Source organism: Vollenhovia emeryi, unplaced genomic scaffold, assembly GCF_000949405.1.
Source record: "Vollenhovia emeryi isolate VEMERY1.0 unplaced genomic scaffold, V.emery_V1.0 DF939122.1, whole genome shotgun sequence".
Taxonomy (NCBI): Eukaryota; Metazoa; Arthropoda; class Insecta; order Hymenoptera; family Formicidae; genus Vollenhovia; species Vollenhovia emeryi.
In genome coordinates, this window is record NW_011967244.1 from 585,730 (window position 1) to 657,016 (window position 71,287).

The following is a 71,287-nucleotide window of genomic DNA, read 5'->3' on the forward strand; positions in this document are numbered from 1 at the left end:
TCACTAGGCAGGCGTCTACATGCCTCGATGGTCGAATTGGTGAGACGCTCGCCTAGCGAGAGGGAGGTCCAGGTTCAAACCCTGGCTGAGGTAAATTTTTCGCAATGAATTTAAAAATTAGAATCATTTAGACACTCTGGGAAAAAAAAGACAGTTAGCAACTCATCTTGGGGCCCACAATTAGTAATCGAATTATTTGGATTGTTCGTAACTCTACTCTGGGGAAAATTTTGACCATACGGTGAATAACGTTTTAAAAAATTACATCGCACGATAATAATTCATCGGTCCTCGTCGTCTTTGAAAAGCCTAATGTCGAAAACTCTCGTTATTACTATTGTCGCGCGGTTTTACACCCGTACCTTTCAACCGGCACTTTTTCTCCCGCGATCTCCCACATTTTTCATAAACTTCCTTCCGCGTTTTCCCCATATTTTTTTGTAAAGCTTCCTCGGACCCTTTAGTCCCGTCTCGCGCAACGTTCTTTTCTACGTGACTGATGGCCGACGATGATGAAGCGACTTGGAAATTTGTAGGACGTCGCTTCTCCTCGGCATGACGCGGCCGATTCGCAGAGAAGGTCGAAAGTGTCCCCTTCGACGCAAGGGAACTTTGCGTTTCACCAAAGTTCCAAAGAACCACACGCACGACGTCCCACTTTCCACTTCCACGTTAGGGGAGCTCTGAGGCACGAAGCGTAACGTCATTTAATTTTGTTCAGAGCAATAAAAAATGGCGTTGCTCCAGACGTGCGTTTTTATCGCCGGGTCTTGCCAGTGGCGAGAGGGTACTTTAATTCGAACGCAAAGAGTACGTATGTAAATTGGCCTTCAGCGCGTTAGCTCGCACAGCGCGAACCGCGGTGGCGCGAGTGGAAGAACATATTTCTTCTTCTCAGATACACACTGGCAAATGCGAGCAATAGACTACGCGCATCCGAGACTTAATGGCCCTTTGCTCGGAGAATCGGTAGAGGAGCGTCCCGCGATTTCACGATTCATTCCACGTCCGCGAACGTCTTAGAACAGCGAAAGGCTTTTTACTCCCTGGTAGCTCTCGAATTTGCAATATTTCTCTGGATTACGCGGCCAAGTCGAGCCAGGACGAGCGCGAGATGAAGATTACTTACCTCTGGAGCGGATTTGGCCCTCAATGAGAGGAAAAAGAAGAAACGAGGGAAGGAAAAAGGAAACTGCGTAACAACCATCCGGCAGCCATTGCGAGTTATTATTTCCAAGAAAATATTTGATATTCGAGCTTTTCCTTCAAGGCCTCTCCCGTTTCACGAAGCTGATATTAATGAAGACGGCTCTTCTTAATGGCGCAACTTTTGGCGCAATTTTTGCGCTCAACGTTGTGCGCCTTACAGAAGTTCTTCTTAATTAGATGCACAAATTTCCGAGACTCAACGCACTACAGAATAAAAGTATTTAACTAAACCCACTGTACATACAGTACCGGCCAAAATTGTATCACCTTTAGGTTTTCTGAGCATAACTTTCGTCAAAGTGCATCGAATGTGCTAAAAATTTTACAGTCGAAACCTGATAACAAGTTCATCTTGTACCTATATGACGAGTGAGAAAATTGGACAAAGTACACCATGATTTTCGAGTTTGTCATTCGTATACTTTAAAAGTTATATGTTCAAAGGATCGAAAGATACAATTTTGGCCGGTACTGTACACGTAGAGAACTTTCTCTTAAAATTTACCCTGAAAATTATGTAATCGTGGGACAACGTGGCATTTTAGAGAACTACTTTGTGAGTGTTTTTGAAATTTTTCTATACATTCTACTAGTAAAATGTATGGGAAAATTTCAATAAACTCTCATGAAATTCTTTGAAATGCCATGTTGTCCTACGATTACATGATTTTCAGGGTAAAGTGAAGAAAAGTTCTCTCCGTGTATATGATATTCCTGTAATAATTATAATTATTTTATAAAATATATTATTATAAACACAATTACTATAATAACCTCATATGCAGGGTGTTCAAATAGCTTTATCTCGGAACCAGTGGAGAATGGGACATATATTCATACGAACATTTTTGCTTAAAATGACCGATACTATTATCTCCCAGAATATTGATATTTCCTCCTGGGACACCCTGTATAATATTATTAATGTCTTAAACAACATTATCTAAAAAGAATTAATCCTTTCGCGTATGCATTATCTTCCTAACGAGAAAAAATATTTCCATCCCACGAAATGCGCGAATGAAGACGCATGTATGAAAATATCGTGGTCCAGAGAGGAATTGCGAATCCCCCGAGAGGAAATTTGGAAATAAAATAATAGCAGGGCGTGGATGTGACATCGAAACGTTTGAAGTCCACCGATTTGAAACTTGAAAGCGAATCTCGAGTGTCAGCCATTATCGAACGTGGAGGACGTTGAACGTGTTTCCACAGGGGCGCGGTATAGTCTCGTGCCCTAAGACGCACCCCGGTTGAATCGATGGCGCGATCTACTTGGGCAACGAAGAGAAAAGCGGCGGGTCTCCTTGAAGACGAGGGAGTCAGCAAATTGGCGAATTGGGCCGACAGCATGCGGGCCGTTGTTTGAGTGGAAGTCACGTGTCTTCCCAGTGTGTGTGTGTGTGTGTGTGTAGATGTATGCGTGCGTGTGTGGCCGGCTGTGTGTGGAAACCTCCTAATAGCTTCGGACGCTGCAAGGATGCAGTAGGTGTGACACATTAATCAGTAGCAGCGTTCACCGAGGCTGGGCTCCAGCCACCCGTGGAGCTGAATCCTGAGACGTACAGCGCGTCTCGCTTAGGTGTTGCGCACTTGCCGTGATTGCGGACGTTGCGGAACAAATAGAAAAGAATGCCGCTCGTTCCGCAGCACCGAGATATTGGTAGCTGTTAAGCTACGTGCGATTGAAAGACTCGAAGAATTATAGACGTTAATGCGGCGCGGCGCGTCTTGTAAATAAACTGGCACGTTTTTATCTTTTAATCGCTTAATTTTCACGGGCGCGTATCCTAACTTTGAGGTTTAATTGTCACGGTGTATTAACGCAGAAAGTTGAAGAGGTATAAATAAGAAGGGGCGTCTTCTTTCTAAGATAAGAGATTGAGCTTGAGAGGAATTTATAATCGCGAAGAAATGCGCAACGCCTGCCACACCGTATATATAGCGCCAAATTTCCCATCTCACCGTGGAATTTCAAGAGGATCACTTCGCTCTCCTCGGAACGGCACCATTATGAATTTCCGTTAGGATGTGTGCGAGATTCCGCGCGTGGCATCCTTGGCATTAGCCTGGTGTACTCATTTTCGATCTGGCAGTAGTCTTGATTATCTATACGATTGCGTACATATTTCCGAAATTTCTCTCAAAATCTAACTGGCAAACGTCCATCATGTCAAATGGTGGACTCTTTCATCTCGATGTATAATTTATGGAAATTTAAAACGCGATATTTGAGAGGTTGAGCTGAACTTAAAAATACGATATTAAAATGGATATCTTATTACATCGAAGAGGTAAAGAGTAGAAGACATAATTTATGTAAAAATTTTACACAATAGCTGATCGTTTTATTTAAAAAAAAGGTTTATTCTTATGAAATTCATCTCAAAATTGGCGATTATATAGTGTTTTGCCGGAAATGTCTTTCTTATCACGTCCCCGTCGTACGGGATTACACGTTTGGAGCGAAGATAGCTTGGAGAACGCCTAATACGCGAGCATTATGGCACATTTTGCCGGAATGACTAACGCGCGAGCTCGTCGGGAATGATAAAAAGCGAACAGACGTGGGGGATCGGGAATTTACGTCGCTGCGGCGACGTAGCCCGAACCGATAAATGGTTTGAAGCCGTGTCAAAGGAAGTGGATCCAATTTAAACCGCGGCCTGTCCTTTGCCCAGCCCGAATCTCCCATCGCCGAATAGATCTGCGTTATGAATAGTCTCGTGAGATTTACATTCCGTTCTGCCTTCGAGATCAATTCTGGTTGTACGTTATGGCAATTTGCCTCCGTTCGCGCCGCGATGAACTCGCGTGACCCGACGACCGATTTCGAGAACGGACAGTGCCGTAAAACTACGAAATTATCGCCGTTCGCGGAAGATATTAAATAACGGCGCGCGTGGGGGGCAGAAATGGAAATTTTGTAAAGTTTCCACAAGTTGAAATCCATAATTGGCAAACATCCATCATTTTCTCACAACTTCTGGATGTTATCCGCCGTAAAGGAACCTCTAATCTGCTTAAACCTCAGGACTTGCTCCATATACATAATAGTATGCCACGCGGACAATTACAATTTAATTCGTTGTTTTTTTTAAGTTTCTCTCTTTTCTGGAAACTAGCTTCCATCAACATAACAAAGCGCTTTACACCGCGGGGTTTGAAAAGCTTGTGCAACTATAATTGCACCGTATGGTCCACTATGTGCAGCAAGTCTTCTTCTCCGACTTAACGGGGATTAAAATCTTGGCCGTAATGAAGTAGGGTTTATTAATAATTTCATTAGAATTCCCCTCCATTAAGTGTCGTAGGTAATAATTTTGCAGTCGGCTTCTAATCAACATTGCCATGCGAAACGGATACAATATGTATTACTTTTGGGGCTGCAATAATCGCAAATTGAGTGCGACTGGTCGGATTAACATTTCCATGCTAATCCTTAATGTACGCAACAAAGTTGGTTTCTAAATTACGTTCGATCAAAGGCGTGTTATATAACTGAATGTTATTTACATTATTGTGGATATTCTTGTGATACATAACGACAAAATATGTTGCTGACGCTTATTTCATGAATTACTTATAATCAAGGTTGGGAAAATTATTTTATAAGTATCTAGTTACAGTGTTTTCGCTAAAAGTAACTGTAACTTCGTTATAAGCAACGAGCTCTTCCTAAACCTGCTTATAAAATATTATATGACTGATCTGACTTTGTTTCTTTATGTTTTCAGTATATGCGTTACCGTGGTCGTCCTCAACGTTCACTTCCGTTCACCACAGACGCACAAAATGGCACCCTGGGTGAAGAGAGTTTTCATACACATTCTTCCGCGACTTCTAGTCATGAGGAGGCCTCAATATAAATTCGAAACCAGCAGGTTGGTATAAAATATAATCGCAGAATGGATATTATCCAAAGATACGTATGTGAATTATTTATTCCTGTTTTCCTAACAGGAAATGTAATACGAAACAAAGTTTTCTTAATTCTTATTTGATTAAATTGAAATTTATCGAAGGGAGAAATTTTCATTGCAAACTTTTTTTATCGATACATTTTAGCATCGAAGATTAGAGAAGATATTAAAATATGGTAAATGTATAAAGAAATAAATAATGAATAAGCCGCTGCTTGCACGGTTTTTGTCGCACTAGCGGAGAAAAATCGCGATCAGGGATGTCATTGCGCGAAAATTGTGCCGCAACAATAATGCCGTCCATACTTGGCGCGACTTTACCTTACATTCTAGTCTCGACAATAGTCGCGCCGCCAGCTAGCCCGCCGCTTTTCAGGACGTGGCACCCGCATTAAAATTCTGCGCCCGATTGTCTATGTTTGCAGGTACACTTCCGGCAGAGTGCTAATGAGGACCGTTAGAGGAAAGGAGAAGACTTGCTATTATCCTTACCATCCGTCGACTCAGGAAGACAGCGAGGAACACCTCACACCCAAGAGATTCCACAGCCGTCCTCCGTCAAAGGAAGACCTCTCGCCTTCCAGGTATTTATGACAATACGGAATGCTGCTACTAATTAGATCTTTGATCCTTACCTTACTCCGTTGAGATTTGCTACACTTATTTTAACGGTTCGTTATTTTGTTTGAAATGTTTATAATTACGAGCACAGCTCTCAAATATCCTCTCCCCGAGAAACTTGTACGGATAATACAGAACGAATATAGTCTAAGGGCTCTGATAATAGAACAAATAAAATAGAAAGAAAAAGGAAGGTAGTAAGTCAAACGTTTCGATCAACTAATGCGATCCTTTTCAATGGCGTATAAAAATTATTACTTACGTTACAACGTTAATTATTAATATTTATATAAATTAAAAGCGGAAGCTCGAGTTATACAAAAAAAAGTCAATTATTATAACAACGAATGTAGCTTGAAATCACAAAAAACCATTATAAATTGTTAATAATTGGACAATTTTTTTTACCATTATGAATGTTATTGTACATTAAACTTTTGTATTCCGCATTTAACATCCTGCGTCGGCTCTTCCTTTTTCTTTCTATTTTACGGATAACATTATAATTATAAATTTCAGTTTAAATGGTACGATCATGAAATATTATCTTCTTAATAGTAATATTATTTAATAAGTATATAATAACGGCGACAAAAGTGCTGCTCACTGGGAGAAGAAAAAATCGTATCTAACAATGTTACGCTCTCCGATTACTTCAGCCTTACAGACGGTGCGAGGTTTGGAGGCAGCTGCTTGATTCATGGGCCCCCTTTAGCACCGTTACCCTTACACACCGAGTGCGAGGATCTCTCGGTCTCCGGGGACGCGGGCATAGAGGAGGTCAAGAGTCCCGCGCTGCGAAGCCCACCCACCTTCTCGCACTCCCGTTGCCCGCCGGAAGTGCACAGGTCCTGCATCTGCGTGCGCTTCATTGCGGAACACACCAAGATGCTCGAAGACTCGACTAAGGTACACCCGTTGAAATACGTGGAGAGGCATTCGATCAAAATTTTCTTTCTACGATTATTGGTTTTCTCCTGTACGTAACGTATATACGGAGAGAATTTTCTCTTAAAATTGATCCTGAAAATCGTGGGACGACAGGGCATTTGGATGAATTTTATAAGGTTTTTTTGAATTTTTCCCATACATTTTAGGCTCGGTTTCACGAAACGCCATTTAACTTTAATCTTATTAGTTTAATTCACGTTCGTCTCTTTCTAAAGTAACAGATCAGGCACGAAGTCTGGAAAGGCCTCGATTCGCCACTATCATTACAAGATTTCGCGGTAAATGAACGAAATCGTTTCTCTGGGCAGGTAAAAGAGGATTGGAAGTACGTGGCGATGGTGCTGGACCGCCTGTTCCTTTGGATCTTCACTCTGGCAGTTCTGGTGGGTACCGCGGGCATCATCCTGCAGGCGCCCACCCTTTACGACGACCGGGTGCCCATCGACAAGAAGTTCAGCGAATTCGCAACCACGACGGTGGTGAAGTGTCCGCCCCAGTAGTCCATGCCCGAGCCCTGCACCGTAGAGAAAGACTAAGGACCAGAAGCCCGGACCTTGGTCTTAGGAGTGTCCGCAAGTTCCACCTCCTTATCCTCAACGACGAAATTACGGCAAAAGGGCTCCGATTTTGCAAAGAGTGCACCGAAAGTATATACGGCCGGCGATTTCAAAGACGACGCGGCGGGATGCTAAGCTCCTCTGAAAGGGGGAACGAGAACCGGACGAGCGAAATAGACGTCGTCTTTGGAGAGACAGTGTCGATGGCAGGATGAGACGATGTGTACGTCGTTACGAAATCCCGAAACGAGAGAAACGCCGGGGCGACGTGATCGCTTGAACAAATTGCACTCGGTGTCTCCCAAACGTAAGGGCGCGTACGCTCGCGCGATAGGCGCGAGGTTCACGGGGATCCACGTACACCTACATAGTCTGCTCAAATAAATCGTAATACGAAGCTGCCACTATTTAATCGGGTAACACATCAGGCTGACGGACATTACGGTGTAACACTGTATAGTATAATTTTATCGCCTCCGGTACCGGGACTGAACGCGACGATCGAGCTTCCGGTCTCCGCCTGTCGTTCGTCCAAGCGCGCGCGCGCGAACGGGCGCTGTCATTCGAACAGGAGCGATAAAGCTCCACGCGAATTAGGGCTAACGCGAAATTAATTAATGTCACATTTTAGTCCGCGTTCTAGATTTGTAATCTAGATTTGTCATCTAGATTTGTGTAATCTAGATGTGCAATCTAGATTTGTAATCTAGAACGAGACGGAGCCAGATATACAAAGGTATCGCGATGCGGTTGTATCGCTGCAGCGTCTTGCGCGCACGTTTTACAATGAAAAATCGACGCCTTATAGCGAGCATGCAAGGGTTTTTCTTTCCGAGCGATTTTTTGTTTTACATTAAACGTGGTACGCGAACAATTCCGTAGCTTGTTGCAGCGTGTGCGGTTTACCGAAGCTTGGAGCTTGCGAGCTTCCGCATTGCAATAAAATGCGAATGAGAAGCTGCAGTGCCGCCGCAATACCATGGCAGCAGTTTTGTACGCGAACGACGGAAGTCGCGTTTTGTGAGCGTTTTGCCCTTTGCGAGTCGGGCCCCGGGAGTCGCTCGCATTATGCGAATTAATTAGGTAAATCAGCGCGTAGCTAGCTCGTCGTACACAGACCTTAGGGCGTAATCTTACTCGAAGTGTATAACCAGTTGATAATTTTAGAAACGTAACCGTTTATACGAGTATATAAATAAATCTAAGAACGACGGACGAGCCGATAGTGCGTCGGTAACGCAAAGTACCGTTTCATTACTGTCCTAGAAAAATATTTCATCGACTAATCTTCCTTTTTGATAATCGTTCTATCAACTGCTACACTTCCCAATCTTTCTGCGAGCACTTGGTGTCTGTCACTTAGTTCCCTCGCTCTCTTTCCCTCCTCTGATATAAGCACCTTTATTCGTGCGTGTGAAATTATTATCGTTTTCCTCCCCCTTTGCTGTTCTCTTCGCGAGGAAGGGAACGCATATCTCGCACCGCCGACGCACCTCGCGTTACCTCGTCCCAACAAGAATATATTGTATTTTGTAACGAGAGGTGAAACACGTGAGAGTACGATAAAGAATAACCGATAGTACGGTAAGAACAAGTAAAGCATACGAATTCTAAAGCTGATAGTTGTAGGGAATTGAACAACCATTGACGCCGTTGTTCAATACCGTAGTTCGTGGTCGTTGTCACTGTGAGTCGTCATTTCCATTCATTTTGCCCTTGTCCGTTTCCTTTTATAGACACAGTTAACGCGTCATGTACGATACTTGTCGTTGCGGTCAAACGATTGTCTGTCGCGAATCGCCTGTGCGGATGACTGTTACTCGCGTAAATCAACGTCGGAGAATCTTGGATCCTCGTTCTGTCTAAATTTCTCGATTTTCACGGGAAACTCAGAGGTGGAGCTTGTTTTTCTGTGATCATTCAATTCTCGAATTTATATGTAACTCACGCTACAGAATTGACGGAAGTACTGAGCACTGTGTTTACTTACGGCGGTGCTTCTATTCCTTTAAACTCGGGAAAACTCAATTAAACAATTATTCCCTCGAAACAAACATCCGGTTTTATTCCATACCGACATTTACGTACGTGGGAAAAGCGCAGAATTGATTTTCTCTTTGAAGCAAGAGGATTCATGATCGACTCTGCCGACAGCCTTAAGTCGACGATCGATACTCGCCCGATTCTTCGACGTTTTTAGGACTCTTAGATATAACTAGCGAATAATAATTTTCGCGCATTCTAGACATAATATTGTAGTACGTTAAACTGTAAATATATATATATTATAATTATTGCGGGGCGAGGGGAGAAAAGAAAAATTCCCCATTACTACTGCCATTAAAACGCTACGCCGATACTTTAAGAGCGTTTTTGTGCCATCAGTCGAATGGCCACCGATTATTTTTCGTAAGAAAACAATTTCCGGTATACGATCGCTTCTTCCGATCGTCAATCAATCGAGGAGGTTTACGCGAATAATTTCTTCTCGGGACTCGAACGAGCGTTTTCTTCCCGACTGACCACGGCGATCTATGCCGGATATTGTGATCGCTACTCGATTGAAAATACTCGTCCAGTGAACGCCGAAGCGTTAGACTCGTGGGAAATAAAGAGGCGTGCATTTAGTATTGTAGACTCGAGGAATTATTCTCCTAGCGAGGGAAAGCGAAACAAATCTACTCCGCACTAGGTCGTTAGGAAAACAACGCACACATTTTCTATGATAGAGCTATATATTTACTTGTTATAAAATGACACCGCGACTGGTAATACTCGCGTCGACGACGATTTTATAGCGAAGACGGTATTTAAATCTTAATTAATGCAACGTGAGAAAGAGTTCTAATTTCAGCTTTCGCTTCCGATGAACTGAAAACAATAAGGAAGCCAGTTTTAGCTAGCGCCTTGTTTTACCTTCAAGATTTAATTGTCATATTTAATTACCACGTGTTCATCGCGACAGAGCGATGATACGTCGTTTGAAATCAATTTGTGATTAAACAGTAACGCTCTCTGAATATAACTGCAGCAGTTAAAGATTTAAATAATAGTAAAAACAGTTTTATTTTTTTTCTGTCAGAATACGGAGCACTAAAAATTTTGAAGAATTTTATGTAGGTAAAGTTTGATTAAATACACGGTTTGTTCATACATTATATTGCGGCGTAAGTTTTAACACTACAAGAAAATCATGCGGTCATATTTTTCAAATATTTGAAGAATTGAATACTTTTAGTATAACATTCTTGATATACTAAACGTAAATTTATTCAGCTCTTAACATTTTTAATAGTAATTTTTCTTAGTAATTTTCTTGATATACTACATCAAGTCTCTTATTAGAACCCATTAAAAACCTTGAACTTTGTTATAGATATTTTGAAAAACCAATCGGCGAAGAAATCTGAACAAATTCATACGCTGACATAATTTATAAAAGAGTTCAATGTTTTAGATTCTATGTAACTCTTCACATTTCGGACTCTCCTAACAATCTCCTTGAGAGAAATAAATATGCTATTGAGACAATTTAATAGGATAAAGAAACATTTATTTTTATACATTAAATTCGTATTAGTTTTTCTAATTTAAAGGAGACGAGAGAGATGGGAGCCTTGACAGGGTGTTAGGTATCTAAATAATTTGATTATAACTTTACTGCGTAAAATATTACCTCAGCCAGAGTTTAAACTCGGATCACTCTCTTAGGCCCGGTTTCACCAAACGTTGCTTAATCTTCGTTTAATTCACGTTTGTCTCTTTCTAGAGTAACAGTTGGAAAGGGACAAGGAACGAATTAAGCTAAGCTTAACGTTAAGCGACGTTGGTGAAACCGGGCCTTACTAGGGCGTCTGACCAAATTCGACCAATGAGGCATGTACATATACGCAGTAAATTTATAATAAAATTATTTAAACACTAACACTCTGTCAAGGCACTTAGCTCTTTTATTACTTCGAATTTGTGTTTAACACATCATCAGAAGAGCTTTATGTGTTTATTTTCTAATTTACTTATTACAACTTTGAGTAGTAATTCTTTTATCATCAATAATGAACCGTCAATAACGAAATGATTAACGAAAAGCAGAGGTGTAGACAACGTCCTGCAAACATACACACGCGAAAATCACGTCGATGTGATCGAAATATTCGATCGGTAGGATGATCTTAGGTCACGAGTCAAGAGCGAATAACAGAAAAATAGAGCGAATGAAGTATGCGCATCTAGATAATAAACTATTTAACAGGATAATAAGTTATTTAACAAGACTAAGATGTAAATACCGTGTATATAACGTGACGTAGCGGTAAGTATAAGGTATAAATAAAATTGGGCCCTTTTTTACGATTTCCAGATAAAATCGGTACCTTTCCGAAAAATTGTATGGGGCTTTTTAATACATTGTACTCATTCTAACGCATTACTACGTATGTCATTTCACAAGTTTTTACATAATTTATTCCTTTGTTATCCAGAAAATGGTGTATTCAATCTCCATCTGACTAAAGAAAAGTCAGACGTTTTCAGCAGAAAATAATGATCGATAGGATTTGAAAAATAAGTCACAACTAAGTTATCCATCCGCTAGTCCTCAATGCTAAACTACGTAATTTTTATGAAATCAGTTGAATAATTATTCTCCCAACTTCTCTTTAAACTTTAATAAATCATTATTTCACGTCGCTGTACCGAAAAATATAAAAATCTTGGCAAATCTGTAAAAATGCTTTCGAACGACAGAAAGTTGTTTATTTGCATAAAACCCACTTGGATCAAAGCAGCAACTAAAATGCCAATAACGTCGATGAAATCATGAAAGAGAGGCACAGGAGACAAACGTATCTTTTTATTTGTCACAATCTTTCACACATGAAATTCTATGTAATATTAATCGGTGCAATATTAATCTTTTGTCATGACACAATAACTATTTTGTGATGCCGTTTTGCCTTCCTGCATTTGATTTGCTACATCTGCATAAAATTTACAAGAGATATGTCGCTTTAAAAAAAATCATGTCCGCGCAATTCCTTTCAGTTATCCCGATTTCCAACGGCAGTTCGCGTTTGATGCTCTCGATACAGGATTATTCGAGCACTATTAATTAGCGTTTGGTCACGATGAAAAGAGCGTGGAATTATCTCAACGTTGGCGTACAAAGCACCGAACAGTATCGCATTAAATGCACCGTACGAGACTCGCCATATTCGGGGGAAAGAAAAAAAGGAGGACGCTCAATGCAGAAAGGCATGACCAAATATAACAAACGAGAACGTATCTTTTTTTTAACGTACGAAACGAATTCGAAATCAAAAGCCAATGGATTCAATGAAATCGCGTTTGTTTGAAATCTCGCACAAAATATTAATCATTTGTATTTTATCGTACCGATACGTGTATATGTACATATGCGATCGTTTTAGAATGTCGACAATTGCGCTCACACACGCAACACCGATAATAGCGTCTAAATAAAACCGAGTGAATTGTATGAAGACAATAAACGATCGATACCTTTTTCAAACGATTAACCGAGAGGGTTATTTGCGAAATAAAACACGTCTCTTGAAACGGAGCTTCCAGAAGTAAAGGAAAACATTTATCTGCATTAACGTCAAGTGAATTATCTTTGATAATTAATACACTAAGAAAACTACCCCGATAGGAAAATGTCTCTTAATATTGTATAATAATAACTGCATCATCCGAAAGGAGGAAATTTCACAATGATTGCATTAAAGTGATTCGCCAAAAGACGCAGCGGTTTTGCTGACATACTATTTAGAAACACATTGTGCAAATATTTATCTAATATTTGATGAAAGGTCTCCACTTCTGCATATGTTGTTCGAAATACGCACGCATAATTCCAGCATTCCAAGTTTCATTCAAATTTCGTTACATAATTCTCTAAATATTTTCCTATCGGGGTACGTTGTTCGGATTTGTGGATCTTCTTGGTAAGACTATAAATCGATTAAGAACGTGTACGTCTTTAAATTAAGCCAACGAGCAAAGAATACGAAAGAAAAAACATTTATATGCAATGCAGTTGTGCTCCGTTAGAAGTAGATATGTCTTGTTTCAAAAATAATCTCTGCAACATACGCTCTGGGAAAAAAAAGACAGCAGCCCATTTTGGGGTCCACAATTATAATCGAATTATTTGGATTGCTTTACTCTAGGACAAATTTTGACCTTTTTTTGTAGTTAAGCAACTTAACATTTCAGTCAGTGCCTCTTAAGTGAAAATTATCTTTGCATACTGAATATCGACAGAACTAATTGAGAGAATTGATTAGTACTACTTGAAAATCTTGGTTGTAGATAGAACAGCTAATTGCGATTTTTAGCTACGCGGGGTAAAATTCGTAAAAGATTAGAGTTACGAACAATCCAAATAATTCGATTACTAATTGTGAGCCCCAAAATGGGTTGCTAACTGTCTTTTTTTTTCCCAGAGCGAGAGATCGGAAAATAAAGACATTTTTAAAACTGTTCTCGTGTATCGAGAAATTTTACTTGCAAACAGTATGCGCATTTGGCGCCGAATGCGCCGGGCTCGGTACGAGATTCTCGCGTAATGCAGATGTAGAGTGAAAACTGCGCGGCCACAGTTAGAAACGCGACTATTCGTCAAGTTACTTATCCGGACAAACTTGCTTAGCTGCGTAACCCTAAAGGAAATGGTCCAGTCGCATTTTACGCGCGTTCTTCCGATAGAAATGCGATTGGAAAATCTTCTTCGCGCGGAGGATCGCGCAGCTGCGCCAATTTGTCTGGCTAGGCCCTGACTTGCCAATGTCACTTCCGGGACTTGTCCAAGTGTGAGAATACGTTGCTCGATATAAACGTGAAGTGAAAAGGAAAACGGGTGGTTGCATTTAGCGTTAAACGTGCGCGTTTGTAAAGTTACGAACACCGTGCGCGCACGGTGCAGGAAGAATCGCACTTAAGCGCTGAATGCATTGTAAAAAGTGGGTTAGACGTCGCCGAAGTATAATATAAATTCGGCGCTGAGTAGTTCTGCGATTTTTTAACTCGTCCCGAGGGAATTGGACGTACGCGAGGACACTCGGGCCTCGCGGTGTATCAAACAGCGAATTCGGTTGCTTGCACCAGTGCGCGCTGAGTGCACACTAAAGCTTGCTTATAGTCAGTTTCTTATATTTAACTTTGTCTTAAATATATGTTCAAAGAGTATTTAGTCAAAAAATGATCGGCGCAAGCGTTGTACAGACCATTTTTCTGGATAAGAAATATTGCAAGAGGTATTTAAAAATGATGTTTAAATATAAGAATTGACTGTAAACAAGGCTCAGTGTGCGCCCAGTGCGCGGTAATGCAACCAATCGAATTCGCTGTAAGACTTGGATCTTTAACACCGGACAGTTTTAATCCCCCACGGCCCACGACCCGACGATGGATCGTCGCTTCCAACCCTTGAACTGCGTATTTGATAGCTTGCGAATACCGTACTAAACGCATTTAACGAGTTAGGCTAAAGGTGAGAAGAGAGTAAGGGCGGTACGGCTAGATTATTGTAACGACAGCATAGTGCGTTATAAAACGAGCGTACCGTATAGCAATAGAGCGCCGTCAACGTGGGCGCGAAACGGAGAGTTTACGGTAAACATTGGAATAATAATTACCACCGTTAGATACGATTATTATGTATATCGTTTGTTAAATATGTACCTACTAACTAATTATACACTAACGACCGTCGTTCTAAGGCTACACGATATAAGGACGAGATTCTTGTTGCTTGGTTTTGTAATCATGCTTGACAAAAGCATACGGAGAAATAAAACTTGTTGTCGTAGAAAAGTTGCCGCAGTTCTTTTCGCGTGCGTGCGAGCGTCAACTGCGAGGGCGAATCGATAATTACAGGGCGCGCGGGACGTTTCCTTCGTCCTCTCGCACCCGGATCTCACGACTATTCATACCGACGTCTCCGTGGAATTGTTCGCCGTTAACCACTCCTGCACTTCCGGCAGCGATTCCTTTAACCACTTTATCGCGAATTTAGCACGCGCCTCGACCATCGCCATGGTGTACCCCACGATCTTTATGCTGTCGAGATTATCCTCGCTGAAAGTCTGAAACTAGAGGATCGAGTAAACATTAAAGTTGCAATTTATACACGGAGAGACTTTCTTCTTAAAATTTATCACGAAAGTCATGTGGGACAACACGGCATTTCGGAGAATGTTATAAGAGTTTTTTGAAATTTTACCATATTTTATTAGTAACGTTTGAGAAAACTCTCACAAGGTTTTTCAAAATGCCACGTTGTCCGACGATTACACGATTTTCAGAATAAATTTTAAAAGAAAATCCTCGCCGTATGATATTCGAAAAGATTTGTATCTTTCTAGCTACCGTCAAGTAACGCATGAAGAAGAAGGAAAACACACAGGGTTTGCCCGGCGTAAAAATGAAGAGATTATAGTGAGGCTACTTATTTTAATAAAAATTATTATTTCTATTAACTTACGTCTTCAAAGTCCTCCTCGCTGATCAAGCCGTTCGTCATCGCCAGCGCGAAAGCTTTTAAGATCGGACGAGATGTGGAGAATCTAAACAGACATGAGGGAACATCGTAATCTGCTTACAAGTTTGACGAAGAGATCAGAAGGTTGCAAAGTACCTCGTGACGATAACCTGCCAATTATTTTGCACGAACTTGGAGGCGATTTGCGCAGCCACCGGATTTTGCGGGAAACTTCTTAAGATCCTTTGCGTCTCGTCCTCGTCGTACATCTTCCCTTCGAGAATCTCGCTAAGTATCCTAATGTACATTAACATAAATTATGTATATACTCGTAAAACACACGCTGTTAAAAACGTATTTGATATTTTTACAGAGCGTCTGTGAAAATTGTATCAATACTTCAGGTTGTTCTTGACTCGACGCGTAAAAAAACGAACCTGTTTCTTATCATTCAAAATTTTATTCAACACATTTTCCGCACTAACTTGAAATTGAATTAAGTCTGAAACAACATTTACTTACTGTTAGAAATAGATAGAAGTTATTCATTATCTGTCTAATTTTTAAAAATTCGATATATAATTTCTATCTCAAGATAAATAACAAAAGTTTAATGATTACTTATTACTCTTTTTTACTAATAATTTTTACTTACGATTGCAGAATCCACGGCGTCTGGAAGCACGCAAATGCTGATAGAAGGCGATTCTTTTCATCCCGATCTGCGGTAGAGTTTGCTTTCTCAACAAAGTAATTCCACTCGTTTCGCGTGCCATATCGTGCAATCGTACAGTACACCACTTCGCGTGCATACGCCGGCACACTAAACGATCAAAACGGTCGAAGTTTTTATCTCCAAAATTGATTGTGATATTTGAATATTGTATTTTCCAAAGAATTGACTGTATTTTCATTCAGATTATCCATATTGAAATTTGAAACAACTTGGATAATGCAAACGGTCTGTCGACAATAGTGTTAATGCAAATGCAGTTTCCAACTTGAAAAAAAGCAGGCAATAATATCCAATATATTAAAATTCTATTTAATTCGGATAACAAAATTTTTTAATGGAAAAAGAAACGATTTGTATAAAGACTGTAATAAATAGAGCCACATATCACAGTTGTCCGAAAGCTATATGAATGTAGATAGGAACGAATTTCGAATGACAAATTAGATATTTTTATGGAACTTACACCTCGTCCGCATCGGAATGGTCCTTCAATTTCGCAAAATGACTCCTGGCCCACTCAAGGCATTCCGCATTCTCGAACGCGCACGCTATCGTAAGGGCGGTCAAAGTTAGTCGCGATCCCTCGTCGACTTTCCACCCCATGTCCGAGTACAATTTTGAAGTAAACTTTAATGTAAATTCCTGCAAACAGCCCTTCCGTTAAATCGTCACGTTAAATAATTGTTTAATCTAAATTTTAACTTCCAGGTTTCTTAAATTTCCGACATTCTTTATTAGTTTAATAATAAAGACACTAATAAGGTAACAAATATCAATTTCTTTGCAATGGTTTTGCAACGCGAATTTTGTCTTATCGTCTTAAATATTGTTCGAGAAGCATACATTTGGTTAACTCATTCTTCACTATTATTGTGTCTTTGTGTTTTTGCAGGTAGAATTTTTTGTGCAAAATACTCATTGAATATATTTTGCATTGAATATATTCTACGCTGATAAAGAAATTATTTGAATATAATAAATATTTATTTCAGCAAAAAAGTAATTTTAAGTAAATCAATTTACTTAGATAAAAAAATTTTTTTTGTCAGTGTAATTTCCAGAAATTCCCAGATTCTAACTAGTCAAGCAACTTCTCCAAATTTCTTTAAACTGATATGTTCTTTTAATGTTTGTTTACCTTTATAAGCATACTACTTCACCTGAAAGTCGCTAAAACCAGATGTCTCGTATAGGAGACCGTTCAACTTCAACAGATGACGCATCAGAGCACCCCAGGGAGCGTAATGCCGTTCCTTCATTTGCATATATTTAATAAAGTCGAAAGCGGTCGCGTATTTCGTCAAGCCGACCGCGGCGAGTCCAAGCACATCGTCGATGAGCGACGCTCTGGTTTCTGCCGGAAGGGCCTCGTGATTTTCCTCGAGGGCCTGCGTCAGAAGCTTCCAATTTTCCTCGTCATAGTGCACACGGTAATAACCTTGAAAGCAATTAATAACGATAGAGCAGACACTTGCACCCCCTTTTGCAATTTCATTAAATTGGAGGATATTAAAATTAATGTGTCATTCTCTCGCCAAGAAGTTATCTTTCGCTCGAATAAAATTTGATAAAATCACATTTGTTACAAAATCCAAATTACGTTATAACATTAGACACAAGATTAAAAAGGATTTAAAAAAGCGCCAGAAATTGATTACAAGTAAGACAAATATTTTTCATAAATTCAATTCCCGTCAATTAGCAATTTTGTTTAAAATGATAAAAATGATTTCTAATTATCCTACTCTAATAATGCTACATTTTCCTATTAGACGCGTCTAATGGTGTAGGTAAAGAGAATATCCTGCCAATTCTGATAAAAACTTTTACTGATTTTTGACAACTGAGTTTTTAAGGGACGCGTCTTTTGAGGGAAATCTCAACGTAGCTTACCTGTTTTATTCACATTGAACACAACCCAAGAATCTTTAGCGCCAACGTTCTGCACCACCATCTCTGCTTCGGTATGCAACCACGTCTTTGTCGGAGATGACCAATCAGTGCTCGTTTTGTTAATGTAGTCAAGCGGTACGTACCACGTCGGTTGAGTGTCAGATGGCGATTGATCGTACGTAAATCTTTGCTGTGCAACATATAATATGATTGATGATAATACTTTATGTCGAAAAACACATTGACGCATACCGATGCAAATTATGATGCTACCATAAGAAACAAAATAAGCATGTTAATTTGTAGCATTTAAATCGCACCTGTCGAATAGTGGCGGTGCCCTCCTTGTATTTCCTCACGACGCTGACAATCGGATATCCGCGATGCGAAATCCAAGAGTTCATCGCCTCGGACAACGTGATTTCCATGGGTAAACCGATAGTTTCTTCCGCCATCGCTTCCCAGAAATCGTCAACGTTTGCCGTCGAATAGTTCCTACAATGAATATTAATTTACAAAAATTACAATTAAACCGCGTGGCTTTTTAACCATTGAATTCGCTGAAGCGCTTATCGTTGTTTCGAAGAAAAACGTGAGAGTAAATTATAATTTCAGCTAGAGTAAATTACTTTGCACAACATTGCTGGAGATCAGCAATGTTACACAAAGCGGAACCGAAACGTGTCAGTTTAATTAAAAGTAAAATTTTGACTATTTAAAAACGCACGTGCAACCGCGTTTTACTCTCATTTTTAAATCCACTTAAATGGTCTGCGCATTTTTCTGTAGCAAAACGTGGAGCACTGCTGTTAACGCATCCCTTGCGTACATTACGTGACAAGATTGTATAACTTTATACGTTCGTATGACATTGCGACAGTCAATGCCAACGAAATATGTATATCGGTGATAGGTGCACTTATGTAACGAGTCCGATAAAGAAGCATGAGGAATAATGGTCGGCAGCTCGTGACATTCAACGACTGGCATTACCATAAAGCCAGCGGGATAACTCGCTGTAAAACGCGTCGATTATCGTTTCGACGACTGAATCACTCGCAGTCGCACGAGCGCGCGGTCGTGCGAGCGGTATAAACGTCGATGCCGGGATTATACGATTAATGAACCAAGTACGGCCCGGCCGAAGGATAGAACGATAATGTGATATACCCACCACCTCGCTATGAATTTCCGGTAGCCGTTCCTAAAGGCGGTATCGTTTATCACGCCATGCAACATGCGAATCAAGCATGCACCTACAAGAAGCAGTCAGAATGCAGAATCACATTATGCAGCGTTACGAGAGCGTATATATTCGATACTGCCTTTCGAGCAAAGCTGCGATTATACGATACAATTTCACGTGTTCGCAGGTTCAAAGAGATATACAGGTTCTAACAGTAGTTGAATAGTGAAAGAGCCACGTGAGAGAAATGTGTACCGAAAAGCGATACGTAAACTTTGTAACTGACTGCAAAGTTATTTGCTGTTAGAATACGTGTAACATATTTGTACTAATATTCAACTATTTATTCGCGAACATCTAAAGATTGAAGTGTTCGAATAATCACAGCTCCACTTTCAAGTGCCGCTAATGCGTCTAATATTGAAAGTAAAATACCAATGCCAATAGTAATCAAGAGCAAGGTATTGATACTGAAGTATTATAAGCATTGCTCGAGGAAATCTTGATCTTTACCTTTCTTGTGTCGAACATTGTCGTCCGAAAAATCCAGATGGGCAGGATTTACGTTCGATTGCAGCGGCTTTGAGACGCTGTAGCTATCATCTTCCATGGCATCCCATTGCACATTAGCGAGAAAGGCATGATTAGAGTCCAGTGACGAATCTATCTGAAAATAGAATCTCATAAAAACTTTGCTTCCCTCGGGGGACAATACGGTTGCCATCTAGTCACCGTCAAATGTGTGTAAATCAAATATTTTAAAAAGGTAACACATGAATTGAAAGTCAAATCAAAGAAAATTAACATGATATAAAATTACAATACAAAAAATATGAAAAGAAAATTGTAAAATTAAAATAAATTAATTTTCCTATGAATTTTATTTCTTTTCTTCTTATATAAAAATTCTTATTACGTTTGCAACTTTATTAGAGAACTTTGCAATTTTGCGCCGTGTAAAACCAAATTGTTTTTATTTAATTACTCACATTACCTTTTTAAAATAATTAATATATGCTTTAATAATATTAATTGTCGCAATACATAATTTTAATATATTTTAACATATGTTTCAGCACAAAATGCTGTTTGTCGGACGTCGGTATGCACTTTTGGAGTTAATAGATATTTTAAATATATATAATTCCAATTATGTGCCTTCTCGATCATCGCGTGTCGCAAATGGAGAATGGAGCCTTCAAGTAGCCAAACGTCCGTCCAGTTCTTCATGTTCACGACACCGCCCAGCCATTGTTCTCCTATCAGGCTTATCAGAGCGCTTAACGCGTCCGTCTTCGTGGCCATGGGAGATCGATCCGCGGCGTAGAAGAGCGATTGCCTTGAAAACAATTTAGCTTGATATAACACAACATCGAACTTAGTGCAATGTAGAGCATAATGAATTAGTCCAGCAATACATTTGCATCCAGTCGCAATTTTTGCCATCTTGTTTGAATGGAAGGCAAAATTTTACTCCGTTGCCAGACTTTGTTATAATTCGAATTGTTTTCTCTTTAATATTTTATTAGCACTGCATTTTAAATTAGAAATTAAAATCAAAATTTAAGTCATATAAAATCCACTTAAAATGAATGCATTTAAAAATGAAATTTTATTATCTCTCCGAAATTTATGAGAAAATTATAATTTCCCCTAGCGAAACAATTCCGCAGTAATCTAACTATTCTTATATAAATGAAATAACATTGTGATCCCTCTTACTTTAATGATATCAGTCCCGGGCTTCCGACGTTATTGACGATTCGCGACGGTAATGCGACGATATCCAATTTCGGTAGTGGATAAGGCATCGAGAAAATGTCGTAGAAAATCGCAACAATCTGGTCGACTTTGTCGAGGAGGTAAATTCCCCGTGATCGCCTTTTCGGATCGCCCCAGAAAGTTACCGCTGTCGCGTTATCAAGCCCCGTTCTCGTCTCGCCCACCGACTCGATCTCGCCCATTATTAATGCCAGATTGTAAGGTGAGAGCAAAGGAGTATCGTTGAAGATGTCGATCATCCGATCATTCGATCTTGAAAGATACAAGTCACATGGTGGTCATCTCTTTGACTCATAAAAATTGCATGTGTGGGAAGAAAAATATGAAAGAATAATGACACGACATTTCACTATAATGCACCGATAGAAACAATATTTTAATGAAAATATTTCGCTTTAACGATCCACAATTAGCATATCTTTTAGGTGCACTCTTTAGTTTAAAATAAGAAAAGCTGCAAATCGATCAAAGACAGTAAAATCTGATAACACGTTTTAAAATTGTCATAAAAATAGTAAGAATGGTAGGCTTTTCTATCTTTTGTTTCGTGTATGATTTTTATTCTATTTGCACTTGAAAAAACACAGTTGGGGGAACAATAGAGAAACTGGACAGTTTTGCTATTTCAAACCGACATAGTCTTCCTAAGCACGCAAACGTTGACACAGCTGCAATTAACAGTATGAAATACGCACGTGTCTTTGGAGGTATTGAGAGGCATGTTCGACAGGACTCTCGCTTCGCGCGGACGTGCCATGGACACTGAGAAGACAGCCTTGAGATTCACGTCGTCGAAGAGGGGCAAAAGATGCGAGGCTCCCACAGCTTTCAATCGCGTCCCGATTAATGATTTGCTAAAAATTATAAACAAAACCATTTCGAAATTTGTTAAAGCGTAATCCTATTGAGCTATACACGTTTTAAAAAAATATCTAAATTAAAGGTACACGACTAAAGTTTTGACTTGTGTAAAACGAGCCGCAAAATTAAATATACAAAAAAACCCATTTTTATAACTTTTACGTTAACGAAAGAGTATTAATCCTATTTTTATAAAGACCAAATTTTTAGAAAACTTCTCTTGTAATTTTCAGAAAATTTGATTAGTTTATGAGTAGCAATAACTTAGCTTTAATTTTAATATAATTGACAATTAATTAGTTGATTTTCTTCGTCACTGTAATCACACACAGAGGAAACTCACGTTCTTTCGCTAGACTCGTTGAAGTTCACCGAATAAATCGTCTTTCCATCAAACATAATCTCGTAATCGATCTCCAAGTTGTACGTTCCCGGATTCATGGCGACGGCCGGATATATCACATGTAATCCGTTATTAGCATCTACCTCATATCGTTCGATCTCCACGTCAGTTACGCTTCCGTTACCAGATACTACCGTAGTAGACGTCACCGGTCCAGACGTGGTCGCGTTCGCAGACTCCGCGATTTTCTCGTCGGGCACGGACGAGCTTACGTTTGCCAAAGGAGCGGTTTCGTTACCCGAAACGGTCCCGTTTCCCGGAGGCAAACCCGTGACAACGCGCGGGGTTTCCTGATTTTCCAATTGCGGAGATGACATCGCTGTTGAGGCCGGTGTGGTAGCATTGTCTGCGTTGAACAGATCGTTGTCCAATATTAGACATAATCGATCGCGTAATTTTCTCTAGGAGTAAACGAAAGTTTCGCACAAAGTCTTTTAAATCACGTTAAGTTCCTTTTTTCTATACGAACTAAAGAACGAAACTAGATTTACCCATCTGAATTACGTAACCTTTTATACAGTGAGAATAAAGTTATTTTTCATTTTATTTTAAATTTATCGCGAAGATTACACAATTGACCACCTGCAGGCTATTATATAGATATTAACACAGCTGCAAGCTAGTCTTATCGCGCATATTTTGCCACCAGAAATCTGTTGCTTTGTTAAACCGTACATTAACCCATTGCCCGATAATGACGAATTACATTAGCGGTGCAGATTATACAAGGGATGATCAAAAGGTTTCCGATCGGAGTCGGTAAGCTGAGATAAGCTAAAAATACTTAAAAGATAATTTAATTTCCGTAAAAGCCTTAAAGCAATCGACCCATTGACGAACAAGGTTGAAGCTGCAGCTGTGGTAGCCAGTATGTTGTCTGTTGCGTATAAAAATTCAATACAATTATCGTGCGACTGAAATTCACGTTCTTTCAGTGTCTCTTCAGCGGACTGAAAACGCGAAAATCGCAAGAGAAGAGATCTGGATTGCACGGAGGGTGCTCCAGGGTCTCCCCCATTTAAGGGCTTGCAATTTGTCCCTTACGACGTGACGACTTGAAAACACGTGTTGTCGCGCAATAAGATTAACCCTTTACTGCAATTTTCCGGGACGTTTATTTTTAATTGGTGCCACGTAAACGCTCAAGTGTCTCGCAATAATCTGTCCTGCGTTGATAGCGACACTTCGCTCGCTTCTTCGGTCCACTGAAAAAGACACTGAAAGAATGCAGGTTCCGGTTGACTCAAGGTGGGCTGTACTGGATTTTTGTGCGCAACAGACTTCTACCACAATGGCATCGTCAATCGCGCTCGTCAATGGGATGATTAACACCTACGGAAATATCTTGAATCTATCTGAACTTGCCGATTCTGAACGGAAACTTTTCGACGGTGCATTATAATCCAAATAAAACAAGTATGGATCGCGCTCGTGATTGCGATTAAAAATTTCAATCTAGCAAGCACTTTTGCATACATTTAATATTTAAAAAATAACTTGAAGCAACCAGTCATTGTGAAGCAGATTAAATTAAATGATTTTAACATAGTCGGTTTCTCCAACTATATCGACCGAGATATTCTTTCTTATTACAACTCAAAGAAGCAGAAAGTAATTTCGATGAGGAATACCGACAAGTGGAGAATCTATACGACATTTTTGAAGGAAATACCAGCGTTCTCTTGGTCGCCCTTGTTATCTTCGGCGCGTCTTCTACGCCTCCTTTTCGCTCTCACGCCATTCTCCTCTATGAGCGACAACTTATAACGCGTGGCCGTGATGTTTCTCGCATTCAAAGACAATTTGTCTAATGGCGTTGTGTTGTCCACACGAAATTCGATGACAACTCGTCCTTTCAGCTTCGATGTCGCGTTGACGTCATTCGACAGCGTCAACTCGAGACTGTATCTCGAAGGATGAACGAAAGGCGATATCGAGATCATAGTGACATCGGCCTCTTCCTCCACCTCGTCCTCAATAAGAGCTAATGGATCGTATATCTAATTAACAGAAGACGCAGAGCTTGAAAAAGTTATTATTATTAATAATGTTATTAAAAGAATGTGATTGTTTTGCATCGTAGAGCCGCAAGTGTGAAACGGCACTGATTCATTAATTAAAATTTGATGATAATAAGACAATAATAACTTGAAAATAACAGCAATATTTTCTTCCATGAATAGTCGAATGAAATAATGTTTTTAATCCATAAATACAAAAATTCATTTACAAAGGAGTGAACTTTTTATTTTGTGGTTGTAGCCTTTTTCCTCAAAAGGTTTGCTTTTAAAATCGCTATGACACACTATCGATCGTGAACGTGACAGTAAATTACTGACAATAACAAATAGTCGTAATCTACGTTACAATAAATCACTCACTCTCGTTTTGGGCATCGTGCCGATGTTCCATCCGATCAGACCGGCGACAATCACAACGATCACGAACAGGGCAATGAAGGAGAGAATCTTTTTGTACGTTAAAAACCAGCCACCCTTTCGTTGATGAACAATTTCCTCGCAGGGCGGTGGCAGTGCGGTATTGCCCTCGTACGTCGTCATCATGCAGTCGGCTGAAAGTGTTAGAGGGGCACGTAAAAAGATGTGCCCATTTATTGTCGCACTCAATATTCACGCCTATTGTTTCCTTTTAATAGGCTGTAACACTTTTAAATTGACCGTCAATCGTACCGATGAGGTAACGGGCCATTTGACACGTTGCGAATGTTACAAGATATTAATTATTTACTACAATTTTAATATAGGTCCTTTAAGATATAAAATCAATTAGAAATTAAAGAGGCCGTTTAGGACCGGCCATAGGTGTAAGTAGCCAGTTAAATTAAATTATTTAAGTGAACTCATATACCGCGTATTCTTTCCAACTTATCCTGTGCGCCAGTTACATGCTAGTCTTAAAACACAGGTTAATCCCCGTAAGTGGAAGTGTTATCGTCAGTGAATTCACGCTTATAATTTATTTTAATAATGCTACACAGTAGCATCTAATATGATAACCCCCTTCCCCCCTTATTAAAATTCTTATTGCGAAAAATATTACCCCAGCCAGGATTCGAACCTGGGACCTCCCTCAATCCGTGCGGGCGTCTTAACCAGCTCGACCACTGGGGCTGTAGGTAATATTGTTCGCAATAACATATATAAACTTTGTAAACGCTCTCTAGGCCAGCGTGTATAAATACTACAATTTTAATATACCACTTACGGGGATTAACCTGTGTTTTAAGACTAGCATGTAACTGGCGCACAGGATAAGTTGGAAAGAATACGGTATATGAGTTCACTTAAATAATTTAATTTAACTGGCTACTTACACCTATGCCCGGTCCTAAACGGCCTCTTTAATTTCTAATTGATTTTATTAAATATTTATTACCTTTCTCTAAATACATAATATGACTTTCGCCTCCTCACAGAGGAAGCTTTGCTTTTTGATTGGGTAAATCTGGTAAAGAGCCCGAGAGAAATAATTTAAGCAGGTACGTCTACATTTATGTCTAGTGTCGTATATTATATAATAACAAATTAGACAGTTTTCATATTAATCTGTCTTTGAAAACTGTCTCATAAAGTTTTAACAATTCATGTAGTTAATTGATTTGAATGTTGCAGAAATTGCTAGTTTTATGAACATTCATTGAAAAACCAGTGTAATTATAAAAGAAATTGACAGACATAAGCTCAATCAATAATATAAATATATAAACAATTTAAGCGACAATTAGCTGACAGCGACGTACATGTTTCAATTAATAGACACATCTTTTCTTAGAAATCTGACGAGCTGCCATAATCAAGACCAGTAATTCACGCGAGTTTATGATCGGCCGATTAAATCATAAGAGCTTGGAGTAATTAAAATAATCACGAAGATTACAGAGGGCTCGTGTAAATATCGCTGACAATTAACGGGTCGAGGCGAGGCGCATATCGATTGTCCATGCCAGGTTTGCAAAAAAATTGCAATTTTCCGTAAGCACGTCGTATCCCATCGCGTCGCGACGAATTTCGCGTTAGTAGTGCAACGTTAGAATCGCGGAATATATGCGGATGATGTCATCGAAATTGGTTCCCCGTGATGCAGGAATCCGCGATAGGCCCGTGAACGCGGCGAGAGACGCGGTTTCAAGGTCCTGCGCTCGTGCACCTCGCTGACTACGTATCAGCTCCAGCATTCGCGTAATCACCGTCGTGTCGATAACGCTCGTATCGGTGCCGTTCGCACGGCATTAGCGGCGACGGTCCGCATTGATTTTCGCGGGCGTAACTTCTAACGAGGAATATTTACAAGAAAAACAAGAATATCGTTTCGCTGCGCGCGAGAACGCAACTAAAATTTGTCCCAGATGCATTTCATCGATTGCTACGAAGTTACAGCGCGTTAACAGTAAATCAAATAACTTCGTACCTTGACGGAGAACCGTAGCACTAAAAAGAAGAGCATTATTTGTGCGTCCAATTAAAATTGGAAATGTTAGATTAATTGAAAAAGTCTTCAATAAAACGCGTTATGCACTTTGCTGAGAATGTAAGGCGCGAATTGTCCGAAACGGATGAAACATACTAGAAGATGCCACGTTGCATCTTTTATTAATAATAAGATTAATAACTAGTAGCAGGTTTATTAATCTTTATTCTTTTTAAAATAATATTTTAGTAACATTGGCCCTTTTATTCTACATTAATATTTTAGTTATTTATTGTTCTTATTGCCCGGAAATTATTTATTATTGTCTCGTCGCACGTCCACGACGATGTTAAATCATGTCTCTCGTTACTCCATGTGAACGTGACTGTCACATAAACATATGTCAATATCTTAATGTTGCGTTCGAGACAAAAGGCTGTACTAAAAGAAGTTTGAAGTAAACTGTTTGAAATTTTAATAGATACGAAAGATGCTCAACAGACATTCGAATAAAATTGCTTTACTTTTACGCATGCACAATTGTTAATATTGTAAAGTGAACTAAATTTGCAAAGCTTGACATTGTATGCGAAAGAATCAGGGAGTTTTTACACGTACTCGTATCTATCTCTTTCATATAAAATGTTATAAATCTTAGGACATTTTAATCTATGTAAAGGTATTCATTTATTACAATTTAGTCTTTAATGTAATTTCTTTTTCTGCGACAGTCACGCGAAATGTTGGCAAAAATTCGTGCAATGACATCAATACCAGTGTGCAACGAAGATATTATGAGTAAATGTCCAAGGTAATCTCAAAGTTGGCACGTGTAACACAGCGAGCAGATAGCATCAGTAATAACATAATTAATGTGCGGAAGAATTCTTTCGAAATGTTCAAAATTGACGTGACACCGCTTTGACGTGCATACGCATACATATTTTAAAAAATTACATTTGTTCTGGGAGACAGTTTTGCTGACTTTTCAATGATTTAATGCGTGGGACAAGCTCGCCTGAATATAACTAATTGAGTTATTCAGCAATAGTTTTCTTGCACAGTTGTTTAATTAACTGAGCTATTTAACAATAACAATACATTGCAATGTAAAATCTGACTTCCAGATTGTTACTGGTTTATAATCGAATAAGTAAGATAAAAAATTACGAAAATTACTAAGTAAATGAAACAGGCTTCTGTAAGTTTCGCGTTGCACATAACAGAAGATCGAAGACTGTACCCTTAAAATCTCGCACGATTATAACCGTCATAAAAAGTCAACAATCAATTGGCTACAGTGGCTCGATGCAATGATTTAATTTAGTTGATTAATTTACGGGCACATTCATTATCGATATAAGCAATTTCATATTTGCACATTTGACGATAAAGCAAAATCCAGATATGTTCATTTAAATGTTGGTTTTTTAAGCAATTCGCGAAAAAAAGAAACGAATTTTTGATAAGAAAGGAAATTGTTTCCAAGTATCTAGCATTTGATGGTGCATGTAAATAATGTTTCGTTAACAGATGTAACTGATATATATGTGAATTGCAATGATAAAACAATCAGATTCAGGTATTTATCAGTGATGTGAAAAAATAATTGTCAGCGTTAACATGTTGTATAAGATATTTCTGATAAGAATAATGAACTGTAAATAAAAAATTTCTAACTTATAGAGTAAAAATGTATTTTCATAAACACATTTTCTTCTTTACTTTAAATAATATTACTTTACTTTACAAAGCTTAATTCGTTTTCCATTTTAGTCCGCTGACATCTCAGTGAATAAATGAAAATTTAATCTTTAAATGTATAATGCAATACTTTTATATTTTTATATTTGACATTAAATATTTCTTTTACTTATAAATCTTTTAATAAGGGTTTAAAATCAAATACATTAATTTTTTTTAATTTAATTAAAAAATTACTATCGAAAAGTTAATTTTTTAAGATCAAGATTTCTGTTTTAAGTGAAATTCCGTTAACGCTAGTTTAGAGGCACGAAAGCAACGACGGCAGAAGCAAAAACAGCTGTTATCACTTACAATTTCGCTGTCCATAGGACTGCCAACTGCTAACGGATCCTCGTCGCATTGTTCCAACGTGAAGAAATAATACTTGAAGATATTTTCGAGAAGAGCGACAACGAAAATACGCGAAAATGCGAAAAGGCGGCTTTGGAGAACGAATGCGCATCCAACGCGGAAACGAAATCGCGAGCGCGGCGGCGCACAGGTGACGCAGGTACAACTGCAATTAGCCTACCTTGCGGTGCCGTGTGTGGATGTTGGCCGAGAAACACTCGCGGGTGCCCCCCACTTATGCTCTTTGTTCGCCGGCTCTCCGTGTCGTTCTCGACGTTCGTTCCGCTCCTTATCCTTATGCGCTTCTGCCATAATTCGCGATTAGAGCTGCTATCGGAACTTTTCCGCGCGCCTTACAGCCTTCTCTTTGTCGTAACGCGTGGAACCAAGTCTAGTATGATAACACAGCATCGTGATTAGGAGATGAAGTTGACCAGTGCTGTAAGTTCTTTTTCCTTGGTCGCCAAAATAATAATTAATGGCGATAATTAAAAAAAGACGGTTTAAACAGGAGGCGAATAAAACGGGAGTTCAACGTGCAAGAAAATACTTTTATTATTTGTGATAAATGTTTTTATTATAAAAACAACATTTCTTATAATTAGAACAAACATTAAAGTATCCCTAAATAACGCTTGAATGTTTACAACAAATGTTCTTTAACAGCGATTTTCATAAAGTTCCCTATTTTCTTATATTTTAATTTATACAATTTTCAATTTTTTTGCACATGCAAAGTATAGTATAAAGGTTTCTTGTCTATCTTTTTTTCAAAATCTGATTACGCTTCGCTGAAGAAAATCAAATCAAGTTGTCGCATCTTCAATTTACAGCGGTAATGCTAAAGCAAGATGTCTTCCAAATTCCTGTCAATTCTTGTAAAATGTATGAGATATCGGATAACATTGTCGAATTCGTCGCGTTCTCGATACAGCTTAGAACTAACCCAGTTATTGCACGGGAGAACCCCACGGGAGAAGAACTCGCGGACAAAAACACTCCATCAAGTTCAATTGAGGCGACACGGTATCGTGGTCCAAGTGCACATTGGGCTTGGTCCGGGGTCGGTACCAGGAGCCGGCATGCAGATCAACGGCACGTGTCATTGGCGATGGCGACGCAATACAGACAAGTACGCATGTTGGTACGGAGTGTCCAAAGGGGAGCACAATGGCGCCAAGGTCCTTGCGACAGGCGATGCCCGAGACGCACTTTGTTCCCCATTTGATAGTCGACACCGTCGACCGCAGATTGGCCGTTGACGTCGTCGTCTCTTCGCCGCATCCGGATTGACACCGCCGCGATTAGGCTCCCCTTCAGCGGCGACGGCCGCGATCGTCAGATTGGATAATGGATGGACGATCCGCCGATTTGCCCTAAGTGGATCTGAATCCGATCCGCGGGGTGTTACATCACGCGGGAGCGGCGGGACCGGTGCGGCTTTTCCGCGCGTTTCCGCCGCTTTTTGGCGACCAGGCCTGCACGGAGAAACGGGGTACGTGATACTCAGGAGGACAGTTCGCGCGCGGCCACGCTATCACGCGGTCGTTCCAGAAATCCTCCCGCGACCTCCTCCCAGAGGAAGTCGCCTCGATTTTTAAGGGGTATCAAGGTCAACCGGCGTGGCAGTGCAGCGGTACCGGCGACACCCGAGTCGGCTCTTGGTGAACCGCGTTCGCGCGCCGCTGCCAGATCGTCCTCTGCGTCCCTCAGGCGTGCACGCCTACCGCGAGGATAACGCCGTAAGCACCCGGAATCGATTAAGCCGCGATTTCTCAGAACGCGAAGTAAACCCTTTCTGCCAAGTGTCAGAGTACTCCATTCATGGAAGCAGCACAAAATTTTATTGAGACTATTGCTACCGAGAAGTGCGAAGATGGCTTGGTCCACCTTTCGATTTTTAAGAAATCTAGTTTTTTTTGCAATTCTAAATTTAATCTTTTCCAAGTTTTGAAGAAAGGATTCAGCTAACGTTGCACCCTTCAACTACCACCATGTTACTCCGTTTCAACTCTGATTTATTTTAATTACGTCGTTAATTCAGCGATGGCCAAGTTATAAAATTCACAAAGTGACTATTCTAAATCATTCAGAGTTTAATATATTAATTCCAAGAGCTTAGAGAAAAAAATAAAAGGTATTACCTGCTGTTGTGACACTGGACTCTTCAATTGACACCAAACTGCTTCGTACCGAATTAACTTGAAAGTACAATCTTTGTTGTAAGCAAGTGGACGTTTGAATAACTTTGCACTGAATACCAACCACAATATTCAGGTTCACCCCGTGCCATTCACCATGATGTGGGCAACGTTGCTGTCAGGACTCGTTCTACTATCGGCGATATCGTCCAGTCTTCCTCGAAGCCATAGTGATACCGAAGTACAGTGTCGACGAATTAAAAGACCGTCACGGTAATCCGACTGTCGGAGTAAGAACTTTCTCGTTTGACCGCAGGGCCGATGGAAGCGCAGTATCGACCTGAACGATGTCTACTACACGAAAATGCGTCAGTACAGATTACCTGCCGAAGTTAGGCCGACCAGTTACGCCTTGGATATCCAAATACCCTTCATCCAGGCCAACCAGTTTACCGGTCGTGTCAAGATTAATTTCACCGCGCACGACATCAGCGATAGGATAACATTGAACATGCATGAGGATCTTGAGGTTTCAGTAGTCACCGTTCGACTGCTCAATTCGCCGGGCGATGAAGTGTAAGGAGATAGTTTAATTAATTAACATAAAAATCTCGTAGCTTAAAAAGGATTGTCAAGTTCCCATTTAGTGACTTTTTTTGCGCAAAGTCAATGCATTTTTATAGCAGCGATTCTGGTAATTCCTCTCAGCTAGAGTTCTAAGTAATTATTGCTAACTGCGCTCATATAACGATAATAGCGCAACTGAAATATGTTTTCTTATCATTCGTTTGTTCATAATAACGAGCTTTAAAATCTTGGAGCCAATAAAAACGCGTATCCTGTCACGTTTGTGACGTAGGAAGGGTGAGGAATACTTCAACATCGCAAGGACCGAACGGCAAACTAGGAAAGCCTGGTACATTATCCATCTGGAACAAATGCTGAAGGCAGGAAGTACCTGCGAAGTCGACATCACGTACTTTGGGAACCTTACACTTAACGAGACTACCGGCCTTTACAAAAGCGCATACATGATTTCCGACGGTCGAAAACAGTAAGTGTAGTAACAACTTATTCAAAATAGAACTTAAAAATCACACAGAACCAATCGACGGCGTGCCCCGAATTTTTCGCCAAGTAATAGCGTGTGATTCGTACAAAAATTTGAAGACCTTTGTATGATAATAGAAATTCTTTTTTAACTGTCTTATAACTGCCTTGTGTCACTTATCTGCCTTTTTATTTTTCAGACCCTTCATCGCCACTTACTTACAGTTAGACAACGCACAGAGGATGTTCCCCTGCATGGATGAACCACCTTATAAAGCGACTTTCAAGCTGAGCGTATCGTATCCTAAAGGCTTAACGGCACTCACGAACACGCCGTCAATGTACGTATAGCAAAGTCGTTAATGTCGAACCTTTCTAATTCGATTGCTGGGTTGCATGGATTTCCAAATGTAAAAAATATCCATTGAGTTTTACGAGCTGGCCTTATGTTTTCAAGCCTACCAGTAATTGAATATTACTTTTAATATTTATCCCTTGTTTAAGCTTTCGGCAAGAATCGCCCGACAAGATCGAGGAAGTGTTCGCAGAGACACCTCGAATGTCGACGCATCAGCTAGCCCTCGTGATATCGGATCTGCAAAGGATCGAGCCGACGCAGGAAGTTAACGAGATGGATGGAAAGAGATTGCGGGTGAAGGTTTGGAGTCGCAAAGAATTCATGGAGTCGCTGCTTAGTGTCCCCAACAAAGTTGTGAGAATCGTTAATTATTTGCAAGATTACTTCAATAGCTCCCTCGGTTTACCGAAATTGGACGTCATGGCGATTCCAGTGTTCAGCGCTTCTAAAGCTTCCGACAATTGGGGTCTCATGTTCTTCAAGTACATAAAAATCTACAAGAATAATCTTACATCGCTTGCAATGTGGCATATGTAAAATAAGTGTCGTCTTTCAGGGAAAGTGAACTCAGCAGTTCTCTAGTCTGGACGACTACGTACGAGCTTCTCTACCAATGGATCGGCCAATCCGTAACGCCGTATCAACGAAACGACGCGCCGGTTAACAAAGCCCTTAATTCGTTCTTGGCGTCCATGGCGACGATCGACGTGAGTCTGTGACATTTTATTTTTAATTGTAGCAACATCTCTTACGATTGTAATTATTGAAGTAGTGCTTCCGTAGTTACTTTAAAATATCAAATGGCAAAAATATTATTTTAGTGGCTCTGTATTAGCTACCGTAGAGTGGGGTAACATGGAACAAGGGGGCAAGTTGGAACAAAACTTCCAATTTCATATTTATGCATTAAAACCGGCAACGTCTGCAAGAATTGAGCGTACATATGGGCTAAACCAAAACTAGCGTTGAACTCGAATGCTTTCTTGCAGACGTTGCCGAATTTTAATGCATAAATATGAAATTGGAAGTTTTGTTCCAACTTGCACCCTTGTTCCATGTTACCCCACTCTACGGTATATTTTTATAACAAAACTCGCGACATTATTAATTTCCGGGCAATTGATTGTGTGTTTTAAACAGCTCAATCCAAACGAGATGGCAGGGAAATGGCCAATGACAATGTTGTATCCTCTGTATTACGAATTTGCGCAGACGGCACCTTTCTCAAGGGTGGCTGGCATCAGGCAAGAAGCAACATGGACAAAAGGTAATTGAAATAAATTGCGGTAATTCAATACCTGTATAAAGTGAATTTGGTCCAAGTTCTAGTTTAGAGGAATGTGTAGCCAATCAACTTGCAGCTTTTATGGAATAGCTTTTATGGAATAGCTGCAAGTTGATTGGCTACGCATTTCTCGGAATTAGAACTTGGACCAAATTCTAGCATCGTGGACGCAGGCCTTTAAGATAGAAAATGTATTATATCTATGTATCACTCACAAAGCTAACATTCGAGAAAAGAGTTGGAGTATCACAATATAAAAAGAGGATAATGGCAAGCAGGTAATCGCGTATATAAGTAAAATTGAAGCCTCGAGTGATTATGTAAGTTAATGAAATTTTAATTATCCCACCTTTTGGAATTTTACAGCCGAGTTGGTCTTCCGAATGCTTAATTATACTCTTGGGCGCGACCTGTTCCAAAGGAGCGTGAGGAATTTCTTCCATCAGCAATCGAAAGAGTAGTAATTGCCTCCATCAATTAGTTGGGAAGCAGATTCTAATCTTCGGCAATCGAGCGTTTTTACGTAAAAGCAAACTTCCGTTTTTTCTGCAAACACACAAAGAAGTAAATTAAGTTTTTAACTTTTTAATCAAGTTCGCAAGCAGCTGAAGATTCTCCTGACGCAACTGAGATTTTTTGTTCAAGTTATTTCCGTTACGCACTGCTTCCCGACTATTTTTACCAGCAACGGATCGGCCGCAAACTCTGTAAATCACGAAATATTGTACCTTTCACGTTTAGAGATCGCAGAACCTTCTTCGCCAACGATATCTTCACTTATCTGAACGATGTGGCGAACGAGACGGACAATCTGCCACCGGGTCTGACCATCAACGGCATCGCCGCTTCGTGGATCAATCGGGACAGAGTGCCGTTGGTCACGGTCATTCGCGATTACGAAACTGGAAAAATTAATCTCACTCAGGTAAGCTGGACAAAAGCGTTATTTCCCGCAAGGACGCGCGACGCGGGAAGGCAGAGGCGATTTTCGCACAGATAAAGAGCAACGAAGATGATCACGTATATGCTATTTACTCGCGGTTAAAGCATTCCTCTCGTCAACGGAAGTTACATTCGCTTCAGCGGGTATTAACAAACAATACTGTAATACTGACTCTACTACGCTAAATGCTTTCATTGAATGAAACTGACGAAGAAATTCTCAAGTACTTCGTTATTTATTTAAAAACTTTAGGAAAAATGCGTACACTGACAAAGAAATTTTTTTAAACTAAATAAATAGATTTACTTCAAATTATTTTCACTAGCGTAAATATTTATTCTGTTTAAATAAAAAAAGTCAAATTTAAAGTAAATCTTAATATATTAAGTAAATTAATTTAAATCATTACATTTTCTACATTCAAATAAAGATTTCGTGAGATATAGAATACTATTTATTAAATAAAATAGTTGTTTTTGTTAAATAAGAAATTACATCTAGTCTTTTGTGTTTAATAAAAACTTAAATTAAAGAAATGCATGTTTTCATTTGTTTATTCTTTTTTTAATTTAAGTTAATAAGCTATTAAGAGCCACCTAGTAAATGCTTTTCTTGAGTAAAGTAATACTTTTTTGGATTAAGATATTTTTTTATCAGTGTATATACTAGAATGAGAATAAAGATGTAATTTTGATAAATACATTAACATATATTTTACTGTAAATAGTAAGAATAAAATATCACTACATGATAGCCACGTGCAACCAAGTTAATTGATAATTAATAAAATGCATCGTTCTATCTGAAACATACATGTTTTCCACAGTCAGGGAAATATCAACGTTGATAAACTTAATCGTGAAAAAATATTTGCATAACCGATTGCATTAACAAGCACTTTTAGTTTTCAAAGCAACACGCATTACAAGAATCGCGTCGCTCCAGAACAATAGTAAAATCAAGGACTTGTGCGTTTACGAACGCACAAACATGTGTTGCGCAATACTTGCAGGAGCCTCACTCCTATAGAAATACATAATTTAGTCAGAAGAAGTCGCAATTACCACGTGTAATTTGTGAGTCCTCGGATCGTTAAATCCACCCATTGGTAGATTCCGATATTTTCAGATTATATTGTTATTAAATTCTTGATAATCTAGTCTATTATACTTCTTCTCTGATACATGAAATTAACAAGTTTTTAGATTATCTTATTTCAAATTTATATTTATCAAAATTTTTTGCCACTTCATTATACTTATTTACATAAATGCTGGTAAATGAAAAGATAAGAATAACGTGTGGAGATTTCAATTTAAATCGTTCTTAAAAATAAAATCGAGAAATGCAAATCTAATTGCGCATATCCTCTTTCGTAACATCTCGTTCGCGCCTTCTAGAAAGTCTATCTGAGAGATGTACCACCGCAATCGACGGCCAAAGTAGGATATCAGTGGGACATCCCGATCGTGATGCAGGCACAAGATAAACTAAACTTCGACAATACCAAACCGACCGTATGGCTAAAGAGAGAAACTGTACCGAAGAATTTCACTATCGCGGACATTACCAACAGAACTTATTTCATCATTGTGAACCCCGAAGAAATAGGCAAGCAATTTTTTCCTGGCAGTATCGATTTTTTCAAGCCATTTAATTGCCATTTTTCTCGATACATTACATTTTGCACGTTTATAATTATCATTTCTGTGATGCGTCTTCAAAATTAAAACAAAATTGTTATCGTAGCTCGATTCAAGATATTTATAGATACGTACGTCACGTGTGGAAACGCACAAAATGGTTTCTTTCTTTTTAGCGATTAGTAGTGCTTCTTCGCAGGTATGTTCCCGGTGAATTACGACACGTGCAACTGGAAGATGCTGTCGCAGTATCTGCAAGGACCAGATCGCGAGAAGATACCTCCGTTAACCAGAGCGAAACTTCTGCACGACGCATGGAACTTGGCGTACGCCGGCGAGCTGTGCTTCGGCACGGCTCTGAATATGACTCTCTTCCTCAAGGGGGAAAAGAGCCACGTGGTTTGGGAGCCGGTGTTCACCATGATTCATCACATCGGCCGGCGGATCGAGGGCTTGGACGTATATTTGAAATTCGAGGTAAGAAAACGTTGCTTTCTAGTAGCCAATATCAATGCTAAAATAGGACAATTCGCGGTAGACGTGATCAATGTTGAACATTTGTATTAAGCAGACATCTACATATTAAATATCGATCACCCGACATTATATAGCATTACATTTCGTACAATATCTGTAATAAACTTGGTAAATGTTACATCAGGGTGTAATCTAATTTGTGCCCATTATGTATACAATGATATTCCTCATGGAAAGTTGAGTCAAAGAGTCCCGAGCCTTTTTTTTTAATCGTGCTTGATAAAGTTATTAAGTAACGATTAGTCAATCAGCATCGATTTTTAAACAGACGCACACTAATGCGGCTCATGAACGTGCGTCCGTTAAAAAGCGATGCTGATTAGCTACCTTGTAACTAATAATAGCTACTTTATAAAGTATAAATGAAAAACATAGCTCGGAACTTTTCGACTCAGTTTTTTTTGTCAGAAATATCACTGTGCAAATAGTGGGCGCAAATTAGATTACATACTGAATACTACGTTTGCTTCGTTAACTTTAACCAGCTCCCTCACTTTTCCACTTTATCCTTCTCTTCCTACTTTATATTATTTCGTTTCAATACTTTGTTTTAAAATTTATTATTTCCAAATGCAGTTCCGGACTTCAATGTATTCATTATAAGATTTCTTTGCGTCAGAAATTGTTAAGCAATTAAATACATTTTTCATTTCAGGCGTACATTCGAAACTTACTGAAGCCTCTTTACTTTGAGCTTGGAGATAATCCGCAGTCCAATGAACCTTCCTGGAAAACTCACATGCGTGGCCTTATGCAGAACTTCCTCTGTCGCGCTGGATACGAACCTTGCGTCAAGGAAGCCAGGGATCAATTCAAAAAGTGGCTGACCGACGAGGAGCCGGATAAAGGAAACCCGTCAGTGTCCAAAATCGTTGCAGCGAACAGTTCATTAATTTACTCGAACAATTTACTAGATGCACTCTCGGCCGCCTCGGTTCACGCAGTATTGACTGCAGTATTTTTGATCAGCCCTGTTAATCGCACGTGTGGTCGATAACGTTATCGAATTAATGAGAGTCATTACTTTGCAGGGTCGCCAATAAATTCCTTTGCCCCGTGTTCAAGTGGGGCACCGACGAGGAATGGGAGTTCGGATTGCAGCGAGTTATAAATTTCCCGAAGACCAGCCTGGCTAGAAAGCAGAACGAACGCACCTACCTGCTAAAGACCCTCGCCGGGTGTCCGAAGGATGCGAACAAGATCGAAAAGTCGGTATATTCGCGATTACTTTAAATTTAAAACGTACAAGGCGCTTTTAGCTCCGAGTAAATCTTGCTTCTCGCAACACACAACTAAATATAGTTAAATTCAATCTTCGCGAAGTTCCCGAGAGCTGTTTTCCTCGTTGTTCTCGGCAAACTTAAGCTCGCGCCGTTTAAGTAAATGGACCGTTTAAAAGTTCGAATATGCGCGCCGTTTAAGTAAGGAAAAATTAAACGCGTTTCGTTGGCGCAAGTTCAATTTGTTCGACTGTATCCCTCACGAGATAGGACACTCAAATTTCGTTGAGTGAAACGAATAGACGGATAAGCACGTTGGTGATTAATAAATATATTAATATCGCTCCGGTTTTCGCATCAGACTGTTACAAGTGGCCGTGCTGAACCGGAATGAGAATTTCACGGACTCGGACATCCACCTGATCTTCAGTATGCTGACCGGCAGCGCGACCGGCTACAAAACCCTGTTCAACTTCTTGCACGAGCACTGGTACACCGTGAAGGAGCAATTTGGGAACAAGACTTTCCTCTGGGACGGCATCGTCAATTTCGCCACATCGTCGTTCAACACGCAGGAGGGCTACGATATGGTAACCAAGTTTTACATCGATCACAAAGATGAATTCGAAACGGCGGACGCCATCATCAAGAAGGCGCTCAGAGTCATTAATCAGGAGACCAAGTGGAACGAGGAGAACGTGCCAGTGATCGATAGCTGGCTCATGAAGAATCTGTCCAAGGAGGATCTGGAGACGATTGCAGCTTCGACGTCCGCGTCTATTCTCTCCACGACCTCCCTGCCGACAACAATCAAACAGCTGGACACGATTCAGGAAATTCGATTCCACGGATGAATGCGCGAACGCGAGTCCGGCGTTAAGGTTTTCTCGATCCATAAAGAGAATATAATCTAATACATATTCTTCTCAGCTGCTCCGAGATATCCGATTTTCTTTCTCAATCATAATTATAATTGTACCTTAGCTTGCTTGACAAATAGATAGCATCGCGCAATAACTTCACTCCCTTATACCTAATTCTTATCAAAATTGACATGATATGGTACATGCAAAGATCCTTAAATCAATACGTTATGCATGGATTTGGAAAAGTCGAAATGAATTAGAAGATAGAGTGATTAAAATACGATGAACGTCACGTTCCTTTTTCTCCCCCACGTCCTTCTACAGACACAGTAATTTAGAAATGCCGATTTCGAAAAAGTTATATTGTATTATACATATATTTAAATTTTTATTTTTGTAAAACGAATAAAGAAACGATTGACATCGCTTGTGATACATTTGTTCTACAGACGGTTGAAGTGTTCTTCTCAGGAAAAAATATATACAGGCATCGCTCGTAATTAAGAGATAATTTAATTAAGAGTTAATGTAAAGTTTTTCTCGATAAATAAAATTAATATTATATATTGTTAGGGTTTCTTCAACATTATACTTTATTTATTCGATCAGTTGTATGTGTATATACTTAAAGGTATATATACTTAAATGGCACTTGTCAACTAAATATAAGCGTAATATCTAATTTAATAAATTGATTAATACAAAATATTGGACAGATAACGTTTATGGAAGCTAAAATATAACATCTTATGTAATATTAATACATGAGTCACATAAAATAAGTTTCCGTAAGAATTAGTAAAGTTTAAACACTTCGCAATGTCGCAATAAACACATACCCTAGTTTATTTAATACAAATTGTTAATGCAATAGTTAGTAGATGAATTAGTATTATATAACACAAGGTATATGTAAATTATTTTCTTTATGAAAGTTGTATTTTTCTACTTCGCCAGGTTTCTGCATACCAAAGTAGATGTCATAGCATTTTTTAAATGATGGATGTCAAGTAATATCTTCACAGGAAAAATCACGCTCAGATCCAAAACATAGTCCGTTGATGTTGAAATGCAAAAGTCAGTATTTGCACATATGATGAAAATGTCAATTGTAAAGGAATAATTAGAATTTAATATTATAGTTATATAGCTCGAATATTTATAGGCGCCATTTCTTCCTTATTGTTAGATCCAAAACATAGTCCGTTGATGAACCCGCTATAGGTCTGTACACACGAAATGATGAAAAAAATGTAAATTGTGCTAGAATAAATAGAACCTAGTATTACGGTTACATGTTATATTATTTAATTATTGTTAAATTATTTCTATTTATAAATTTAGTGGAACCAATTCGAGATCTGATTAATATCGACTTCTGATAAAAAACATTTATTATAGCAAGTAAAATTGTTATCAGCGAGTCGGTATTCAACCGCCCTGCATTACCGACAACTCGCGCACGCGCCTTCCGTCTGCGAGCGCATCTGCCCATCTACACGTTCTTATTTACACCGTGCTCTTGGCAGACGCGATCGCATCGGAGGTGGTAAGGTGCAAGTCAAATCCGCGAGGCCAATGTCGTGTAAGGCCGTCGGTTTCGCTGACCAACGATCTCGCCGGCGTTTCATGAGCCTCGACGAGACGCGTGCGTGCGCGCGACACCACTGCCGGCGATCGGCCACCCGCGATCGCATGCGTCCGCATCAACGACGTTACGACCGACGCGTCTCACCTCTACGATCTATGCCCGAACGCGGGGAGGACGCCGCCGTTACCCGATCGCAGATGCGCACGTCGACGACGATCTCGTCCGCACCGGTGAGTAACGCCAGCCTGCTCCGGAAATCGGGATCCACGATCGACGTCCGATCCTCGCAGCGTGGATCGGACGGCTTTCCATTGCCATTTCATCAAACGCAAACTCGCTCAACTCACTCGAGTCACGAATATCCGGGAGTCTCGCCGAGATTTTTTTCCCGCTGTTCTCTTTAAGACGGTCGTTCTGTCGCTGGTGAACTTCCAGTCTCGGCCTTCGTATGTAGTACGTATACATGTTTCGTGAAAGAGCTTGGTGCGTTCCAGGAGGCAGAAGGGGAAAGTTTCTGATGAATTTATTTGTTCGTCTAGCACGAGCTCGGGCATCCTTCGAGTTTCATCAGTCAGAGCTTGAGATAACTGGTGGAAAAATTGCCGGCTCCGTCCCTTCACACGCATCTGCTTTACGTCCGTCTAGAGTTTATCTGAAACGACCCATGTCGTTTGTCCCATTTTCTCTGTTACGTAATAGATTCCAGCTCTGCCAAAATTTACTTGTCGGAACACGTGCTCTTTGTGGTGAATTCATGGTGCTGATATTCGGTCTCGAATATGGCGTCGATGGGGTTTAAGTTAACACAGAAACGTTCGAGACAAATAAGTCCCGATATTCCTTGTGGGAGATTTACCGTCACTCTTGCCGTATGTTCGCCATTAATCTTATTGCACGGTCAGTATTAATCTTATTAACTTTCCTCTTGCAGTAGCCATGGTTGAGATACCAAAGGATTGTGTCCTGCAATGGGCCGGCCATGCAGGATATATTACAGAAAGGTTCAGTGGTCTTTTGGCACGCCAGGCTCTAGTCGATGTCACACTGATCTGCGATGAACAAAAGCTACGTGTTCACAAGCTGGTTTTAGCTTCAAATAGTATATACTTTGAGGTACGTATACATAAATGTTGGAATGTTTCTCATTATCCACCCATTACTTGCTAATCATATCGTGTTACGTATGTATGTTCGGAAAATTGCGTTGATATGTTTTTACATGTTTCAATTATTTGTACATTCACATCTCGGTGCCTGAAAATGTGTGTACTTTTTGTGTCTACGGTGCATTTATGAAAATGAGAGATATTTCTTCCTTATGAGTGTTTGTTTGTGTATATTGTAAGTATAATATTATCACGCATTTATTTAGAGAGACAATTCTTCCACTGCTTAAATTCGAGGCTCTGGTTACAGACTTTGAGATTTGATTATTGCACAAGTGTTTACAAAATACCTACTAAAAGTGCTCCGGTCAGAGGGCATGTTTTGCTACTTTCTGAACATATCGTCAAACATTATTATGAAATTTATACAAGAAACAAGAGTTCTTTTCTGCAATTATTGCAAATGTTTTGTGAAATAGTATATTAATAGAAGATTATTTTAACACATGACTACGATGTTATTTTATAAAGATAAAAAGTTGAGAGATAAAAGAGAACTGCATTTTACAAGGATGATGACACATTAACTGGTTGTACTTGTATTTATTTACACTTGTATTTTGACTTGTTACAAAAATTATTTTTAATTAAATTTACTTGCTAATATGTTGATGTTAATTAATGTTTGGATGTGCATCTCTTTTCCTTTCAGATCTACTGATGACTGAATACTAGAGCAGTGTTAATGTTTTATTGAATGAACATTGTCAAAGTTATCTTTTTTAATTATTTTACGTTGTTTATTTGTGGAATTATTTATTGATTAAAAGAACATATAATTGTTTGCTCGTTGAAGTAAGACAATTTGATGTATGTAATGACAATTTGAAAGTATATCTTCATGATCATATTTATTGTTTTATTAAAGTAATAATCAAAATTTCTTATATGTCATTTTGAAGAGTACAAAGAAACTTCCATACATACCGTTATTATATACAAAATACACTTTGTACGTAGGGTTATTATATATAATTATACAAATGTACTATACATTACTTGAAAATCTACCAATACCATGTTAGTTCGAAGCCAAATAGATATTTTACTAACCCATTTTTCACTAGAATGTCTGCCACAAACATTTTACATTGATAGAAAAAGACTTTGGACATTTTTATTTGATAACATATAAAACAGAGTGATATAGAGAAGAAAGGTACTTTTATTGTATTTACATCAAAATTGGGAAATATAGTGTACTTATGGTAGAACAATTTTGCAGGGATAATATAAAATTCATGTAAACTAAAAAAAGCCTTGTATATCGGAATTTCAGTAGTTCTTAACAAACATTTGAAGAAACCAAGTTTGAGGGGGCATACAATTTTCACAACTTTCGAAGAACTTAGAAAGGTATTAAATAACTAAATTATATGATCTAAGGATAATAAAGTATGTACACTCAGGCGTTTCCGTTTTCCAAAGACATATTTATTACTTCGCAAGGTACATGTAAATATCTTGCCTGCATGATTTCACTGTCTTTCTGTACGCAACTTGATAAGTCATTAGTGCACAAAGTGATATCCAACAGTTTGAAGAACAAATCAAGAGCATACGTTAAAATAAATATTCGAAAATATTAAATATTCTGTATGGACATTCCACGTAGACATTCTACGTCTTTCTCTCTCTCTCTCTCTCTCTATTCTTTAACTATCAATTTTGCCTATGTTCTGTCACTTTGAATTTTATCTCTTCAATATTTCTTATAATGTTCTATTCTGTTTTGCACAATAGGAAATACTACAACAAGATTTGGGGCAAGAGCCAATTATACTTTTAAAAGACTTGGACTTTGAAATTTTGAAGGCCATGGTCGAATTCATGTATTGCGGCGAAACTACGATATCTCATCAGCATTTATCATCGTTGCACACTGCAGCACAAATTTTTAAGGTACACAGCGGCCGTTTTGATCAATAAAATATTCTACAATTATTTCAGTATGTAAAATTGATATATGTTTTGTTATTCTTTCCAGGTTAAAGAATTGGTATCTGTGATCGATACTATTGATTCCAAGAAAATTTTGGACAATTTGGAGAGTTGCCTAAAGCAGCAGAGAGGTGATTGTAGTTTAAAAGTTGCAAACAACTCGATCACGGAAGATGATTACGTCTGTGTTAGATGTGATACACTAAGCATGGATGAGAGTACGACAGTCTGTGCAAATAGCAATAATAACGATATAAGCTCAAGTAAGAATCAATCTTTAGAGAGCGACATGATTGAAGGCACCGAGCACGATTTGGAGCACACCTTGTACGAAGAATCGAGCGCAATCGATGCCTGCAAGAAGGATGCGGTGGACGCAACGTTCTCAACGTCTGACATAAATATAAGTATACAAAGCGATACTATTACGAATACCGTGCTCACGCACGCTGGTATGGTAAACCAAGTACAAAGCAGGTGCACAAACAGCAATAGAGACGAAGCGTACTGTCATAATCTCGATTTAAAACCTATCTTGTACGAGCAATGCTGTGATTTTTCCTGCGACGTAAACGAAAGCGATCAGAGCACCTCTACGCTGTCGCAATCTTGCCTTCCACAAGTCGAAAAGGACTTGGAGCACTGTTCCGAGAGTAGCACAGATGTTCCTAGCACGGTAGGGAAGTGCGTCAAGGTTTATACGCCCAAGCGACGTAGATCCATTGACGAGATTCGCAATAAGCTTGTACATACGCAATGCAATTTAGTGCCAACTCCGCCGCATTCTACGGATTCCATAGATTTACTAGACGAGCCGTCCGCTAATGATGTACCAGTCACTCTGTTGACCTCCTTAGATATGGAAAGCGCCGAATATATCTTAAGCTTGAGTACGGAAAGCATACAGTCGATAGTAGGTGGTACTATAAGCGATCAGCACACGGTAATCGGTTGTAGAGGGATAAATGTGGAACGGGACGCCGCTAAGGAGCGACTTGATTCCCCGACAAACGACACGGATTGCGCGAAACCGGTTCTAAGACGTAGCACGCGACTGAGTCAACAAGAGAGCGACGAGGCTGCGAGCCTTTCTTCGGGAAGTTCCTCGGGAACGGAGAAGTCGTTTAAAAAAGGGAATTCCCCCAATAGAACGGAATCTTGTGCGAGAGCGAAACGCAGGGGCAAGGAGGATCGTAAAGTGCCGGATCACAGCGCAATTGCGAGCGTGGTGCAGTCCAGCAAGAAGAGCTCCAAGAAGACCAATTCGAAATTGATAGTAAGAAAGAGTAGCAAGTCCGCGTGTACAGTTGCCGGTAGTAAGGAGAGAGAGGATTCGAAGCCGAAAGCTAACAGTAGATTTAGGAGTGAAAATATGGAGAGATCGGTGACGGTGGATCAACCCACCGCTTACCACTCCGTAAAGTCCAACGTATGCAAGTGCATAAGTCGTGCTTTGTGGGGCGACATGTCCGATACGTTGGATTATTGGGAGGAGAACGAAATCGATCTGCTTGCGTATCCGTCCAACACCGAGATTCCCTTCGCCGTCGGTCTGCTACCCCTGCGGACCGCCCTGGAGAAGATGCAGGCAACGCCGGATTATCAGCCGCGCAAAACGCGCTCGTCAGTCGCGCCGATGAAGCAGGATACAGGTAATAATCTGAAGCGAAAACTCTGCGCGCCATCCGACGCTGTGGTACCGTCGAAAAAGCAAAACGGCAATAACAGCGACGAGAGCCCGAACACCGTATGTCACATAGAGATACGAACGGCGCCGTCACAGTGCGTAAAGAGTCGTAAACGTTTCCTTCCAGATTCGATTACGAGCCTGCCAGCAAGCGGACCGACGTCGCAAATGGCAAGCGATGATGTGAGTTAAAATTTGTCTGCAATAAAATGTTGTTCTGCCGGCTCAAGTATATCGTATCGTAATTTTTACCACGGCGTTAAACATTATCAGATAGACGGTGAAATACTAACGTCAGATGCTCTCGTTTTCAAGATTGACCGATGCGAGAATAATTAAAATTAATAACTTATTTTCCTCGCCATATTTAGAATCTACTCGTAACACTTGAATATCTCGCAATTTGTACAATGGTAAATAATCTTAATTTAAATGTAAATATATATATACATATATAGGGATATTTTTACATACGATTTTGCACGTATTCGTGCAATTGCATACTTGCATGTATATCACAGCTTATACAAATAGTTGTACTTCTGTTAAGCCATTTATATATCATAGGTAATTTCATATTTTTGATAACGTTAATTTAATTGTAACTCAACTCTTTAAGTGCTATTATTATAAAATTGCAATTGTATAAATAGAGAAAGAAATGGAAGTGATACTATTCCTGTTATTATAACTTCAGCAATGTTTAAAATAAGCCCTGTCTGTTCTCATTTTGTATATTCGTAGCAGTTGCAAGAACAAATTGTACGCATGGTTAAATTTTACCAATTTAGCACAATTGTTTTTAATCAGATTCAATATGGCATATATCTCATCGCGCACATATGATTCGATCGCACCTGATTACGTAAATATGATTATTTATATTTTGCGGAAGCGAATTTATTTTAAGCAATGCAAAATAATTATGTATGAAAAAGGGCAAGTATAATCTATTTTTATAAATTTTTGTTTTTTAACTATACACGCGTGTGGAAGTAGCTCTGTAGAATTTTAAGACTTTGTACCTTAAAGAGTATAGCAGCAATAATATTTTAATAAAAACGTGGCGAGTCATATTAGTCTGTAATTTAGCATAAATTTAGAAAATAAATAAACAGCTATTTGTAACGGAATTTGGCGAATGATGTGATGATGACTATTTATCGTTTCAGTGTCGGCGAAGTGTATTTCTTTCTTTTTACTTAAAAGGCATATTTTAACTTAGAATAAATACTACATGGTGCAACTAACTCGATATAAGAACGTGTGCTATATAAACAGAGACGAAGTGTGTGTTTCAAAAATTGCGTTGTGAAATTTGTGCGGTTTTATTATACAAAGTACTCTCAACGGAATTTTTCAAATGTAGACTCGTACAGCTATTTAGATTTTGTACATTTAGCTACAGTATTCTTAGGATTAAAAAGTCGCTGCTCAATATAAGAAGATTGTTCGTCGTAATAACAATCAATAGTGTTTAATAAAACTATATATATATATGTATTTAAATATAAATATGGTTGTATATATACATTAATATTATATATAGATCTATATTATAGATATATATAATTAACACACATATACATATATATATTTTTCCACAATAAATGTTTTCGACAGAATTTGCAATTTTTATAGTGTTATCAGTTACATCTCGTAGAACTGCATCGTTTATTTGCAAAGATGATTTAAAGGTCTACATATTAAGACATTTCTAATTATACTCTGCGTCCATTATTATATAATCTTTTGGTTCAAAGTAAAAATCGTCAAGCGCCTCCTTTCCTCTAAGATCCAACGGAATAAGTGAATTGTAGGATACGAAAGGTATTTCAATAATTCGTATTTATCACCGCTGAATTACTTTGTTGAAGTACGTGTTAAGCCGTTCTGGCAGCAATAATGTAAAAATGAATTAGGATTGATGAAGGAGGCAAATTTATATATTCATCTCCTTCATACATACATAAGATACAATAGTATAATTGTATCTTATAGAACTAAATCATGTATTTACAAAAGAAATCAAGGTTCAAGTATCAATATATTTCTAATTATATTCTCTACGTCTAAACATTATATGGGCGTAGTTTTGCAATGCGGAACCGAAATTACCTTCCTTTTTATCTAGAGCAAATTTCGTGATAAAACTGTAATAACGTATTATATAATAATCACACTGTAATCGTCAAACATAGCCCATGTGTTACATGCGTTTTTTTTCAACAGAGAAAAGTTTAATCATTTTTGCATAATATCCCAGTAAACACCAACTGACAGTTGCATAACATTAGTATTATAATTTCCTATTCAACAATGTAACTGTTATATACAACATATTACTTTTACATTATTGCGTAACTGCATCCATGTAATCTTGGGGCTCAAAGTGAAATTATCGAGCGTCTCTTCGAGGACCAACAAGCTGCATTGTGAAATACATTTCAATAATTCGCGTATGTACAGTCGCCTAATTAATCTATCGAAATGTGCGTTAAGCCGTACTCGCGGCAACGACGTAACAATAGAATTAAATTGTTAGGGCCCAGGGAGGCTGCATAGCAAGGTAAAATCGCGCGCAGGAAGAAAGTAAAACGCGGCGTCTATTTATAGCTGCGTAATTTGATTGGCCGCACACAAATACGACGACACGCGTGTAATCCATGCGCGACTAGGCAACAATCTCCATTAGCGCGCACATATTTGCTCATTTCTCAGGTCAATTGTCGGTGCGACCGGTACCCGCCGGTGTGCGGACGATAATTGGTTTCATGACTGAAGGCGGGGACCCCCTCGATTCGCGTGTCCAGCTCGAAAGCGACCGCACGTATTTATCCGGAAATGCTGAAGAAAAGGGGAAACCGACAGTACAGGAAAATATTGAATTGTGCTCTTGATTTCGAAGGGCCTGTTCCTTCTGCTGCGAATTACCAGGACATTTGGGAAACTTAAGTTGCTTCTGTGTAAACAGCAAACTCGACGCACAAAATTAACAGTGCGATCGTTCCTGTCTCGCGTGGCCACGTGGCCCGGTTTCACCAACGTCGCCTTAACTTCAACCTTAGTTCAATCCATCGTTCATCTCTTTCTAACAATTTAGAAAAGGACGAAGAATGAATTAAACTAGAAATTAAAGTTAAGCGATGTTGGTGAAACCGGGCTTTAATGTACATTTCTACCAATGTAGATTAGTTTTAATCTCGGTTTAACTTATACTTTTCTCTTGCTAGCTCTGAGAATTAGGAACCGGTTTTACCAACGTCGCTTAACTATAAGTTCAGTTTAATCCGTTCTTTGTCTTTTTCCAACTGTTACTTTAGGAAAGAGGCAAACGTACGAATTAAACTAAGATTAAAATTAAGCGACGTTTGGTCCTAGACTGTGTAAAATAATAATAGGCATCGTCTGTTGGTTCCACCACGAATTTATTGCCCTTAGACTCTTGGAGTAAAATCTGTTTAATGGAAAATTGATTGTTGGATCGTGTAATCGTTGCGGAAAAAGATTTGCGATTGAATTCGGACGTTAAAAGCCTGCTATTTCATATTAGAATCCCATCTCTCATGATAGAAGGCTTTCCTCTACATATAACATCGATATCATAATCTCTCACTCAGCGATAAATGTAATGCAACATATGTGCACGACAGTTACATTGTTGAGTGAGCAATTATGATATCGATGTTGTGCGACTGTCAATTGGTGTTTACTGGATAATTGTTCGAGCGTGTAACGAACCGCGTCAGCACGTTTTTCCGCAGACGGGACTTCTTTCGCGAGGAGCGGGTTGTTTGTCTAAATAAAGGGATGAGGGATCTTGATTCGCGCGAGGTTGTTTCGATCGCGCTCTTCACTCGGACCCGTCGCCGCGGTAAAGGCCTGTGTCCACGATGCTAGAACTTGGTCCAAGTTCTAGTTTCGAGAAACGTGTGGTCAATCAACTTGCAGCTATTCCACAAAAGCTGCACGTTGATTGGCTACACGTTTCTCGAGACTAGAACTTGAACCAAATTCTAGCATCGTGGACACAGGCCTTAAGAAATCGTAAATGCCTTCATCTCGCCGAGCATCGCGTCCTGTACGCTCGGTCGTCCCTGTCTTCTTATTCTTATTCTTGGCTCTAACTCGGAACCCGACGCGGCCACGTCAAACTAATAGTCGTTTGTGCATTACTTAGTTTCTAATAATTTTTCAAGCGAATTCCAATTAGTTCACACAATGCAGAGGCCCAACTATCGGGCCTCGCGCGGGATAATGCAATCGGACGGTGCAACCCCCCCCCCCCCCCCGAGTACAAAACATTCCTCTTTTAGGTTAGAAGCCGTGCGAATCGCTCAACGTCCCGAACGAAGCTCCGGTCCACTCCGGTCGTCCCTGTAAATGATGCATTTTCCATGGCGCGGAGTCAAGCTCGCGGAGCGAGACGATCCCTCCGTTCGGGATTTCGCAACTGTGAGTCCCGGCCACTCGCACTGCTGAATTTGGCGTGTTGATCCGCTTACGAATAGATCATCCGGCTGGCCTTCCGTGTCGTAAGAGGCGACTAATAGTGCCCTGAAATCAAGCAACTCGAGAGAGCAGTGCGAGACAAAACCTAGAGATTACCGAAGAAGAAGACCATCGGGTGGTCATGGCCGTATTGGAGCCGTGTTGGGTCCAGGTGTTATTATAACACGAAGTAGAAGCGGTGCTGAATTAAGGATCGCTGCGAAGTCGTTCAAATGTATGATGAGTTTGTTGGCTCCTGGCTCCAGTCCGGATCCAATACGGCCACGTTCAAATGTAAGAACGTGGGATTTCTTTCCGCGCAGCTGCACCTTCTCTACACCCTGTGCACCTAAGGTGAAAAACGAACGTACTACGATTAAATGTCGAAAAGAGAAAGAGGGGAAACAGGCGAAACGTTCAGCCGCGAGGTGTACTATATGTACAAACAACATCTTGACAGAAACGAGATATTTGGTGCTTTCCATTTAGCGGGGCGAGCCGACACGAGCTGTCTTGCTTCAACGTCCAGCGAACAATTGAAGAACAAACGACACTTGTGCCGGTAAATGGAGAGCACCGATTGACGTTGGGCTCGTTCTCGGGAGCTGCACTCTGCTGCACTGTCTGCACTCGAACTGAAACAGACGTGTAATTAAACGCTGGCGAGAAAGAGAGGGGGGGGGGGGAGCGAAGAATAGAAAATGTTTCAGGAACAAGTAACCATGCAGTCATCTAGCGGGACAATCGGAGATTCCGTCGAGATGCCCGCATCTCACGCTCGCGATAATTTCGCACATATGCAGCGGCTTTTACGGCGGGGACGACTAGATTCGTGAAACGAAGGAGGCGATCGGCGTCTCTCATCCGTCGTCAGGACTCCGCCGACGTCGGCGACGTCATCGAGACGGGTAGAAACGGCCCGGGGGCTTGAACGTCAAGCGGGGAACGTTCGTCAGCGCCGGCAAGGCGGACGCGACAGCGCGCAGCCCACGGTGCAATCAATGAGCGCATATTGATCTCAACCTTTCGCCGGCGTTGGACACCGGCGGCGTGGCGGATCGCCACGCGCGGCGTGGCCGCGTATCGCGCCGGGATCTTCCCGGAGGCTCGCGCGGCGAGGGGCTCGAACGCGAGTCGCAAGCGCGCGCGAGCGAGACAGCTCGCCCGCCCCTCGGATTCCGCGCCAAGATTTTCGACGCGCGCGCGTCGTCCGAGACGCGAAAGAGCGGAAAACGGGGCATCGGCTTCGTCGCAGGCGTCTACCCGCTTCTACCTGGAAACGTTACGCGCTGTAGAACGCGATAAGATTGCCGCTTCTACCTCAATATTGACGGAAATTTTAGAATTCGAGCTGTACGCAGCTGCGTTATTTCCCTCGCGCAAATCTGTGAGAAAATTTTTCTTGCGCGCTGCTTGCGATTAGATTAGGTAAATGAGAGGCAGGCAGTTGATCTGCGCGCACGTGATAGACAATAAAAGATTTTAATACTGTCGACTCTTATTCTAACTTTCTTAGGACGAAGGAAAAGGTGGAAGGTACACTTGCCGGTCCAAATAGCTCGGGTAATCGTTATAATATTCCTAGTAGCACGTGCATTGGCTAAACGTTTAACCCAATGTTGGTTATATTAGAAATGCATGGGCCGATATTATAAATAAATGTAAATTTGCATGATAATAATTATTGTATAATATTAGCCCACCCAGTGAGAAATGACTCGTCGATCGTTGTCGAAACGATATCGAATCGACACCGTCAAATTGACGTCGATCGACGAATCATTTCTCACTGGAAGATTTATATTGAAAGTGCATGGACCAATATTTAACAATGTAATAAGAATATTGGTCTAACATTGATACAATACTAAACCAATATTGCTAAATAAGAGAAGACGTCCACCTTGCAATATTGGACCAATGTTGAGAATATTAGATTTACATTTTTCTCCCAATATTGCGCCAATATATTGTGTCACTATTTTGAAATTAAGAATATTTGCACTCCAGAAGAATATTCATAGAACTATATATGTGTGCTTTCTGGGTAACATTCGATTACATTCAATTTCAATGTAAATAAATAAGGTCGAGTTTTTCCAACTTGGTAAGATATAACTAATAGTACAATCATATGTCTATCTTTGCCTAATTTGAAGGAAAATCAAAGTCCTATATATGATCTGATTACGGATTGAGATTGAGATTAGATTGAAATTTGACCAGTCAGAGTAAAATTCACTAAACTTTAGATTAGTAAACTTTACTGATTGGTTAAATTTCAATCTAATCTCAATTCCAATCGGTGGTCTGATACGTACTATAAGACGTTAATGTTTTCTACTTGACGATTAGGCATTTCGCGTCGGACGCATCACGTCTAGATATTCATGCATTATGACTGTTGCTCCCAATAGAGTTATCACATTTGGCAGCCGCCAAACAGCTGTTACAGTTTCGCGTATTAAAATTACATATAAGATTGTTCCTCGGGATGTAATATATATATATATATATATATATCTTCTCCACTTAATCTTCCATCGGTCTAATTGCAGTAATATTGGCTGTAATAGTGTGTTTTTTTGTCATTGTAGCACGCATTTCTAACATCTATAAAGATAGTCGTCTCCTGCCACTCGGTTCGGCGACTGTAATCTTGGTGTACTTTTGTCAAAAAGTAAGTTGGCGAGTGTCCGTAGAAAGCATGGACTACGCATCTCCGTTAGAAAATGTCCCCAGAAGAATTGACAATGAGAGAGATGCAAAATGAGTGCGCCCCTCCATTGAGGCTCGTGCGCCTCTCCATAGGTTATTTGAATCCCTCTCTTCATCAGTTCTCTCCACTTCCGTTTTACGACGTGGAACGCGTTGAACGGAGCATTCATTCTCTGTTTCTTTCCACGATGTAAGAATGTAGAGTGAAATACTGCGCATAGTGGCGGTTGAATGCAGCAAGAACCAAGTTTTCGGACAAATTGTTCCTTGGTTCTTACCAGGAAAGTGGGTTCTTATAGAAAAATTACTTTTTAAAAGTAACCAGTTACTATTACTCGTTACCTAATTAAAAATGTAACTCGTTATCTTTACCGTTGCTTAAAAAATAACGATTCGTTACTTTTTTAATTCTGAAATGAGATCAGACACAAACTAAACCATCTATTTTTATAATAATTTTTACTAACAATTTTTAATTTTAAAGTTGTAAAACCATGAAAAATTTAAGCAGATAAATTTTAAAACGCTTAAAATATAAATAAAAGTTTTGATTCCTATGAAAAGTATAAATATAGCCACTGTTTTTTATTGTGTTCTCAATTTTTTATTCAAATTTTTAGCGGAATAATTTTAAACTTATCTTATAAATATAACAACCCATAATAATAAAAGATTATGAATATCGATCGATGCCGGAAGATTTATAAGTGTAAGAAAATATAGTTATATTTTATAACTAGGTTCGAGATATAAAAAGCAACGATGAAAGTAACTGTTAAATTCGTTACAATTACTAAACAAAAAGTAACTATGTTACCGTTACAGTTACAAAAGCAAAACAGTGTAACGTCGTTACTAAAGTCTTTTACCAAAAACGTAACTTGTAACAGTAACGGCGTTACAAGTAACGTGTTACTTCCATACCTTAAGCTGCTTTCGCGAGAGGATCAAAATGATCCAGACTAAAATGACCTTGTGCTATGATTGGTCAAATCTGGAATTTTGTTGAATAAAATTTCAATGTGATGCTATAAAATTTCAGATTTGACCAATTATAGCACAAGGTCATTTTAATCTGGATCATTTGGATCTTCTCGCGAAAGCAGCCCTGGTTCTCGCTACATTCAACCGCAATTACGCGCAATGATTTGCAGTTTAAAAGTTCGGGGCAAATTTCTACTTGATCAAAGAATCGCTATTAATTGGACGAGTCGGATCCACAGTTTCACCTTATACATTCTTAAGGCCTGTGTCCACGGTGCTAGAACTTGATCCAAGTTCTAGTTCCGAGAAATGTGTAACCAATCAACTTGCAGCTATTCCATAAAAACTGCAAGTTGATTGGTTACACATTTCTCGGAACTAGAAGTTGGACGCAGTTGTAGTATCGTGGACACAGACCTTTACAGACCCACGGGCAGTGGCAGAGTCTCGAAATCGCGAGTTCACTTGCGGCAGTGAACGCGGGCGACGCGACGCCGGGTTATTACGCAGCAGCCATGTTTGAACGCGGCCAAGTGTGGCGCGCTCCGCCGATGGTTGAACGCGACGGCCGACAGGTGGCGCGCGCTGGTCTGCGCCGACCGCCCGGATTGGCCGCTTCGAAAGTAGTGCCAGACATGTGTCTCGTTTCCCGCCTCCGGTGGCGGCTTGTGTTGTGTGTTGCGCGTGGGGGAGGGGGGAAGCGGGAGGGAATCGTCGGGCGGGAGGGGGTTGGCGCGGGGGGGTAAGAAGAGAGAAGAGGAGAGGACACCGCCGCACAAGTCCGGCGAGTCGGCGAGCGTAGAGACACGTAGAGAGACGCGGCGCGTTAAGGGCCTCTGCAGACCGGAATCGAACCGCGGGTGTCGAAGGTGATTTTTCTCGCTCCCCCAGTGTCCTCCGAGCACGCCACGGGAAGAAGCCGCGCGACGCGCACGCAACGTCAAAGCGGGCACGCCACGCACTGCAGCAAAGGATCGGGTGGCATTCTCAGCTTCGTCGTCCGCGCGTACCGCCCGGTGACCGACCGTGTTGGTTTCGGCTCCGTGTGTCCGTCCGTCATATTATATTCCCGGTCCCCTGAGAGAACGCGAGGAAGAGAGAGAAAAGGAGAGGAGAGAGCAAGGTTGCTGGCACGTAGTCGGCGTAGTGTTGCGACGCAGCGAGGAGGAGGCAGCGGCGGAGGAGGAGACGGAGGAGGAGGAGGAGGAGGCGGCGGCGGCGGCGGCGGCGGCGGAGGAGGAAGAGGAAGAGGAGGAAGAAGAGACGGACGGCGGTACGTGCGCGTACGGAGCGGAGCGAGGCGAGAACGAGCGGATCGAGGACCGACTGGCCGGCCATGGAGAAGCGGATAGAACTCGAGAAGCGGGGAAAGAAGCCCGGCGACGTAAGACAACCCTCAGATTTCTTTTTTACCGCGCCGCGCGCTCACCCCCGCCCGCCCGCCCAATCTTTATCTCTGCTGCACTTTCCTCTCCCCCTCCCCCCATCCCCCGCGTGTGCGTGTGTCCCTCTTACGACGTGCGGTCTCGCGTTTTCGCACGCGCCACGGTGGACCAGCATGCGTTTACCATCGGCGTGCCCTGTGTCTTCCCCTCCCCTCCTCTCTCTCTCTCTCCCCGCGTTTCGCAAAATTTCAATCGTGCGTCCTGCTTCTCGTCGTCATTAATCGCCTTGGGAATCTCTCGCGGTTCACCAACGCCGCGCTAAACAGCGCTGCTTCGTCGTGGCCGCGAAAGAGAAAGAGAGGGAGAGAGAGACGGGCAGAATCGCCGCTGTATTGCCTCGACGCTACGGCGGCGACACAACAACCACGCACTCGCTCTGCTCGCTCAATGTGGCAAGCCGTTCTGGCCGCACACTTCCGTCTGTGTGTCTCTCTTTCTCGCTTTCCCGCGCCCTTTCTCGTTTCGAACGCGAGTGAATCTCGTCCCGTGCGGCTGCGACCGCGTGGTCGGGGCCTCGTCGCCGATCGAGGGACGGCATATGCACGCACTGACGATGCATGGCCGCGAACGAGGAGCACGGCGGCAACGGGCATGGCGCACCGTCACGCCGGAGAGAACCTGTCGGTGCCCCTCTCTCTCTCTCTCTCTCTCTTTCTCCTGCGCGGCCGCCGCGCGCGCCCTCTCTCTTTCTCTGCCTCTCTCGCGCGAGTAAAAAAAGAAACGTAGCTCGTGGCGTTCCGCGCGTAGTTTCTATCGCGGTGTCCCGGCGGGCCGCTCCATTTCTCCCGTCTTCGTCTTCCTTCCTTCCTGCCTTCCCGCTTCATTTGCTTCGCCCCGCGGCCCGACCGCGCTTCACTTCGCTTTGTTGGCCCCTCCCCCCCCCGGCGGTGTGTCGGCCGCCCGCGGAAGTGATCTCGATCGGCGATCGGCGTCGCTCCGCCGAAATAAAATGGTACGCGGCTCCGCGTGGCTAACCCGTTCGCGCTCCCACCCGCGATCCTCTCCTCTCGCCCGCTCGCTTTCTTATCGCGCTCCGCGACGCGGGGGGAGGGGAGGGTGAGATATCTCGCCTCGCGTCTCGTTACGTTCGCGGGCGCGCGTGCACGCGAGGCGAGGCGAGGACCCCGGAGGAGTTTACCATTTTTCCGGCGGCGTGGAAAGCGGGAAGAGGCACGCGCGACACCGGGCCGCGCGCGCTTCTGTCTCTCCATGCGCGCGGCCGCGTTGATTAATGGTGGATTCTCACCGACGTCGTCGTCGTCGTTGTCGGCCGACTTTACTCCCCGGACAATTGATCGAGAGCTCGATTCTCCGCCTCCTTCCGGATGATAGCGCTGGCCTGTGCAATATAAATGAAGACGGATCCGCTTCTCTTTTTCGCTCTCGGCCCCGCGACTTTGCGTTTTTTTTTCCTCTCTCGCATTAATGAACCGGCGGCTCCTCCGCGGTATCGCGCGATTTAATTTCTCGCGATAAACCGTATCGGTGTTGCGCGAGCTACGCAGAACGTAGACATCGAACGCAGTTATAATTTAACGTGTCGCGTCTGCGTGTGCCTTGGTCTCGCGCGTGTAGCTGCAGTTTAGATATAAACAAGCGAGCCATTTTGCATGCCTGCGCCAAGTCCGGCCCTTTTCGTCTCACCCACTCGCACGATTTTATTTCTTGCTCGATAACTCGTGCGAATTTTACAAAACGCCACGTGACTTTTCTTTCTAGCTTGTCCCAATCTCCCTCCATCTCTCGGCCGGTCACTTTTACGTCGGACACTTTATATATATACGTATGTAAATGCGGTTCTACGCGAATTCCTCCTTCCGGCGTTTACCGACGCCGCACATACGCGGGCGGGTTGACACCCAAATCCGAGATTGATTCGAGACTAATTTCCCGCCACGACGACGAACGATATCTAGGAGCGAGTGCGGCGAACACGCGTCTCTCGGTTGTGTTTTCCCCCCGTGTGGATTCCGCACGGGAGCGCGGGCCCATAAAATTACCGATGAAACTTGCGTAAGTGCTAAATTGTGCGCTCGAATGAATGGCAATCTGTGAGCGCCCGGGAATGAATCACTTGGCGCTATTGTGTGAAAAATCGCGCCGCCGTTCCCAGTTAATTTGTATCGCTTGTTCTTGACTGGAAATCAATCTGCTTAGATCGGTAACACCGAATTACGTAACCCGATGCGCGGCGTGCGTGTATTATATATGTATGCGCGTCCGCGGTTTAAATGCGCGAAACGAAAATCGTTGTGACGTGACGAGATAGGCTAATTAAATCAAGCCGCGGCCCGCGGCATGGTGTATTTTTAGAACAAATTTGCAAAATGGAATCAATCCGTTTCAATGTCCGCGGACCGTTTGCGTACGCACGCGCGTGTTGACGGTAGTAAAATGTAATTGAGAGACAGGGCGCCGATGCGGTGCCATAAATGTGATTAGAGTTAATCAGCGAAATACTTGGATAATGGATTTTCCGCGGATTTCACCGCGGACGAAACGCGCCGGATTCTCCATTAATGGCCGCGACCGTGTCCACTAATTAAACGCGAAGAACCGAATAATAATCGTCCCCCTCCCGAGTTTTGTCATAAATACGCGCGATACGTCCGCTAAGTGGCGATTAATAGAGCTCGCTCGTGAGATTTCGGGACACTTCCCGCGCGACTAATGTTACAAATCGAATCAATGTATGCGGGAGAGTCATCGAGATCGAGAACGATTTGGACGCTGCGTATACTCGTCTCTCGAGCGAACTGTGTCGAGACTTCGGCTTCAATGAATCGAACTTGAACCATTATTTTCGGGCGTCCTTTTGCGTTGATTAATATCTGCAAATTACCGTGAAAGCCTGAACTTCGTAATGGATGTCTCGACAGTCTATTCAGATATTTAAAGAAAATTAAATTAAAAATGGCAAAAATAATATAAACGAAGCTCCTAGGATGAACAGTAATTCAAACAGTAAAGTCAAAGTAAATTTAAAAAACGCAGGAGAGCGGGATGTAAGTGCTAAAAGTGTACGTGTTTATTAAATTGTCTATAATATTGTGTGTTCTAACAGCGTTAATACGAATCAAGTTTTAGTACTGAGGAAGGCCTGATTTGTCCACTTGCTTAAAGAAATGAAACTTACAACAACTTGAAACGTGTCAAATTTAAGACGCGGCAACGCGCTATTCGCACAGACGACAGAAATAATTTCCTCGCAACGTCTTCCCCGATTAAAAATACTTGGTATCTTTAGCAGAGCTAAAACCATTGCCGATAGAATTTGTTCTGTGTTTTAGATACACGGTTCTTTTTTTTATTTTCCGTGTTCGAAGCGCGATCTTTCGCGAGACATCTTTGACGCACGTGGAGCGTTTCCTTTTCTCAAAATGCATTCTTCCTGGCTGTAATAAGGCAGAGGCATGACACCGCTCGGTGATAATGATCGTTCCCGGGGATCTTTGCAATTTGCGACATCGATCGGTATAAAAAGGCCGCGACGAGGTGCAGCCTTTCCCGAGCGAGCGTCGAAACGTCGCACGTCTCGGCTAGAAAGCTCCGCAATGTTGTTAATACTGGTTCTACCCGCTGGTAAATCTACTAACGGTGTCCCGTACTTTTGGTCAGTCCGAAAATATCGACGTAAGCATCGCTCCGGCGACTTAGCACCTATTGACATTTTGTCATCGAGGTGTGTTAAAGTGCAAAGGACACTTGCTTGGCGCGGTGGTCGTGCGCAGTTCGCGGAGAAAGTTCCCGGGTCCCGAAAAAGGCGTCTCGTTCCTTTTTCCTTTTACGCCGAAGGGCACGTGTGCCGATCGAATTTAAAAAATAATTGAAGCGACCCGATGCGACTCTGTCGCTGGACAGAACCATTTTCTTGCACTTTCCAGAGATCGTGTCCCCCCCCTCCCCCCCTCTCTCTCTCTCTCCCCCCTACCCTTCTCTGACGACACGTCGCATTTATCGCGGCGGTAGAGATCGTTACGTGATACGCGTGAAGAATTAACGCGACATATGTTTACCCGATTAATGTATTTTTTAGCATCGAGGCGTCGCCACCGATGCCCGCCGCGCGAAAAAGCGCGTTGCGCGCGCGGCGCCGAGCGGCGGCCGCGTTATGTAAATGAGACGACGAGGCGCGCGCACGCGGCAACCTGGACGTCGCCATTGCGCCGTGGCGTGCGGCGTGGCGCCGCGGCCGCGTCGCGACGTCGACTCGCGCGGCGTCGATTGCCGCGCGTCGCGCCTCCGCGTGCGTGCGATGCGTAAGCGCGCGCACGCGTGAACGCGACTTGCCGCCGTTGCGCACCGGGCCGCGTTCCGTGACGCGTCGCCAATCGCCGCGCCGCCATCTTGGACGAGTCCACTTTGCCGGCTGATCCGCCGCCAGCCGGCACGCGCGCGCACGCTTCGCGCGAACGAATTTTTTCGCCGCGGCGGCGCAACGCATGGCGACGCCACGCAACGCGGAGCAGCGCGACGTAACGTCACGTCGCCGTGGCGTGCCGCGCCGAGTCGAGCCGAGTCGAACCGAGTCGAGTCGAGTCGAGCCGAACCGAATCGAGCTGCCTGCTCGGCCGATGTTGGCCGGCATCGCCCGACTTTCTCAGGTGCATTGCTGCGTCGCTCGCGTCTCTCTGTACCGCGCGTAGGCGTTTCGCAGAGCCGTATCTAGGGTGTGGCGTCGCTCAAAACTCGCTAAAAATTATGTCACCTCGGCAAGACCGTCAATGTCTCGAAACAGATGCCAGATTCTCGAATTTATTCGCGAGAGAAACGTACGCGCGAATTCTGCTCTTACAAAAAAGTTGCAAGTTGATTGGTTGCCGCATGGTTTTTAGCCACTCGAAGGAACATACGCGCAGGTTTTGAGGTGTATTCCGATATGCGTCTAAATTCATTTCGTTTGCATCGAGTTGCGAGCTCAAGATTCAAGTTCGACGAGTCGGATAAGGTTTGATTTTAAGATCCAGTCTCGCTTCGATTGGCCGAATCTCCGATTCGCAATCCTCAATCTCCAACGCGCGGCCCGATACTTTATTAAGGCATTGACAACTGCGTACGTGTAGAATCGCCGGACATTCCGTACAGTTATTTCTATACTGACAATAAGACGAGAGAGAACGGGGGCAAATCTCGTTCTGACGTAATTTACTGTTACGAATCATCCTCGTTCCTAAATGTCCAAGTTAAACAGATGTCGGGTTCACGTGCTAACTAGAGACCCTATAATCAGAGACTGGCCGTAAGAGTTCGTCAAATTCCTGCGAGTAAAGCCAACGGCACACGATACTATTTCCCCCCCCCACCCCAATGGATTGCTTACGAGAGCCAATCAGGATACAGTGATTTGAGTCACCTGATCGAAAACTCTGTATTGTGATTGGCTCGCGCAAGCAATCCAGTAGGAGAAATAGTATCGTGTGCCGTTGGCTTAAAGGCCTGTGTCCACGATGCTAGAACTTGATCCAAGCTCTAGTTCCGAGAAATGTGTAGCCAATGAACTTGTAGCTTTTATGGACTAGCTGCGAGTTGATTGGCCACACATTTCTCGGAACTAGAACTTGGACCAAGTTCTAGCATCGTGGACACAGGCCTTAAGAGAGAAGCATAGGCTATCTCACTCTTGTACCATCGTAGAAACGTAGAAGAGTAAGATAATCTATGTTTCTTTCTTACTCGCGGGAATTCGACGAACCCTCATGGCCAGTCTCTGATTACAGGGTCTCTAGTGCTAACAAGTCAACAATCGCGAGCGGCTCTCTTAGATATTTACGACTGTGAAGTTTCGCCCTCTTCGCCTCGCGTGTTGACCGCCCGCGTCGGCATTTGCAATGCATCTTGGACGCGACAGTGCCGTGCCACTAGGGGGCGCGCGGGGCTCCGGTACTTGCGGGAGTTCGAGCCCTACGACGAGCGAAGGGTTGCCCCCTGCGTTTGCAAATTCGACGGATTTAGAAACAAGCGTAGCAGTGGCGTATCTCGTGAGGACGTAAGACGAAAGCTGCATTCCTCGGCGATGACAATAAAACCTGGCGTGGTTGCGTAAGCGCGCGCGAGGCGCATCCGTCCTTTATTACGGATACCACGCGGCAATTTCGCATTTCGAAACGTCGTGGGCATCCCGGCGACGTAACGCGCTCGCCTCCCCCCGGGTTTCTTGATCCGTGACTGTCATTGATCCGCTCCTATGACACCTCTGTGACGTTACCGCCGCGATCGGCGCAACACGGGGTAACATATAACCAGCCTGCCGACCGATTGGTCGCGTGATGTACGCAAGATGTCTGAGCGGCGAGTACGGGATGAAAAAATTACGTGTAACGCAGTCCAGTCAGATTGAAAACTAAACCGGGGGGATTCCGATGAACGGGCCACGTTGGCTCGCGAGATTTTATTCTGCTTTCGTGACGAAACTTGCGCGCGTTAAAATTATTGTATAGATTAGCGCGAAGGAACACGCGGTGGATTGTCCCCAAGAAGATTTAGACGAACGGAAATTCTTTAAGAAAAAGAAGTATAAATGATAGATGCTTGACGTGTTAATTTCTTCGTTATTGGTGATGTAACGTTGATCGTTAACAATGCTGTACCATTTTTAATTGGACATAAAGGTAAATTATATTAGTTTCCAACGCGTATCTGTATAATAGATGTACGCGAGATAGAAGCTAAGTAGTTTGAGCACTTGGCATAGAAATAATGACTTAACGTGTGAGTGAAAAAATACATGCGCGATTTATCTTCCTTATTTCTTTGTTTACCGCGAACACGAGTCAGTCTCATCTACAGATTATCGCTGATTAATGCAAAGCGATACATCGACGTGACCCAATTCGTTAGAGAAATAAATATATCGAGATATCGAACAGAAAATGTCTCAAGTTTCAATTCATCGTGTACAAGAAACGCCGCATGCTATGAATCGTACCACAAATTTTCCAAGCGTGGCGATTGGTTGCAGAATAGAAAAGTTTTCGAGTCCCTACAAATGTTCTATTTCGTAGCCAATCGATACGCTTGGAAAACGCTTGTACGACAAATGTAATACCAGCCTAAACATCGCGCGCGCGATGGCGGACGACGGCATTGGCGGGACCGATGCGAGGCGCCCAATCAAAAATCTACCCCGACAATTCTAACCCGCGGCGGCAGGAAACCTCCGCCGCCTAGGGCGGCTGGTTTTCCTTTCTTCCTTTTTTCCAAATTCAAAGGCCGCAACGCCGATTGGCCGTGCGTTCGCGCCGACAGGAATGCGAGGGATGTTACACCTCGCCTCGTTACATCATGGACGTGATAACGTAATATGGAAGCATCGATACTTCCGGCATCGAGGTATCCGGTATCGATGATGACCACCCTCGTCCCCCCTCCTCCTCTTCCTCCTCCTCCACCACCACCACCCAACCCCCCACCTCTCGCACTCGTCGCGTGCCGCAGTCCGCGCTTGTCGCTCGCCGGCTTTTCCGACGCCGCTAAACAAGACGCGGCATGCACTCCGCTTACCGTCACGCCGCTCCCCCTCCCCCACCCCACCCGCACTCTCACCCCCTCCGCCGCCCTTCATCTCCTTCCCCCGCCAGCTCTGCCCCGCGCCTCCTCTGTCCTCCTATCCAGTCCCCCGCTCTCACCCTCTGGCCTTTCTCTTTCTCCGATCAATAAAATAGCCCATCTCCCGCGAAAGCTTATCGCTCGTTTGAATTTTAGCGGAGGACGATTTTTTCGTCCACGAGCGCGGGACCGCCGTCCGTCCGTGAGAGACGCCGCGATTCCGCGCGGCCGACCCCGATTGCGATCTCGATTCGAGCACGATTTCACGAATGGACGCTCGCTCGCGAGACGCGCTCGTTTTCAAGTTCAGATTTGGATCACACTTCAGAGTGTTTTGTAAATATTTGACGCACTCTATACGCGCGGTTTTTTATTCAGAGTTGATATTAATTGAAAAAGTTGCGCGACGCAACATAACTTTCCAAGCACGCTGCGATTTAGCTGACATTGCATGGAAACCGCCTCCCAACATTTGTATGACTTTCTCCGTTTGTTCGGCTGCTCGCAAATAATTACATGATTCACGCGCATGTTACAGATCAAAGAACTTGTTCTTGATAACTGCCGGAGCACGCAAATTGTGGGTCTGACAAACGAATTCAGCGCCCTGGAGTCATTAAGTCTTATCAACGTGGGTCTTACCAGTCTAAAAGGCTTCCCAAAGTTGTCCAGTCTTAAAAAGGTATACACACATATCGCGAAGCACCTGTACAAGATACTCATTGGCAGAGTTGGGAAAGTTAATTTATTAAAGACGGAGGAAATCTTATGAGTCGTCAGAAGTAATTGAAAAATTTCAGAGGGTTGCTTGACCATGTCTGGCAAATTTTTATGTTCAAAATCACGACGTTTCGACCATTGTTTGTGGTCCTCCTCAAGTGACGAATTTGTCAGTAAATCAGTATGGTGAAGTAAAGGAGCTGATCGTGATTTCACAAACGACAGCACATGGCCTGTCATGTCTGCTCACGATACCATCACTTGAGAAGGACCGCAAACAATGGTTGAAGCGTCGTGATTTTGAACATAAAAATTTGCCAGACATGGTCGAGCAACCCTCTGAAGTTTTTCAATTTATGAAAGTATCTGGTTACAGTTACAAGTTGCCAATTCTGAAAAGTAACGCGTCACAGTTACTCAAAACGTAACGAATCGTTACTTTGCAGTTACTTTCTTGCAATGGGAATAAAAACATCAAATCTGCATTTGAATTGTAAAGTGTCGATAAAGGCGTTTATGTCCTAATGCGATCTGTGGAGGTTTAAAAAATATATAAAGCAACTATTAATGTAGCCATTAAATTAGTTACTAGTTATCGAAAGGATGTAACCGAGTTAACTTGCAGTTACAGATGGAGAGAAAGTAACGAAGTTAAGTTAGAGTTAGAGTCACCAAGCAAAAGTAACTGTAACTTCGTTACAAGTAACGAGTTACTTCCCAACCCTACTTTATTGGATTATCATAGAAATGACATACGTAGAAGTTAAGGAATGCGCGATTTAGCAAAATAACGCTAATAATTTGCCCCTGTCGCTCAAACAAATTTCCTCTCGTGTCTCGCGAGCATGTACAAATCGTCTCTGTGTTATGCAGTTGGAGCTAAGTGATAATCGGATTTCGGGCGGTTTAAACCTGCTTGATTCGAGCCCCAAGCTGACTCATCTGAATTTGAGTGGAAACAAGATCAAAGATCTCGATACGCTACAGCCGCTGGTAAGTTCGCACGTTTATTACGGAAATCTATCGCCAAGTAAAATCGCTAACGCGAAGCCTTCTCACATTACAGAAAGAGTTCAAGAACCTGAAGAGTCTGGATCTGTTCAACAATGAAGTGACAAATATGGATAATTACAGGGAGAAGGTCTTCAATCTTATTCCCAGTCTGCGATATCTTGACGGGTATGAAATTATACTGCTGGGTTCGCTTTCTTACTTGGTTTATGTTTTCTCAAAGCGACTGATTGTGTTTGGTCTGTGAATGCAGATATGACGCTGATGATTGCGAGGTCGACAGTGAAGGGGAGGATGACGAAGTCAATGGAAACGAAGATGGAGAAGGAGCTGGCAATGAAGAGGACAGCGAAGAAGGTTGGTTGACAGTTTGATTATGCGAGAATTGCAACTAAAAAGTCGATTAAATAGTAATGAATAAGCATATCAAGATATTGGGAGTTTAGATTTGCAATGGGGCACTAGCAGACAGTTTGCGAACTAATCAATATGGCGGATACGAGCGTGTTTTTAGCATTGTAAATATACGTGCTTATGTTTATTACACGAAGTAAACGAATTAAAGTATTTCGATACCATAAATAATTAAAGTACTGTGAATGCTGTAGGTATATCTTTGAAAAAAAAATGGAATTTTCACCTAAGCATAGGAAAGGACGTGATAAAGGCAGATGTTGCGCAGTAGGTTGTGACTCCGAAAAAACAAGAGACATTCATTTGAGTTTTCATAAAATACCAGAGTATGGACGTTGTAAAATTAGCAGGATCAATGCATTTGGATCAATACAATAACACAGTCACTACATGCTTACAACTGTGACTTGTGCCGGCTTTGCGCCTGAAAGAGCAGTTAATTTTTTTCAATGAAAATCACGTTTTCTATACTATCTTCAGTATTCATTTTATTAATTACTAGTGTTCCTGTTATTACATGCGGCTTCGATGTCGGTGCACTTGTTTGTAAGCACAAAGAATATCATTCTATTTTGCTTTCAGTTTTTGTTGTAGCACTGCACATTATAAACATGCCAGAATTTATGACGTTTTGACCCTCAGTCATGTTCCTGGATGTTGGCGTTGCATTCGTGTATTTACACAATTCATCTAAGCGCAACATCAACATTTTCTTCGTTTTTAATTTGCTTAAAAAACCTGTTAAACAACTTGCGTCTATATGTCAAAAACACGCCCGCGCCGGCCATATTTATCTTGCATCACTAGCGCAACTCTACCCGCGGTGGTAATTTTCTTTCCCAATAGTTTCAGATGAAGAAGACGAGGAGTTTCTAGATGACGATCCAGGATTAGATATTGTCTACAAGGATAAAATCGTGAGTTCAGCTCATTTCACATTTAAGTAATTTATAGGGTTAAACTTGAAATCACTCAGCACTTGATGAAATGTTTATCATTCGCTCATTAGTCATTTGTTCATAATGAAATCATAAGACCTCAACCTTTAACTAATCCCCCCCCCCCCATAAAAATGTATAGGTGTTATGGGTTGTTTACTTACAATTAGTATTGTAAATCGTCTAACTACACTTAATAAAATATATATATCGGGGTACACAGGAGAGTGACGAGGAGGATTATTTGGGAGAAGAAGAGGAGGAAGATGATGATGAGGATAATGAAGATGAGGAGCAGGAAGAAGAAGAAGGTATGATTTGCAGAAATATCCATATTGTTTTTATTCTTATCTGTTTTAAAAGCTAATAATCCAAACAAATATGGAGTATAAATCGAATATCGTAATTATTTCAATGAGAAAGAACTTAGTTTTATTCGCCTATTGCATACGTACAAGCAAATTTCTATTCCTTTGTACAACGGACCCGATTATGTTCTTTGCAGAAGAGTCTCCTGTTCGAGGAAAGAAAAGAAAAATTGATGAAGTGGGAGAGAATTTGAACGCTTAAGATGGAGAGGGCTGTCTCTGGTACTGTTGAATGAGTGTAAAATTCATATAAATAATAACAATAATTGCGAAGCCGAGTGAACAGCTGGGAATCAAACTAATCGACCGACCAATGACAGACTACAGTTAGTGATATGAATTTATCAGTAAATCATTGACTGCGAGAAAATTGTTTGTCTAACAACAAAAGATTTATCGTACGACAGAAAGCGGAATGTGAATGGATAGGCGTGAGGCAAACTGGAAAAGATAATGATGGCATAAAAATAGGGCTGCATTCCAGCTGGACACAGCACAGTTTTAGTTATACTAACGATATTTTATATAGAGTATATAGAGTTAGCGTATTAGTGGTGTTGCATAGAGAAGGGAGAAAGATCGGGGAGAAAAGGCACACTAGAGGAAGGGGGTAGAGAGGGGTGGGCGAGAGTGAGAGTATAAGAGAACGAGCGAGATTGCGCGTGTGTGTATGCGCGTGCGAGAGAGACGGAAATAGATCGCGGGAGGTACCGAAGTTTTACACTTGAAGGAGCATCTTGTCTGTTAGCTCCAGTCGGCCAAAGGCTGGTCACGCTGGAATGCGGTCATCGTTAATCAGTAATAAGGTTACATAAGTTACATTTTAAATACATTATTATTGTACCGTGAATAAGTATAGAGTAAACGAGGAACAACTTTTGTACAGGTTTACACCATACATCGAGGTGCATTATATGCCTCTGTGATTTTTGGGACAGAAAATAAAGAGAGAAAAATATATGTTACTCGTATACGTGTGAGCGTATATATCCGACGAGGGTGAGATGGGGGGATTAAAGAAGACGTTAAAAAAAAAACCTGAAAAGATACGGAACGTTCGCTGTGGATAATGCGCGAATCGCGCGTGTTCTTCGCGGGAACGTTCTACAGTACGAAGATGTCCGATATCAACGAGAGACGGATAGCGAATAGAAAATAATATCGTAATATTTATATTATTGTTTTCAATCGCGTGATTCCGACGACAGAGGGGCGAGAGTTTAGACGGATTACAATCCAGACACGTGGAACACACGAAATTCTCCGATACACCTCGATCGACGTGTGAGCGTTGCACGTAAACGCGGACCCGGTGTTATCCTAACTTAGACTTTTTTCTAGTAAGCTTTAAGTTCCAGATATTCTATATACAACGGCGATCGGCCGTCCAACGCATGGCTGTTAGGATTATTGTTATTTACTCTCGGGCATTGCGTAAATGTTGTGCTCTAATATAACATAAAAGAATCAATTTGATTATTACGATTTACGATATTCTCCCACTTTTGAAGATAATTGTACAGTTGTATAACTTGATTCTATTTTCTTTTATATATACAATATATATTATATATATAGATATACCTAAGGCATCACAGCTTTATTGTATTTTCTTTTATCTATCTATTCTATATGAGGTCAATATTCTTATTTAGCAAACAGAAAAAGAACGAAATATCAAGAAACATATTTGTTTTGTTTTAACGAAGATTTTTTTAAAAATTTAATATTCAATTTTTTAGCTATTAGATGTAAATTGAAAAGCTTGCGAAAGATGAAAAGTGACGCATTATTTCCAATAGAAAGAAGATACGATAATTCTAGGACATCCTGTGAATGCCGAAGTATGGACAAATTATGTTGATTAATAATGCGATTTTAATTTCTACGTGACATTATGTAACTGCAGTAGGCCTCAGTCTTTGGAACGAATTACTAAGGAAACAAAAGTCAACATCGTGTGCATCAAACGATTAACCTTTAATTTCTGTCTCTGAAGTTACCATTGCGCTGATACATTTCGTGATGAATAGGGAAGTGCGAGGTTGAGAGAGAGGTAATGGAGATTCATGAATATATTATGATTAATATTAAATTACGAGTATGATTTTAAGAAACAAAATATTTACACTTGCGCTTTCGCACTTTTGAATTGTACTAAAGTCAGAAACGCAAAATTAGATTTAGGGCAAGAACAAAAAAGGAAAACTTGTATGAAAATGAGACACATTCAACGAGACAGGCGCAAGATAAAGGGACTTGCAGGATTGATCAGACGATGTAGTTAATGGTGAGATTGCGACGAGTGGACTGGGACAGAGATAACCAATTAACTACGTAATCGTGTGAGAATGATGGATGGGAGTACAGTAGCGCTTGAGAGAATGCGAAGAGAGAGAGAGAAAGAGAGAGACGATCGGTTTTATAAGGAAAAAAAAAGAATAAAAAAATAATAATGCGGTAGTATCGAGAGGACCTGGCGCCTCCTTGTCGCCAGTTTGGTTATGGCCTTATCCAATTTTTCCAAGACTAAAAGCAAATTTATATTAGGTACAATGAGTATATGTGAACATGTACAGGTCCAAATCTGTAAATTTCCAATCTGCAATTTGTAATTGCGGCTCGCGCGGAAGCGTTTATTAAGCGTTAAATTATAAATATAATTAAGAATTTAAATTATAAATAATTAAAAACACATTCCGCGCGCCCCGCGACACACGTGTGTACACGTAACGAAACACATATTCCCACACACACATACATACAACGCACACAGACACATACGACACACTTTTGTCAATTGCGATTTTGGATAGACCATTTAAGTAAGGGAAAAAGAAAATTTGTCTATCACCCCCCCCCCCTTCTATTATCAAATATTACATCTGTGTACTGTCTGTCTGTTCCGTTGTTAAAATGGATTTTTATCATAACGTTTGTTTATTTCGAGCAATCCTCATCACACAAAATAAGAAAAGATAATTTATTAATAAAACCATTTTCAAATCAACGATGGTGTATCCGATATATGTATTGACAAGTGAACCTAGCTTTTGCACTTGTTTTTTTACTGCGCTTTCGGCGTTATTATATATATCTGTTTTTTTTTCATTCTCGCTTATAAGTTATTTTTAGATTCTTCAGGAAATATCCTTTATATATTTATTTTCTAACTCGCCGATCATCTTAATTGTGAGTTTTAGTCTCGCTATATCAATCGGATATACATAGATATAAGTGGAAGTATATATACATAATTGAAGATAACTATATTTTAAGGAGAAACATTTCGTAATTAATCTGTATAATTCATTTTCAATTATATTGGTTCTAAATTGAGCAATGTATCCTATAAAGTACATACAACATAGATTTTCTCGCGTAGACTTATTATTTCTAGTTGTATTCCTTGAAACTTAGAAATCTAGATCAAATAACAAATCTCCTATTACTTCTCGTCTCTAACTCACCTTTTGTTTTGCAGATGCGAGCATCCCGTCCGGAAGTGCGCCTTAGAATCAATTTAAGACGAAAGATTTCAAGTTGCCGATCGAGTTACCCGATTAAATCGAAACGCAGACATTCGAGTCTCAAAATCAAGGATGAAGTCGCTCGATCTATTCGGATCGTTTCAATTTCGGAGAAGTATTCGAGCGAAAGTGATATTCGTTGCTGTTGGAAAAACCACGCGTGTCTCCGTTTTACCAGATAAAACTTTCCTTATCTCTCCTTATCAGATATAAAAGTCAAATCCGACAATTCGGAGGTGAGTGTACTTCGACTGCAGTTAGATGCTCGAATTTGAGCGATATTGTTTTCCGACTCTTGCAGATCCGCTATTCTGCATCTATTAACAACAGCAGCTGGATTCTGCAACTCTAAGGGATTTTTGCCATGTAATATATTTGCGCAACGACAACTCGGCGATAGACATTTACGAGTCACAGAACTTAGTCGCGGTGTCGGTATCGTGTCGTCGTTTGCGATCTATTCAATTAAATCGACTTCGTTCTTGAATCTGAGACTCGAGTGTCTGCATTTCGATTTATCCGAACTCGATATTTTACCGAATGTCATCGCGCAGGGACAATATAGCGGCACTCGTACGGCAGGCTAAGGTCTAGATTTTTCATGGATTTACTTGCAAGAAAACATGTACGCACGAATTCTCTTACAGAAAGGCCGCAAGCTGTAGTCGCGTGGCGGTTAGCCAATCGACCCGCGACGTTTCTGTCGGAGCATGATCGGAAATCAAGAGTCTAGTCCCGTTCGAAAAGCCCGCCGCGCCGGGATGGCCGGCGGCGGCCGCCGCGCAGCGACCGGCGCGCAGCAACATGGCCGCCGGTGCCTCGCGGCCGTTTGTGGTTCGTGCGCCGTCGCGCTCTCAGTCCCTCTCCGCGCCTCGATACGAGTGTGTCGCGGTCACGCGAGTTGGTGCGCCGCTGTCTCCCCCCCCTTGCTGCGCAGTCTGCGAGCCGTCAACGGTCGCGTCGACGAGTTGTTCGAGTTTCTTGAGTGCTTCGCCTCTCCACCGCCTCCGGGATCCCGGCTGCCGCGCGGACCGACGCTACGGGAACATCATGGCCGAGAGCAAGGGCGCGTTAATCGCCAAGACAGTGCAAAAACACGCGGGCAGGGCGAAAGAGAAGGTAAGGTGCACGTTTTCGTAATCTCTTTCTCGCACGCTGTCTCACTCTCTCTCTCTCTTTTTTCCCGTCTTTTCGGACGGGTCGCTTCGCGATCGCGAGCGGGCGACTCCTCGACCTGTCGCCGCGAGACAGAAAATTAGCGCGAGCGGCCGGAGTTGACCATAACCTCCGCGACGTGACTCCCGACCGGAGACGCCGCCGACGCGACGCGGAAGGGGTTAATGTTTCCGCGTCACCGCCGCGTGACAATTGCACCGCGCCTCGCGATTAAATCCCGTGTTCGTGTCGCCCGTTCGAATCGTTCGCCCGGAAGGTGTAGCCGCGATTCCGCCCGCGATACGAGGCGCTCGTCTGCGCGATCCGAGATGAGAGAGAGATGAGAAAAGCGCGCGTGTCGTCGATCCGTGCGATCCGCATCCTCGCGCG

At 41.5% G+C, this 71,287-nt stretch overlaps 5 protein-coding genes and 1 pseudogene across 8 annotated transcripts in view; 5 read left to right on the forward strand and 1 right to left on the reverse strand.

Moving 5' to 3' along the window:
* The window catches only part of LOC105569860 (acetylcholine receptor subunit alpha-like), a 191,924-nt gene extending 180,962 nt beyond the window's left edge, over nucleotides 1-10,962 (forward strand). For both annotated transcript variants that reach the window (XM_012026637.1, XM_012026638.1), the window contains 4 exons: nucleotides 4,947-5,093; nucleotides 5,558-5,716; nucleotides 6,413-6,662; nucleotides 7,013-10,962. In XM_012026637.1, coding sequence (XP_011882027.1) covers nucleotides 4,947-5,093; nucleotides 5,558-5,716; nucleotides 6,413-6,662; nucleotides 7,013-7,204 — 748 coding nt within the window. In that variant the 3' untranslated portion in view covers nucleotides 7,205-10,962. The remainder of the gene's footprint in view (nucleotides 1-4,946; nucleotides 5,094-5,557; nucleotides 5,717-6,412; nucleotides 6,663-7,012) is intronic.
* Nucleotides 10,963-14,924: 3,962 nt separating this feature from the next.
* Nucleotides 14,925-29,456, reverse strand: LOC105569862 (aminopeptidase N-like). 2 transcript variants are annotated; one of them, XM_012026640.1, is made up of 17 exons: nucleotides 29,332-29,456; nucleotides 25,007-25,197; nucleotides 24,298-24,625; nucleotides 22,566-22,971; nucleotides 22,057-22,215; nucleotides 21,302-21,613; nucleotides 20,738-20,918; nucleotides 20,093-20,246; nucleotides 19,568-19,649; nucleotides 18,714-18,888; nucleotides 18,394-18,583; nucleotides 17,661-17,938; nucleotides 16,964-17,142; nucleotides 16,420-16,587; nucleotides 15,921-16,061; nucleotides 15,768-15,849; nucleotides 14,925-15,375 (listed from the first exon to the last, which is right to left on the reverse strand). In XM_012026640.1, the coding sequence occupies exons 2-17, from the start codon at nucleotides 25,187-25,189 to the stop codon at nucleotides 15,211-15,213; spliced, it is 3,183 nt and encodes a 1,060-aa protein (XP_011882030.1). In that variant the 5' UTR covers nucleotides 25,190-25,197; nucleotides 29,332-29,456; the 3' UTR covers nucleotides 14,925-15,210. The 2 variants fall into 2 exon arrangements, with proteins under 2 accessions (XP_011882030.1, XP_011882029.1); XM_012026639.1 differs by having other exon boundaries at nucleotides 29,112-29,452.
* Nucleotides 29,457-30,671: 1,215 nt separating this feature from the next.
* On the forward strand, nucleotides 30,672-39,641 carry LOC105569863 (aminopeptidase N). Its single transcript, XM_012026641.1, has 15 exons — nucleotides 30,672-30,892; nucleotides 31,428-31,532; nucleotides 31,608-31,867; nucleotides 32,151-32,345; nucleotides 32,542-32,682; nucleotides 32,846-33,181; nucleotides 33,256-33,406; nucleotides 33,840-33,966; nucleotides 34,351-34,441; nucleotides 34,726-34,909; nucleotides 36,328-36,538; nucleotides 36,770-37,047; nucleotides 37,763-37,962; nucleotides 38,139-38,315; nucleotides 38,689-39,641. Exons 2-15 carry the CDS (start codon nucleotides 31,449-31,451, stop codon nucleotides 39,179-39,181), a joined length of 2,928 nt encoding a protein of 975 aa, XP_011882031.1. The 5' UTR covers nucleotides 30,672-30,892; nucleotides 31,428-31,448; the 3' UTR covers nucleotides 39,182-39,641.
* Nucleotides 39,642-40,684: 1,043 nt separating this feature from the next.
* LOC105569864 lies at nucleotides 40,685-47,124 on the forward strand (annotated as a pseudogene).
* Nucleotides 47,125-54,997: 7,873 nt separating this feature from the next.
* Nucleotides 54,998-69,582, forward strand: LOC105569865 (acidic leucine-rich nuclear phosphoprotein 32 family member A). Its single transcript, XM_012026642.1, has 8 exons — nucleotides 54,998-55,155; nucleotides 63,300-63,443; nucleotides 64,355-64,474; nucleotides 64,548-64,660; nucleotides 64,746-64,849; nucleotides 65,753-65,823; nucleotides 66,068-66,155; nucleotides 66,350-69,582. The coding sequence occupies exons 1-8, from the start codon at nucleotides 55,108-55,110 to the stop codon at nucleotides 66,412-66,414; spliced, it is 753 nt and encodes a 250-aa protein (XP_011882032.1). The 5' UTR covers nucleotides 54,998-55,107; the 3' UTR covers nucleotides 66,415-69,582.
* A 950-nt stretch (nucleotides 69,583-70,532) lies between these two features.
* Nucleotides 70,533-71,287, forward strand: part of LOC105569866 (amphiphysin) — a 46,821-nt gene continuing 46,066 nt past the window's right edge. For both annotated transcript variants that reach the window (XM_012026643.1, XM_012026644.1), the window contains exon 1: nucleotides 70,533-70,861. In XM_012026643.1, coding sequence (XP_011882033.1) covers nucleotides 70,547-70,861 — 315 coding nt within the window. In that variant the 5' untranslated portion in view covers nucleotides 70,533-70,546. The remainder of the gene's footprint in view (nucleotides 70,862-71,287) is intronic.

What these genes read in the sequence shown, in the direction of transcription:
- LOC105569862 (XM_012026639.1), bottom strand. Translation starts at nt 29,262, where the DNA reads ATGCGCATTCGTTCTCCAAAGCCGCCTTTTCGCATTTTCGCGTATTTT. An exon ending in GTCCTATGGACAGCGAAATT is followed by an intron (nt 25,198 to 29,111) that starts GTAAGTGATAAC and finishes TAACACTTTCAG; the next exon opens with CCGACTGCATGATGACGACG. An exon ending in TGGCAGGTTATCGTCACGAG is followed by an intron (nt 15,850 to 15,920) that starts GTACTTTGCAAC and finishes ATGTCTGTTTAG; the next exon opens with ATTCTCCACATCTCGTCCGA.
- LOC105569863 (XM_012026641.1), top strand. Translation starts at nt 31,449, where the DNA reads ATGATGTGGGCAACGTTGCTGTCAGGACTCGTTCTACTATCGGCGATA. An exon ending in CTCACGAACACGCCGTCAAT is followed by an intron (nt 32,683 to 32,845) that starts GTACGTATAGCA and finishes CCCTTGTTTAAG; the next exon opens with CTTTCGGCAAGAATCGCCCG. An exon ending in CGTCCATGGCGACGATCGAC is followed by an intron (nt 33,407 to 33,839) that starts GTGAGTCTGTGA and finishes TGTTTTAAACAG; the next exon opens with CTCAATCCAAACGAGATGGC.
- LOC105569865 (XM_012026642.1), top strand. Translation starts at nt 55,108, where the DNA reads ATGGAGAAGCGGATAGAACTCGAGAAGCGGGGAAAGAAGCCCGGCGAC. An exon ending in AGTTGTCCAGTCTTAAAAAG is followed by an intron (nt 63,444 to 64,354) that starts GTATACACACAT and finishes TGTGTTATGCAG; the next exon opens with TTGGAGCTAAGTGATAATCG. An exon ending in TCGATACGCTACAGCCGCTG is followed by an intron (nt 64,475 to 64,547) that starts GTAAGTTCGCAC and finishes CTCACATTACAG; the next exon opens with AAAGAGTTCAAGAACCTGAA.